The sequence below is a fragment of the Mesoplodon mirus genome, assembly GCF_964341445.2.
Source record: "Mesoplodon mirus genome assembly, chromosome: X".
NCBI classification, from domain to species: Eukaryota; Metazoa; Chordata; class Mammalia; order Artiodactyla; family Ziphiidae; genus Mesoplodon; species Mesoplodon mirus.
This window is the reverse complement of record NC_138981.1, coordinates 487,880-559,968: the sequence shown is the minus strand read 5'-3', so window position 1 is coordinate 559,968 and position 72,089 is coordinate 487,880. Positions and strand designations below refer to the sequence as shown.

The window sequence follows — 72,089 nt, the reverse complement described above, 5'->3', positions numbered from 1 at the left end:
AAGGACACCAGTCAATATTGGATTAGTGCCCATGATGATGAGTTTCACGTGATCACATCTGCAAAGACAGAATTTCCAAATAAGCCTCCATGCACAGGTACCCAGAATTAAGACTTCAGCATACCTTTTAGGTGGACACCATCCTCTGCATAACACCATCTTTGAACAAATAGTTTCAACTCGAGAGTCACCGTGTTGAACCATAGAAGCTGCAAGGGCCCCAGCAAACCGCAGCTCAGCCCAGAGATTTAATGTATCAGTGTTTCTAGGTATGGTTCCCAACTCCAATAGTGTTTCCAGTAATATGGACCCAGATTCAAACTCTTAATAGGAACAGAAATTCGTCTGTATAAAATTAAAGGGTTCATAAGTCGACCTGTATTGTAGTGTTGTCCTAAGTGTATTTCTTCAATTGCTCATGAAGTATACATTTGGGTTTTCTTTTTATTGGCGTTAGGGAGGTGTTTGATTTAGGAAATTGTATTAAAATAGGTGATAAGAATGTCATCTAAGATTTGCTTGTTATTTTTTCTGCATGTCATTAAAGTGATTGACAATTTAGGACAAGGGAGGAAAGATGCAATATTAAACCTGAGACCCCTTATAAATTACAGGGGTTTACGTGAGCCAGGCTGTGTCAGGCTGTCAGAAACACCTCCGTATGTAGCTGTGAATCTGCAGGAAAAATGACACAGGATGGGAAGTCAGAATCTGATCAGTAGATCCGGGGTCACTGCAACTAGCTACGAGATGTCATGATGTCCTCATGGAAATGGTGAATCCCAGAAAAAGCCAAGACATGCGTCATTATGACACCCTCAGTCCCCATCACAGGCCCAGAAGGAGGGTTTTCATCCAAGTCCAAGTCCGTCCTCACATCTCTAAGGATGATGGGATCCTTGGTGCGTCTTCACCCAGAAAAGGACCACCAGTGTCTTGCCTTAGTCAGAATCATTGGCCTTCAAATCCGAAAGTCCCTCCAGCTTGCACCTTCCTTCTAAGGCTGAGAAAACAGCCCCATCTGCCCACCACCAGTGCAGCAGCCTTCTGCCTTAACACAGCTTCTTGGTCCAGGGCCGCCAAGGTCCATCATCCGTGGCCCTTGGTTCCACCAAAGACAGGGGAAGACTTGGGACTAATGGGAAGCACAGCTTCAAGGGTGTAAACATGATGTGACCTTCACAGGAGACGCCTCACCTGTGCACAAGGCAGGTGTAGCTCTTAGAGGCTGGAATCCTTCCCGAGGAGGACGACCAACTGGGCTGGCTCTGCTCTCTGGGGAGTCAAGACACATCCAGTAGAAGTAGAGGAGGTGACAAGAAACGGAGGAGGAAGGACATGCTTGGGACCCGTGGCCACCATCCCAAGCACCTGCAGACCAGGTGGGGCCCAGGTGGGCGTGAGAACCACACAGCGTCACCTTTGCTTGCATCTCACCGTCCACGTGGCAATCCTTAGACCAATAGCTCCATGAAAGCCCCAAGGAGACCCTGACACCGGGTTGTTTGAGACAATAAAAGTGTAACAGGCAGCCTTGCATTTATAAAGGCATTTCCAAAACAAACGCAGGCAAAAATCAATGTAAGTTAGCACTGTCTCCACACTCTGCATCCTCCCAGTCAAAACATAAGAGAAAGTCCCCTTCTCATGGGAAAAGCTGGAAAGGCAGAAGATTCACACCTTATAAATGTGGAATCTGAGACCGGACAGTGTCCGCCGCTTGCCTTTGAAGCGATTTCGGGGGGTCAGCAAGCCTCCCACATGTGACTTGGCCAGCTACCTTCAAGGAGAATCAGCCCTAAGGGGTCTTGCAAACCCTTTTAATGGTCACGATTCCAGAGCCACAACATACGCCTCAATCCTTCCCTCATGGGTAAAGCTTTCTTGATTTTGGATGCTGAGTCTAGGGCCTTGTAGCAAGGACACAGAATCCCTCTGGGGCCAAAAGGACTCGCCCTGCAAGCTGGCTTGCAGGACCAGCAGGCGATGCAGTCAGCATGCCAGGCGGCAGCCAGGGCTCATTGAGCTGGTGGATAAAGACTTTAGTTTGCACCCCCCTGTGGATCTCACACACCAGTTTCCTCATATTTGCTGGAAAGTCTATACTATCTGTGGCCAGCTAAATAACGGCCCTTAAAGATATACAGATCCTAATCCCCTGATCTCTTAAATATGTGGGCACAGGACGTTTTGCAGATGTGATTGACTTAAGGATGTTGAGATGGGGGATCATCCTGGTTAATCCCGGTGGACCAGCCTAACACAAAAGTCCTTCTAAGAGGGAAGCTCATACACCCTTATGTACGTAGCTCTGAGAAGGTAGCTCTACTACGTGGTGGCTACAGCGTATACAGAGAACATCCCTGGGTATTATGTTTCCTGCACCATGGTAATCACGCCTGTTCCACAAACCCAGTGCCTTTGTGCAGCCATGGGACTTGCACTGCTCTTGTAACAACTACACTCTTCCAGCTGGTGGTAAAAGTCAATAAGCTACAGGTAACTCTATCCCCCTGGTACCGCCCCTCCCTCCCGGCCCTAAGTCACCCCATCCCTTTGTTTGCCGTCGCCTTAACGGTTCAGAGCCCCCGAAAAAGCAAGGTCTCGGTTTATTAGAGGTGGGTCAGATTCGGCAGCAGCTTGCAATAAAGAAATTAGCAAACCAGAAGCTGCAATTCTGCGGAACCCCTCAAAAACGAAGACGATTTAAAGTGACAAGATCCAATTAAATTTAATTACCCAAGCTGTATTTTCATTTTAACTGACACTTTTTATTAAGCAGCCGCATGCACTAAAACCAGCAACCCAGACCAAATTGCATCCCGGTAATACAGTTATCTTATGCAAAATTCCGAGTATCTAATTTTCTAAAACGAAATTAGACACAGGGGGTTTGTAAAAGGTTTTCTTTGTTTGGGGCTCCGGAACACAGCGTTCATTCCATGTACTCTCCATGCGGTATTGTCTTTATCACAAGAAGCCTCTGTGCCCCCGCCCCCAATAAAACTTATTCAGAAAGAGCGGACAGACACTGTGATTTGTTTCCATTTGTCTCAAATTCCGATACAGCCGCCAACCACAGAAAGAAGCCATCGTCCAGCCGTTCCCCCTTGAAAGCTATTTTCCTTGCTCTGAAGCTGGAGAATGTAACTGGCACGTCAGTAAAGAAACACACTTGCAAACAGTGTTTCCACACGAAGTTTCCACAGGTTCCTCTTCAGATGGGACGTGGACAAAGTGGCTCATTAAAACGGACTTTGAAGCCTGAGATGACGCAGGCATGGCTGAGCGATTTAAGTGGGTTTGCATCACTGGCGGTGGACGGGGGTGGGAGGGTGTTGATTTCAAAGTGTGGCGAGAGGGGTCATGAGGCAACCTGTATCGTCTCGAGCTCATTATGAATTCCAGGTGTGACTGTCCCCACGGGTCCACCAGTTCCTCCTGGCTTCCCTGTTGTCAGGGAGACAGCGAGAAACCGCCTGGAGATGGTTCCTACCTCGTCCACACAGCCTCTCCAGACGGACGGGAACCTGAGAACTACATCCCCCCATGCTTGGATGTTGGGTGGGGGTCAGCTCTAGATACGTGGACTGTCTCACCTAATGATGAGTCGCATGGACCACAGATGCAGCAGGGCTTGGGGCCCTGGTGAACTCATGAGATATGGTTCTGCATTTCAAAATACCTGCTATAAGAGTGTCCTGGGTTGGCTGTATAAGATGACCGCAACCTGGGGAACTCCAAACATCCTATATCCACCCTCCCCCAGTTCTGGAGACCATACATCTGAGGTCAAGGTGTGGACAGGGCTGTGCTCCCTCCAGAGGCTCCATGGGAGGGTCCTTTCCACCTTGTCCAGCTTCTGGGGGCTCCAGGCATCCCTGGGCTTTTGGCCACATCCGTCCCTTCTCTGCATCCATCTTCACGTGGCTTCTCCTCTGTGTCTGTGTCTCTGCTCTTCTGTGTCTTAGAAGGACCCTGTCATTGGATGTAGGGCCACCTTCATCCAGGAGGACCTCACCTCAGACCCTTCATTAATCTCATCTGCAAACACCTTATGTCCAAATAAGGTCCCATTCTGAGGCTCCAGGGTTCAAGACACACACATATCTTCTTGGGAAGGGGGAACACCATTCACCCCACTACACCCACCAAACCCATTTCCCACTGAAAGCCCCCATTTCAACTTCTTTGTGTGAGACCCCGGGTCCACAGACCATAGAGACACAAGGTTCCTCTCCATTTCTGAAACTGTGGATCAAGCCCCAAAGACAAAACTCAGAGTATGTAAAGATGGGACCATGCCCACACTGGGCAGATGCTGTTGGAAGTGTGTGTGCTGGGGGAGGGTGACCTGAATCCAGCCCCCCACAACACCCCTCTCTCTGAGGTGCTCACACTGACCATCATGGTAAATGTTCTAACAAGTCAAACGAAATGGCATAAACAGTCATCTTTTTATAATGTTTCCAATGCCAGAATATCAGCCTCCTGAGGGCAAACAACCCCCAGCGTATGGCAATGATATCCCTAAATGGGTGAAATCCACTTTCTTGGAGGGGCACCCGGGGGTCCTTTGGCCCATCTTCCCACTTGCCTGGACGTGGCGATTATTTCAAAAGCAAAAGCAAAAATGAGAGCAATAGGAACCCAGCTTTCCCCTCTGTCCCCGCCGTCCACTTATCCTATTCATCATGTCTGGATTTGTATTTTACTGGCTCTAGTTCACCTACCTGAGAGATCCTTCCAACACACACAGGACCACGGCACTGCTCTGTGGAAACTACACACACGGCTTCCCTTGTCTTCTCCACGGAGCCCAAGTTCCCCATCGCGGCTTCTGAGGCTGCCACCTGTGGGCAGCATGCTCTGTTTATCCGCTTGTGTTACACCTCCAACTGCTCCATCCCAGCCCCTGGGATCCTTTGTAACATCTGCCTGCTTCCTCAACTGCCTTTCCCTCGCTGGATGGAGAAGTTCCAGGAGAGACAAGGATTTCAAAGCCTCCAGGATGGAGCCCTACACCATGCGGGCATTTAATAAATAGCTGACACTTAGAAGAGGGCTGAATGGGTGGACAAAGAAATCTTTCAGGTCAGTTAACAGAAATGCATAGCACCTGGGTGCCAGTGAGATACTGGGGGCTAGTTTTCTTCTCCTCTGCCTCCTCCACCTCTTCTTTCTTCTTTTTACCCCAGGCTCCAGAATACATCTATTCTTTTCTAATTTGGGTGGACTTTCCATTTGTTTACACTTGTCAGCCCTTGGAGATCCCTTATCCTGTCACGTTCTCTGAGGTGACCCCGTTTACTGCAGCCTGAATGCCTCAGGGGTGCCCTGCAAGAGAAGTCACCAAAAATTATGTCTCATGAAAAAAAAATGGAACCAACACAAAAGTCTGAGCTACTCCATCTATATATTGTATGATCAATGGTCCCACAGGGATTTCGGAGGCAGAAGAGCTTCTGAGAGGTCTGTATCATCTTTTTAATACACACACAGACCCTGGAGGACACTGCTATGGTCCCATTCTGTGGATTTGGAAAGTGAGACTGGGAAGGGAAAGTAACTTGTCCAAGAATGCAGAAACAGTTGGAGAAGTGGGTCCAAATCTAGGGGGTCTCCTCTGTACTGTGGTCTCATACATCCTGAGCGGTAATTTCCCATCAGAGCTGGGAGATTCCTGCTCTTGCACTTAATATCCCCACAGATTAGACCTTGTATCCAGCCTCAAAGTGACCTAACAAGACGGAAGAGATCCTATCTCTCAGGAGGTCCTACACTTGGCCATCAAAGCGTTCCCGATCTGTTGAATGTCAGCCATTCTACTTCGTGAAGGAAAATGGTATTTCAAGTGTGTTCTCACTCTCCTTTCCTCTCTCTTTTTTCCTGCTGTCTTGGCTACCTTATTTGCCTAGGTTCCCCAACATTCCATTGTGTTCAAAGTGTGCCATCGTCAGGGGTGAGTCTTTGGAAGTGACGTTGCACGAAGTCAAGGACGACATGGACCATTTCCAGGCAAGAGACTCCAGAGAAACCACTGGTAATGTTCCAGGGGTAAAAAGCCAAAGTCTCCTCCTCAGCCTCACGGGTACTCCTTCCACCTCTGACCACAGGGCTCAAGACGTCCGAAAATGACAGCGAGATGCTTGGTGCCGAGGCGGGCAGAGTCACGAAGGTGAGGGGCTTCCAACGAAGCGACCCGGTGGCCGTGGGGCTTCGCGGGTCAGAGCAAATGTTTGTACTCCCCGGGTGTCGACACCAATCTGGAAAAGGAAACCGTCTGCCCAGGAAGCGTTCTTATTTGGGCAATTAAGTGAAACTCCAGGAGCTGGGGAGACGGCTCAAGTTTGGCACAGGGGAAGAAATAAAAATGCACAAAAGAAAACATGATTTCGAGTTTTATGACGTGATAGAAATTTTGACTTTGGGTCTGTCCCAGCAACTAACTGCCTCTGGGATGTTTTCCCTCTCCATTGGCCAAGTGGCTACAAGAAGGCAGTGGAGGAGAGCCTGGTTCACATCCCCAGTTCATCCGGGGTTGACCAGCTGCCTCCTCTGGACACCCAGACCTTCCCTTTTAGTCCTTCACTGTCCACGCTGTCCACCCGCTCTGGTCATTCGGTCATTTGGTCACCTGCTCCTGCCACCAGTCACGGCACCACCTCCTGCTAGACAGCTTGGGGAAATCAAGGATTAAGTAGACTCATGTAGGCACGTGATATTCCGCTCACCTTGGAGAGGTAACAGTCAAAGATCTAGCTGTACGTTCCCCAAAAACTGAAATGTAGAATTTCCATATGAACAGGCAATTCCATGCCTGCATAGACACCCAAAAGAATTGAAAGCAGAGAGTCAACTAAAATGTGTACACCATGTTCATAGCAGCACTATTCACAAGAGCCAAAAGGACAAAACTGCTCAGAGGTCCATAAAACGATGGATGGATAAGCAAAAATCCACACAGTGGAATATGCCTCAGCCATGAAAAGGACTGAAGCACTGACACAGGCTACAGCGTGGATGGACCTTGGACACACGATGCTCAGTGAGAGAAGCAGACACAGAAGTACACACAGTGTGTGATTCCACTTACAGGAAACGTCTAGAACAGGCCAATCCACAGAGACAGAAAGTGGATTCTTTGTACCGGGGCTGGGGACGGGGTCTCCCTTTTGGGGGGATGAAAATGTTCTAGAACCAGATAGAGGTGGTGGTTGCACAACATGATGAAAGTGTTAAATGCCACTGAATTTTACACTTTAAAGTCGTTATTCTTATATTTATATGAATTTCATGTCAATAACTTATTTTAAAAATATACTGGAAAAAATATGCATGTGAATAAACATTCTTCCCCTTCAGTTAAAAAAACCCTCAAAAAACCCTGTGTATACAGAGAGAGGTTTGAGCCCTCAAAATATGTAGAATCCTTAAGGAAGATCTTAAGAACCACAGCCGTCCAGGGAGCACAGGCATTGGGCCAGCTTAATTAATCTACATGCGGAGAATTTGCGAGAGACTCATACCCAGGGGCTGCTCCCCATGTTAATTTCATTTTCCACATCCAGGAGGATCTTTCCGGATAATCTCAACTGTATTCTAATAGCTCATCCCGTCGCCAGCCTATACCCAGTATTTATTGATTTTCTGACTCAATAAAACCCTCCAGTCTGTGGCGATGCCTAATTCTCCTACCTTCCCCCAGGAAAATTTTAAAACACAAAGTCACTTTTGCCCTTAAACATTTAAAGCGTTACTTACTTTAACTCCCATCGTGCCTGAAAAAAAAAATTCTTCTCAAGGGTATTATTTTTCTTTCCAGTTTCTATCCGGTGTCCCCCAACCACGTCATACATGGCAGGTGGGTTTATTTCCAAAATTCTCCAGGGACATCCCACACATCCTAGCTGGAGTTTACAGACACCATCCTAAAGCATAAATTGTCGTCTTGGCACAGAAATATCCCTTTCTCTGATTTTCTCTGTAAAACCAGAAGAGAAAGCTTGTAGCATGTTAGGCTCTCCCTAGATCCATTGAGCTGCCATTTGCAATTTTCTATCTCTGCTGTGACTTCTCTCTGCTTTGGTCCATCCCAGGTGTGCCTTTGTTCCCTAGGGTTTGCAGGAGGCAACTTCATCTAGAATCTCTGTAAAACCACAAGGGAAAGCTTGTAGCATGTTAGACTTTCCCTAGATCCATTGAGCCGCCATTTGCAATTTTCTGTCTCTGCCATGATTTCTGTCTGCTTTGGTGTGCCTTTGTCCCCTAGGTGTACCTTTGTCCCCTAGGGTTTGAAGGAAGCAACTTCATCTCCAATGGTTACCTTTGCATCCACACGAGGCATTTCCTGCTCATTGGTCCTGTCACCCCTCACTCTTCAAACTGAAGGTCTTCATTACTCTCAAGCAAAATCATGGGTTCACCAGGAATTCCATCACCAGTTTTTGGCCTGGAATTGGGGGCATTCAAACGTGACTTCATGGGGGAAATGCATGATGTACAACAAGCAAGCCCAAGTCGAACTCAACATCACCGGGCATCCCATGGTCTACCTCATGCTGCTGTGAACATGGGGGTACAAATACCTCTTTGAGGACTTGCTTTCAATTGTTCTAGAATTACACCCAGAATTGGAGTTTCTGGGTCATATGGTAGTAGTATTTTTAATTTTTTGAGGAACCACCTAGCTGTTTCCCACATCATCTACACCATTTTACATTCCCACCAGCAGTGCCCGAGGGTTCCCATTTCTACACTTCCTGCTGGTGTGTTTCTAAGAGGGTGGGTGGAGAGAGAGAAAGAAAAAAAAATTGAACAGTTTTGGTGTTTAAACTTTTTGGGGGGGTCTTTCAAGGTCTGTCTCATCACCAGCTCTCACTAATCTCCAAGGTTCTGATGTCACTTCTGTTTAGAAGTAGGGATTCCCCCACATGGACATTCTGAGCTCATGCCAGAGGCCGACCAACAGTCATAATGGTGGTGATGACAAATACCTGATGGGTGTTGGCTCATGGCAGACCCCCAGACATTGTCTACAGTCACATTATCCCTTCAGACCCCACACCAACCCTGTGAGCAGCCTGATGTTTCCAGACAGGACCCTGGCCCCAGTTCAGGGTTACACAGCTGGTCTGTGTCCCATGCAGGGCACAGGTTCCTCTCCACCTCAACAACGTTTTACGAGGGTTGCTCGTACCTGCTGCTCACCTCCTTCTGGGAACGTTCTCAAGATATAAAATATCCACAAATCAGGTCCGATTGGGATTGCCTGTTATGAAAACTTGCAGGCTCTTCCTCCTCAGTGGAAAATTAAAACCCAAACAGGTCTCATTCTGGATACCACTCTTCCTGTCTACTTGCTGATGGAATCGCTCCCCGATCCATACAAGTAGAGCTTGCACACATCCCCCCCAAAACCAGGAACCGCACGGCGGGTTGGGTCAAAGTCAGCCAACCTACGTACCTCAGTGGGGAGGTGATGACGGTAGGGTTAAAAAACGTTGCTCCTGACTCTCTGGGGCCATCTCAAAAGGCACAATATCGTTTTATTGATGATTTCTGAATTTCCATTTTAATAAAATAAATGGAGGTACCTGCAGATAATAGCGCTGTTCAATATTTATGAAGTGCCTTTTTAGAATAAATTCAGAAATTCGGTATTAATCATTACAACCATTACACTCCATGAGCCCATAAATAACCAAAGGAAACACCATTTATTTTTTGAAAACCCATAATGGAAAGCAGCTGAGTACCCAATTTCATTTTTAAGGAATCCATCCTCCTGGGTTGGATTTATTGTGATTCTTCAGAGATGTTCTCGGCTTAGCCCAAGCCCAAAAATGTAGGTGTGATCATAACAGCTCTCCCCCCTTGACATTCATGTGAATAAGCACTTTTTTATTTAAGGCAAGAAAAGCAGTTCAGGCTTTTTTTTTTTTTTTTTTTCTGGCAGCGAAGTAGACTATTTGTCTCGTAGAGCTTGGAGCCCTGCACAGAGGGTTTGTGCCCAGACCCCCACATGTGAGAGGAAATGGGTCTGATTTGGAAGTGAAACCAATAATCGCATTATAGGGCCAAAGGAGCAAAGACCAGCAAAGACCCAGTGGAGACGCGTGGATTTGCTTGTTGTAGCAAAACACATTCGGGGCGACCCTTGGAAACGCTTTTATGGAGAGAGTTCACATCAGGCTGGTGAATGGTCCTCGTGGCTTTCTGTTCACTGCAGGCGATGTCCACGGTAGGGCATGTGGCGGCCCAGAGGAGGCACCTACCCAAGGGTTGTGCCCTTCCCAGAGGCCCAGAGGCAATGCTAGCTGGTCTTTGTCCACTCCATCCAGGTAGATGAGTGTCCTGTGGTGCCCACAGCAGGTGGTGACCCCAAACCAGGTGGCTTAAACATCAGGAGGCCACCCTCCCCCATCCTGGGGACCGGACATCTGAGGTCAAGCTGTCCCAGGGCCGTGCTCCCTGCAGAAGCTCCAGGGGAGGGTCCTTCCTGCATCTTTCAGGTTCTGGGGGCTCCAGGCGTCCCTGGGCTTAGGGTCGCATCCCTCCCATCTCTGCCTCTGTCTTCCCGGGGCTTCTCCTCTGTGTCTGTGTCTCTCCTCTTCTGTGTCTTAGAAGGACCCTGTCAGTGGATGTAGGGCCACCCTCATCCAGGAGGACCTCATCTCAGACCCTTCCTTTCATCACATCTGCAAAGGCCCTGTTTCCTAGTGAGTTCCCATTCACAGGCCCTGGGAAGACGTGAGTGTTTGCAAGACAACTTCAATACAAACAACCGTGATTTCTAGGTCCCTGGCCCCAGAAGCACCTACGACTCAGCCAGTTTCCTGATCAGCAGAATTCCATTCCAATGAGATTAAACCATGTGAAAGCAAAAGCACAGGCTGGTTGATGTAAAACGTTAATATACATGTAAAGCATAGAGTTCATTAAGCCAGGATTTAAATTTTATTTTAAAGAATTTACTGCCTGTGTTCAGGCACTTACAGTGAATATCCAATATCACAACAAATTTGTCTTTAAAAGCATAATAATTTAGGAAAGAGCAGTCCTGTAAGTGGCAAACTGACTGCTGTGCTTCTGCTTTAATTTGTTCTGGGAAAACTGGGAGAACTGGTTTGACTGGTAGCTCCCTCCTGCCTCAAAACAAAGATATGTCCTTCCAGAACCTCAGAACGGGAATTTACCTGGAAATGGGGGTTTTTACAGATGTGATGAAGTGAAGGCGCCCAAATCCAGAGGCAACCAAGATGTCCTTCCGTGGAGGAATGGATGAGCACACTGTGGTACGTCCACAGAACAGCACCCAGAAACAAATGAGGAATGAGTTCTTCATCCATGCAACTACACGGGTCACAGTTACCTGCATTTTTCTAAGTGAAACAAGGCTCAAGATTTTGTACGATTCCAGGATATTCTGGAAAAGGCAAAACTGTAGGGGTGGGAGGAAGGTGAGTGGTTTTGAGGTTTTGGGAGTGGTTGCCTATAAAGTGAAAGTACAAGGAATCTTCACAGGGATGGGATTCCCTGCATGTACTAGGGTGATAGACGCATCACTCTAAATGTGTATCTGTCAAAACCCGTACAAATGTACATCACAAGGAGTGGATTTTAAGGGATGCAAATTAAAAAAGAAATCACCTAAGATGTCAGGGGATCCCGGGATAGAATGCAGACTGTGACAGACGAATTTTGTTGTTGCAAATATAAGACATAACCTCGCTAAGGGAGTGAGGAAAAGGGGAACTGACCCACGTAGCTGTGGGAAACCATGTTTTGACTAGAATCTGTAAGGCTGAAGACAAAAAGGAAACTAACCCTAAATGGTGTACTCTAGTGAGTAACTGGTCCCTTATCGGAGGAGAGGTTAACGAAACTGAAATTACATGGGTACTAGAGTGGAACAAAGAGCGAAAGAAATGGGAGGTTAGAAAGCAAAAATTCCTCCCCCTGGTTGCAGCAGTTACATTTCAAGTCCACATCACACTGAGCCGATATAGAATATTTTCATCATCGTGGAATGTTCTATTGGACAGTGCTCTTTGCAAGGTTCCCTGGCATAATCAAGCAGTTAGAAGCGGTTCAAAGTTTGTTGATCTGTGTCAGGGTTCTCCAGAGAAACAGAACCAATGCAATAGATAGATGATAGAGATGGATAGATAGATAGATAGATAGATAGATAGATAGATATAGATGACAGGTAGATGATAGATGATTGATAGAAGATTTTAGTAGATAGATAATAAAGATAGAGATGGATAGATGATAGATTTGATAGATATTGATAGATTGATAGATAGAGATGATAGAGAGATAGAAGAATTTGAACTGATGGATGGATGGATGAAAAGATAGATGGATGGATGGATAGTTGGTTTGGTAAATATAATAGATAGTTGGTAGATGATAGTTAAATAGACAAATGTTAGATAAGTTTGAACAGATGGATGGGTGAAAAGATAGATGGATAAATGGATGGATGGATGGTTGGATAGAAAGATACGATAGATAACTAATATAGATAGATAGGTAGATGATAGAAAATAGATGGATGAATTTGGATGGATGGATGGATGGATGGATAGATATAATAGATAGCTGATAGATAGGTAGATAATACATAAATGATGGATGGATGCATGGACAGACGGATTGATAGATGAGAGATAGATGACATATAGTTAGATAAATTTATTATAAAGAATTGGCTCATGCAATTATGGAGGCTGACAAATCCCAAGACCTGCAGTCAACAAACTGGAGACCCAGGAAAGCTGATGGTGTAAATTCCAGTCTGAAGGCTTGTAGGCTCGAGGTGCAGGAAGAACCAACATTTCAATTCAAGTGCAGAGGCAGAATAAAGCCAACTTCCCAGCACTGAGGCAGGAGAAATTCCTCCCTATTCAGAGGAGGAATCAACTGTTAGAATGCCTTCAACTGATTAGACACGGCCCACCACATTAAGAAGGCTCATTTTCTCTGCTCAGTCTATCCATTTCAATGTTAAACTCATCCCAAAACACCCTAGCAGAAACACCCAGAATGATGTGTGACCAAGTGTCTGGACCCCCGGCGGCCCAGCCACATTGATGCATAGCACTCACCCTCACACCTTGTTTGCTGGTAACTCTCATGCAGACAGAGCAGGTTCCTGCTCAGAGAAGCAGGTAGAGACCCCCTCCCAGTATGGGATGGACAGGTGAGATCACCCCCTCCCAACTCTGAGAAGTTGTGGAGTCAGTGTAAAAGTCCTGGCGCCGGTTACTCCTCCCAGGACTGTGGTGGGTAGCATGCTAGGGCTGGCCAGATCTCTGAGTTAAGAGGGTCCTGGCTTATTGGCAGTTGATGGGCTTGTGGCTGCATCCCTCCTGTCTCTGCCTCTGTCTTCACGGCGCTTCTCTGTGTCTGGGTCTCTCCTCTTCCGTGTCTTATAAGGACCCTGTCATTGGATGTAGGGCCACCCTCATCCAGGAGGACCTCATCTCAGACCCTTCACTTCATCACGTCTGCAAAGACCCTGTTTCCAAATAAGGTCTTGCTCCCAGCAACCAGGGATTAGGACGTGGGCATGTCATTTTTTTTGGGGGGGGGGTTGGGGGGAGGAAGGCACAATCCATCTCAGTCCAGTCTGTAAGCAGAGTTCTGGGTCTTCCCTCCTTCCACGTGGTTTCCATGACCTCCCCTCTCCGCATCCAGGAGCTGTGCTTGCCCGATGCATTCCACGAGCCACAGGACAGGATGGGGAGTCGCTAGCCTGGCCCCAGGCTTTCAGGATTATCGTGTTAGCGACTCCCCCATCCTGTTAGCACCCCACACAGATTGCATTAGCAGCGGCGGCCCTTGCAAATGTGATGAGAGACTCGTACATACAGAATGCACACGGCTAATCCAATTTTGCAAATTATATTACTCGTTGGAGGAACAGGTTTTCCGGTGATAAAACAGATAAACACCAGATACAGTGCCTGCCAGGGCAAAATCATATCCCGTTCTGCCTCAGGGTGAGGCCGGGCCCAGGGCGCTGGCCCACACCAGACACTCACCAGGAACAGGATGGACATGACAGCTCTGTAGGCATCTCTGTGCACAGGGTCACCTGTCAGAGGACAAGCAAGAGGGTCTCGGCTGTCTTTGCAAGGAGAAGACTTCGGGCTCACCCCGTGGAGATTCTGCTGGTAGCAGGGCCACCTTTGTCCTGGGTCAGCCTGCAGTGGAGAATTTATCCTCACCCAAAGCATGGTGGCCTTTGCCCTCAGCTCCTAGGAGGTCACCTCCAAGCCCTTAGAATCCCCTGCCCTATGGGAATTTCTTTGGTCACCTGGGGGCTTCTGGACAGGTAGACAGAGACAAAGTGATTCACCATCGGGGCCTCGGGTCACGTGGAATCTGTTGACACCTGGGACAGCTGGAGGCTGAGTTAGCTACGTAGATGGGCAACAAGGTTGAAGTGATGGAGCCTCAGTGAAGACCCTGGACACCAAGACTCAGGGTCTCCCCTGGGTGGCCTTAGTCAGTGAGCACTGTCGCATCCCTGTCAGGAGATGACACCATCCCAACTCCACCGGGAGGGGCCACCTGGATGGTCCAAGCTTGGATGCCTCCTGGACCCTCCCCCATGCCCCCCTTCCCTTGGCTGGGTTTCCTCTGTATCCTTCCATCCTAACACATGATAATCATGAGTATAAGGGCTTCTAGCGAATTCTGTGAGTCCTTCCTGTGCATTTTCAGACCTGAGGGTGGTCTCCGGGACCTCGGATGTTGCAGCTGGTGTCAGAAACGCGGGCAGTGTGGTGTGGAATCCTCCCTACCTTGGTGGTCAGCCCCCTGAGGACATCTCCACCACCATCCAGCGCCCCTCTAATGGGGTCATTTTTCAGCCAACATGACCATCCAAATAAAAACCAAACTTCAAATCTCAAGATTCAGGATGCCACCAAGCCTCCAAATACAGCATGAGGGCTTCTTGGGGATGGGTTCACAGGCCCCAGAGGAGGTGGTCCCAATTCTTTGTAATTCTACTTCTGTGCACAGTGGGAGGGACGGGGGACATGTTTCCAGTGTGGCTGAGAGAGGCCCAGACCCGGTTCCTAGTGGGAACTGGTGGGTCCCAGTTCACCCACCTCAACGTGGGAGTGATGCTCACTTGAAGTTATGGGAAGCCAAGGATTCGAGGGATAACCCACCTGCATAAAATGCTGGCACTCACAGCCACCATGGGATGGGGAATTTCTCTTCTTTTTCCTGGAGAAGAATCTCCGCTCGGTGTCCTTAGAAGCAACGGGACAGAGGCACGGAGGTGACACGCCGGCCTCCTTGGGGTGTTGCTGTCTGCAAGGTTTGGGGGAGCAGGTCCTGTAAGACTCTGAACATGCTGCAAGAATAAACCCGTGAAGTTGTGTGTTTAGCAGGTGGGCATCTTTCGTGCCCCAGGTGTGCCCAGGAACTCACGTGCTTTCAGCGTAAACCAAACAGAGACACGTGAGCAGGAAAGACTTCAGATGGTTCAGGGCAGGTTAAAGTAGTTATGGGGTAGGGGGTTCCTAAGAAGCTTCTTAGGATATAGAGGGTGGAGAAAGCCCCCCAGGAGACGTGACAAGTAAGCCAAGACATGGGTGCCCACCCTGAAGGAGCAGGAAGCCTTCGGGAGGGTGAGGAACGGGGGAGACCGGAGGGGAAAGAGGCTGGGGGTGCTCCAGAGCTGGGGAACACCGTGGGGTGTGGGTGAGCTTGAGGAGAGGGGGTGGGGGTCATGGGCAGGTGGACGACCCAGTAACCCACCCAGAGGTTTGCGTTTTGTTACAGATGGAAACCTGGGAGGACATCAGGGCAGGAAGTGACGTGCTCTGATGTCGTTGCCTGTAAAGCTTCGCTGGCCCCATCATGGGAGCCGTCAGCAGGTGGGAGCAGGGCAGGTGACCCCACAGTCCCGGACTGGCAGCCAGGCAGGTGCGGCCAAGTGGAGAGACTCGGATGGGGGTTCAGACGAAGGGGAATGCTTGCTCATCCTTGGATCCTCGGATCTTGTCTGCAGAGCAAGGGGGTGGTGGATGCCAGTTCAACGATGGACCAGGAGGGAGAGACGCCTGCTGGGGTGGGGGGCTGCAGGAAGTACCGCTGGGCCATCTGGGGGCCCCCAGGCTCAGCAATGACCCCCTGCACCTGACCATGAAGTTAAGGGGTACAAGGACACCCCAAGACTTGGGCTAGGTGTCCCCGAGGGCAGCTGGCATAAGCACTGCTGGGAAAACAGACAGGACCAGGTGATCTCCCCATGCCGTCCACGAGCACGGCTCCACACGGGAGCCTGGAGACTCAGGACGAGAGTCCAGGCTTGGACCTGAGCAGATGGCCTGAGCTCCGGGTGCCTCTGGGGAGGGCGAAGCCCAGCTGGGCATCCGGAGGGGTCATGGTCTGAGCCGCACCAACAAAATGGGGGCCTGAGGCTGTGACAGGTCCAGGGTCCCTGTGGGCACCTGCAGGAACTTGGGCAAAATGGAGCCAGCTCAGGGTGGGGTGGAGGGACCAGGGGCCCCGAACCTGGAGGATGCAGCAGAGCCGGGCAGGTTAGACCAGCACCCTAGGGAGATCCCTTCTCGCCCACATACACTGAACCCCAATAAGGCCACATGTTCTGACACACACTTGGGAGGGGAAGCGTATCTTCAAAGAATGTGTCTCTGAGCCTCCAAGCACTGACCTGATATGGTCCAGACCCGTGCAGGGGTTTAATCTCCACCCCAGGGCTTTGTGGATGAGACTTTGTACAGCCACCTAGACTACCCAGAGCCACCTGGGGGAACATGGGGACCCACCTGGCAGACGCAGATGCCACTCTGTTCCCTGTCAGAAAGCTCTTCTCGGCCGTGTGTGTGGTGAGGGTATGCGTGTGTGTGCATGTGCAGGCATGTCTGTATAAGCGTGTGGGTGCATGTATGTATATAAGCGTGTGGTGCAAGTGTGATGTATGTGAATGAATGTCTGTATAAGCATGTGGGTGCATGTATACGTATGTGTATGTATAAGTGTGTAGGTGTTTGTGTAAGTGTGTATGTGTATGCATGCATGTGTAAGCCTGCAGGTGAATGTATAAATGCATGTATAAAAGTGTGTGTTGTATGTATACATATGCATGTGTGAATATGTCTATATATAATCCTCTGGAGGCATATATAAATGTGTATAAGTGTTTGTGCATGCATGTATGTATAAGTCTATGACTGTGTGTATAAGTGTGTGTTATGCATGTATGCATAAGCATATGGGCACATGAATAAGCGTGTTCATGTGTGTACACATATAAGCTTGTGGCCTGTGTGTGAGTGTATGTTCGTGCATGTGAACGCATGTACAAGCCTGTGGGTGTACATATAAGTGTGTGACTGTGTGTGTGTGTGTGTGTGTGTGTGTGTAAAAACCCTGATGTGACTATTCCTCCTCCCGGGGCTGTGACTCTGAACCCCTTTGCGTTTCAGAGCCCACAGGGGTGGGCCCTCAGTGTGGGCAGTGCTCCCGGACTCGGCCACCATCGCTGTAGGTGTCCCCTGCAACCATGGAGCCCACAACAGACGGTGATTTTCCAACTGCGAAAACCTGAGCAGGGCTGGGCCCGTCTTCCCATCCCCTCCTTTCTAATGGACACTCCCATCTGGGGGGCCTGGGGGGTGGGCAAAGCTCTGTGTCCCTGCTCGTTGACTTCACAGAATCTACTGCAGATTGAGGACTGACCCCAAAACAGGGCAGCGTGCAGGGCCACACACCGCCCTCCAAGAAACTCAGACGTGCAGCGTCCATAAAACAGTCCCTGGAGGAAGAGGCCCGATCCGGGCCCCGGCAGACGGGGGTCTCTGTTCAAATGTAAAAAGAGCCTTAAATATGCAAATCTCGGAGGGCGGAGAGAAGCCTTTTCAGCTGGAGGAAGCCCTTGGGGGCTCAAGGCTCCCCTGCGCCCCTGCCCGGGCGCCGGGCAGACTCCCAGGTGCTGCCACGTCGGCCCCTCACGTGCTGGGGGGGCCTCAGCTCTTCCCCGCGGCCACGGCCCACCGGAGGAGTCCACTCCCTAACGCGATGGTGACCTTAGGCTCCCTGGCCGCAGAGAAGTACGTTTTCAGACCTTCATCCTGATGCCGTCAGAGAAGGTGAGAGGTCCCATCCTTCATTCACTGCCGACGAGCTGCCTTGCTCGGGGTCCAGATCGGCTCTCCTGAATTCCGTCCTTCGGCGGGGCAGCTGCGTGGGACCCTAGCGGGTTCCATAACCACCCCCCTCTGCCTTCCCGGCCGGCCCTTGGGCGGGGACGGCGGGTGCGGCCGGGGACACAAGGGCAGGGCGCCCTGCCCCCCACCCAGGGTCCCATTCAAAGTCTCCCCGCTTGCAATTAATTTCCGCGTCATCCCCAAATTCAATTAGATAGGGACCCCGTGTAAGGGAAGAAAGCGGCCGACGTCCCATCGTGACAAATTGCTGTGCTTAGCGGCGCGTATCCCGCTGCGGTGTTGGGTCTTGTTAATCTTCTCACTAATTCTCAATTACCGTAAAATGAAGCCATAAATCACGCGGACAGGGGATCGATGCAAACGTTGTTTTCTGCGTGATTGGCAGCTTCCCCACAGGTTTTCTGTAAGTTGGTTTAAGGTTACCGGCTCTCCGAGGGGAGGGGACGGTGGTGGGTACAGAGGCGAGCAGGGGAGGAGAGATGCAGCTCCGCTCCGGGGACCCGGACTGCTGCTCCCCACCCCGGGCCCCCGGCCTTGGGGGACCCAGCGGAGGGACAGTGACAATTTCAGACCATCAGACGCCCAATCCTTCTCCCTTTCGTACCTGCTGTAGCAAATGAGAAACAAATTAAATTTCACTCCACTCTCTCCGCAGAAACCATTTAAATTTTTCATGGAAACTAAATTGTCCCCAGACAAATAGCCCCCGATTGTATGAAAATATACTGCAGCGCTGGGGACAGAAATAAATTTGTGTCACTCCGGATATGCCTTTCTCTGTAATGTCATTCACCGCGGCCGATAAATGAGGCGCCCTCGGAACACAATGGAGAGATGGGCTTCGGGGGGTGCGGACCCCGCCGTGTCCCCATCCTCCGCGGCAGGGGCAACCTCATCGCGTTCCTGTTATTAATTTGCAGCCCCGGTATTACATTCATGAGGCCAAGATTGAAATGTAAATGAGACGCACGCACACACACGTCCTCGCTGGAGGAGACTCAAGAGGACGTGAACATACTTATCGTGCGCGGAGACGGGGCGCCCAGTGCATCAGTCACCATGCAAGGGGTCCCCGGGGGGTGGCTGCTACCTGTTGTCCCAGAGCAAACAGTGTTCCCTGTCCCCCCTCCCTCTGTGGTCCCACCGATGCCTCTGGTATGTAAATGCCGGTTGCCCTTGTTTTGGGGTTTCTCTGTCATTTCCATATATCTCATCCCAGACCCCCCCACTCCCCCATTTGAGGGTGAGGGGGTGACAGATGGAGGATGCCAAGTCTTCCTGCCTGGGTCTCCTGGAGAAACAGGGTACACATCTCACCTGCTTCCTCCAGCCCCCAGGGGCTGCGAGCCTCACTGATGACCTTCTGTTGTTTTTGTTTGTTTGTTTTTTTATTTTTTTAAATTTGTTTTTGGTTGCATAGGGTCTTTGTTGCTGTGTGCGGGCTTTCTCTAGCTTCGGCCAGCGGGGGCTACTCTTGGTTGCGGTGCACGGGCCTCTCATTGCGGTGGCTTCTCTTATTGCGGAGCACGGGCTCTAGGTGCGTGGGCTTCAGTAGTTGTGGCTTGCGGACTTAGTTGTCCCGCTGCATGTGGGACCTTCCCGGACCAGGACTGGAACCCGTGTCCCCTTCACTGGCAGGTGAATTCTTAAACACTGAGCCACCAGGGAAGTCCCAACCTTCTGTTTTAATTCAGCAGCTCAGCCGACTGCCCCAGAGCAAACAAAGACGCGCCGGGGTCCAGCGTGAGGACTGACTGCCGGCCAGCTCCACCCCATGGCAGAAAGGACCCCGGTGAGGGGTACGCCCCCCACCCGGCAGAGCCCGCCAGGGTCACCAGGACTCGGGAACATAGGTGTCCCCTGCTAAGGTCACCGCCAGCTGTGGCCACGAAGCACAGTCTCCCGTTTTAGGGTTTCTGACCTGGGAGTCAGTTCTGTGGGTTTAGGGAATAGAGCAGCGGCATTTGGAGTCCGGAGGCCAGTGCAAACCCAGGGGCTCACCATCCTCGTGGGGAGGTGGGCAGGGAGTTTGGCTCGGAGGTCCGCACATGTCCCTCTGATGAGGCTGAAGGTCCACCCGGTGCCCACATGGGAATCCGGCTTCCCCCTCCCTCCACCCTCAGCACCCGTGGCTCTCCGTGCTCCCGACTTGGCTTGGAAGGATCACAAAGAACCCCCCCCGGCCCCGCCACCCACAGGGCCGGAGGGACCCAGCCCGGCAGCCACAAACCCACGCAGGCACTTTGCCACTTGCTGGATTCTCAGAACCACCCTCCAGGTGAGGTCCTCTGCTCATGCAGAGTCAGGAAGTCAAGTCATGAAGACCTTGAGTCCCATGCCCGGGAAGGACAGGAATCTAACCCAGGCCACCCTAGGCCACCTTGTCCGCTGCAGTGCAGCTTCTCAGCTGCATATTCCTAAAACTCAGGTTCCACGGACAGGTAATCAATGGGGATCTGTCAGGACCGCAGTGTTGGTACAAACCCCACGGCCCCCCGTGCACACAGACGCACAGACCTCTGTAGCAGGTACACCTGAGCTGCACCTGGCACTGCAGCCTGCTGACCTTAGGACAGGTGGACCCCTTAGGTGGCCCCTCTTAGGACTGGATGATGCAGGGGACCCCTCAGAGCCACGACCCTTTACTCTTGTAACAGTGGAAACAAGTCACCCCAAGAGGCACTCAGCCTGTCACCTGCTTTCTCCCCAGCCACACCCCACAAACCGATTGCCACAAAGGGTCAGTTCGAGAAACACATGGCCAAACCGATGGACAAACTGGCTTCCGGGGGAATTTTGGAGGGTGGCACTGTTTTTTTTCCATCCCAGTGTCATGCTCTTCTCCTCACCTGTTACCTGCATGGATATCCACAGTGGCTGTCATGAGCACACTTGTGCAGACACTACCCAGGTGGGTCTTAACCCCTCCACGTGCCTGCCTGGCAGTGACTACACGGAAAGGCAGGCAGGGTTTGAAGGGTCTCAGGGTTGGAGGAAAGAAATTCACACTGAGCCAAGGTCACCAGGCAGGTGCAGGGGTGGGGAAGGGTCCCCTTTGGTGACAGGAGCTCTCAGCATCTCGTGGGGTAACCTGGTGGGGCTCCATGCAGGCATCCCCCCAAGGGGTGGTTTCTCTCAGCAGCTCCCCTACTGCTTCCCAGGACCACTGTACGGGGCGGTCAGCTCTGCCTTTTCAAGCGAACCCCTTGCCTTTTCTTCCTCTTTTGCCTTATCCAGAGGAGAGTAAGTTCAACTTGGCAGGACCAGTGAGGAAGCTTCACATGCTGCATGCAGCTGGATCAGGGAAAACCATGCAACTTTATTGGTTTAAAAAAGCTGAGATTCCCCCCCCCCCCTTGCATTTGGCCCCTGAGATTTTATTTAATTCTGAACTCTTGATGTTGGACATTCTATGGGTTTGGACAAATGTATAAAGACAGGGATCTACCATTAGAGCATCACACAGAGTAGTCTCACTGCCCTAAACATCCTCTGTGCTCCCTCATCCCTCCCTCCCCCAGCCCCTGACAACCACTGATGCTTTTTCTGTCTCTATAGTTGTGTCCTTTCCAGGATGTCACAGAGGTGGAATCACACAGTCTGTAGTCTTTGCTCATTGGCTGCTTTCACTAAATACTATGCATTTAAGGTTCCTCCCTGTTTTTCCACGGCTTCACAGCTCATTTCTTTTTAGTGCTGAATAGTATTCTACTGTCTGGATAGACCACAGTTTATCCATCACAAACTGAAGCACATCTAGATTGTTTCCAAGTTGTGACAATTGTGAATAAAGTTGCTATAAACATCCGAGTGCAGGGTTTCATGTGGACGTAAGTTTTCAACTCCTTCGGGTAAATCCCAAGGAGCATGATTGCTGGTTTGTATCACCCTCAGTTTTAAGAGACACAATCAAACAAGAGTAACATGGACGCCCCAGAGAGATTTATTGGGGGGATATAATGAAAAGTGTGTCTCAAAGTAATGAAACCACCATGAGATGTCCTTCAGCCCCATGAGAATTTAGGACCCCAGGTTATTCATATGAAGACAGAATAAAGGCTTCTATGGGGATGCAAGTTGGGGATGGTCAGGATTCCTGGGGTTTCCAGCTGCTGCAGCCACAGGTAGGCTAGGAGATGTCGATATGGTTCATTCTTAGACCCAACCTAGGCAGCTCTGGACATTCCAAGATCCTGGGGGACTCGCTCTCTCACCCAGATTTTGACCATTTCACCCCAAGCTGGACAGCAGAAAAATCTAAGGACTGCAAACCCACCCTTATGTATTTTATTTTTTTTCTAGATTGATGCGGTACATTGTTAACCATTCAGGAAGTTTCTAGATTTTTCTGGACCATCTCAGTTTTTCCTGGCTTTGATGAGCTTGGATAATTAAAATTGTGAGCCACCCTCCAAAAGCCAAGCTTAATGATTGTTGTAAGGATGTGGTGATTCTGCTCCTACGCAGATACCCAAAAAGTGGAAAACTGGGATTCAAGCAGATACTTGCATATGCATTATTCACAAAGTCATAAAAGTGGAAACAACCCACATGTGCACCATACTGACAGCTTCTCCTTGGGAAAATCAGAGCCAGTGGAAAAGGGCAGAAGCTTTTTCACTGCTCATCAAAATGGTATTAGGCCCCTAGAGATGGAAACAACCCAAGCGTCCATGGATGGATGGATGGATGGATGGATGGATGGATGGATGGACGGATAGATGGATGGATAAACAGCATGGGGTCCATCCACACCATGGAATATGACTCAACCATGAAAAGGAGTGAAACTCTGACACAGGCTACCACGTGGACGGACCTTAAACACACGATACTCAGTGAGAGAAGGAGACCTAGAAGGACACACCGTGTGTGATTCCGTTTACACAAAACATCTGGAACAGGCCAATCCACAGAGCCCTGGTTCATGGTTACCAGGGGCTGGCGGATGGGGATGGGGGGGGTGACAACTCATGGGGTCAAGGGTTCTGTGTGGGGTGAGCAAAAAGCTTTGAAACTAGATGATGGTAGTTGTTATACAGCATTGTACGTGCATTTTAAGCCACAAAATTCGAGGTGGTGAAGGTGGACTTTATGTTTTATCCATATATATATATATATATATATATATATATATATATATATATGTATGTATATGTTTTACCCCCTTTTTTAAACCCTGTGATCTTCACTCGTCAAGGCCCATATCCAGGTCCAGATAGTTGCTACGACTTCCCAGAAAAAGAAGAAAGCTGGGATCATGGGACAAGAGGGGCGGCTGTGAGGTGACAGGTGTGTAGGTGGGAGAGAGAGGCAAGTTGGTAGCTTCTCACGCCGGGGCACCTCCATCCTTTGCCCCACTTCAGGATTCCACGTGGGAAGCCCTACGTTAATCCCACAGCTTCTAGATAACCCGCCCATCTTCCTGGGGCAAAGAGGGTCTCACCCAGGGCGGAGACGGAAGGAGCCTCAACGAACGAGTCGGTATAGCCAGTTCACAGTAGAGACCCTGATCTGTCCCGGCACCACCACACTGCCCCACACAGACACCATTGTCTCCATTCTCCGTGTCTCCAAACATGTTTTGAATTGCTTATCAAATGGATAATTATTGTATCGTAAAATCTTTAAAGCCACCGCCCCCCCATTCCATCCAGTCAGGCGGACAAATTTTTATACGATGATGTATCACGATGGATTATGCTAATCGGCTTGTTAATAGCCCTTAAGAGCATTAAAATCCACCAGCCCCCTCGGATGGACCCGGGAACTTTTTTTTTTTTTTTTTTTACCCAGCAGAGAGGCTGCAGCCATCACGACAAGGCCGGTAAATAATGGCAGAAGCTCCCAAGACTAAAGAGATACTCCGTTAAATTATTTATACATTCATCAAAAATACAGTAGTGCCGACGTATCGCTAGCTCATCACTAATTGTTTTATGGATTTGTGATGAATCACCGATCTGGATGGTGAACCGCCTGCTTTCTTTTCCCTCAGCCTATTTTGGGTCCCTCCCAAATCCTGTTTTCTCGGCCGGATGCCGAGAGACTGACCATTGGAGGTTTGGCAAAGAGGCAGGAACGTGGGGCACCCCTGGTGTCAATTTCCGCGTTCAAACACAGCTCCGTTTCCGCACAGAGTCCCCCAGTGAGGATGGGGCTTTCCTTTTGGTGATATTTCCTACGTTTGCCGCTCTGAGTTATTCGGAGGTGCATGTTTATATACAATTCTTCGTGCCAAAGTGTTGCAAGTGATGTTCCATTGTTTTTGGTTTTTCTCTTTGAATTCACAGCCTTCCTGGGTTGAACAGCACGATGTCATGAGCATGTCAGGTGGAGGATGTGAACGGGGGTGACCCAGACACCACCTCTGATGGTCCACAGCCCAGAATCCTCTCCACAACCTTCTTCCCTACTTTTGCCACCTCCGAGTGAAAAGCAAGAAATTTCAGCACAAAGTAGCCACCCGAAAGCTCATTCTGCCCATCCTTCCCATGGGGGGTGGGGAACAGGATGTCTCTGGGGTCTCCCATTCATCCCCTCGGTGAGTGAGGGATTCTCACCCTAGGTGACAGGAATGACATGCTGCAGGACGCCCGACACTGGCCAGATGTGGTTGGTGACCGTTTACTATCTTCACATGTTCACAGCCCCGGGGGAGGACACCTGTGGCCACAAAGGGCCCCATAAAGGTCACACGTGAGAACAGAGTGAATCCCCAAAGACTTAGGAGGCCAGCTTTCCGGTAACAGCAGGGTGGAGGTGACCCCTGATTCCTGGCGGTGGCCCCTGGCTCCACTTGTTTGGATAATCTCCTCGGCTGGCAGGAAACAGAAACCCATCCGTTTGGGATAAGCAAGCAGTGCGCTTGGTCCCCAAGACAAGCCGGGGTGCTTGGCTGGGGGTCCTCCTCCAGGGGAGCTGCGTGGGGAGGGGACCTCACACGTAGACCGCTGGGACCCTTCCGGTTTCACCCAAATGTTAAGGCAGATCATAATAGTGGGGTCTATTTTAGGTCTCCCCTGACACACAGGCCAGTGCAAGGAGCAGTGAAGGTTCTCAGACCATGATGTTACAGGAAGACGCACCTAGGCTCCATCTTCGTTCCTTTGTTTAAACTTTTTATTTTCCACTAGAGTAGAGTTGATTTACCATGTTGTGTTAGTTTCAGGTGTGCCGCAAAGGGACTCAGTTATACACGTACGTGTGTCTATTCTTTTTCAAATTCTTTTCCCATTTAGGTTGTTGCATAATATTGAGCAGCGTTCCCTGCACTCTACGGTAGGTCCTTGTAGGCTCCACCTTCTTACCTCCTGGAGCCCAACCGTGCCACAGGTTGTGGGCGTCGGGACCCACGTGGGGAGTACAGGGTGCCTCCACGGGGCTAATAGGAAGAGTTTTGACAATGAGGCAAAGATGTGGGCGGAGCTCAGGATGGGGGAGACCGTGGAGAACCCCAGGAAAGTAACACAGGGCATGTTTCCATCTCGGAATGGAGGTGGGAGGTGAGGGCTGGGTTTCCAGTGGCTGGAGAGGGAGCCGTCTGGAGACGCCCCCTGAGAGGATGGCCAGCTGCGGGGGGTTAACTGCCTGCCAGATTGCAGACAGCTCCTCCCTCCCTGCTGTCTTCTCTATGGCTCCCTAGTGACCAAAGCCCACCAAAGCCAGGGTTGCCGAAGCCCCCAGCACACTCCCCGTAGAGGTCAGCCCCAAGCACAGAGCAGGACAGGGAAGGTGGACAAGGGTCTGGAGCGGCCCCGGGAAGTGAGCCGCACAAGGATGCTGAGTACCTGCTCTTGTTCATCCCTTATTATTGATTGATTGATTGATCGATTGATTGAATGCAGGGCAAACACTGTGGCCAGTGATGTAAGGATGAGAAAACATGGGTGGCCTGGGTGACCCGGTGTCACACTAGGGATTTTTAGGGCAGAGGCCATGCTGTAGGGAGCTACTCTGTATGATACTATAATGACGGACCCATGCCATTATACATTTGCCCAAACCCAGGGGATGGACACCACCAAGAGTGAGTCCTGGTGTAAACTACGGGCTTCAGTTAATAATAAAGCATCAGTACCAGTGTGTCAACTGTATCAAAAGTAGCACACACACTCAAGGTGTTAATAGTGTGGGGAAGTGTGGGCAGGGAGGAGGGGTACTCAGTAGTTTCTGCCTGATTTTTCTATAAACCCAACAGTGCTCTAAAGAGTAAAGGCTGAGCATTACAGAAACAAAGAAACAAGCATGGTAACCCCTCTGGGGGTACCTACAGTCTGGTGGGGAGGCGGATAAAGAAGCAATTGAAATATGGTGTAAAACCTGGTGTGTGTGTGTGTGTGTGTGTGTGTTTTAGAATTGCTCTTCTTTGTTTTTCAATGTCCAAAACATGGCAGTCTTTTTGTAGGCGATAAGGTAAATCGTTACTGTAAAGCATTTTTGAAATCAATTCTGGGTTCTTGATGTCCATGCCTAAAAATATTTTGGACAATAAAATACCATTATTGTCTACTAAAATGTACCCATGTGACTTAGAAAGTGAATCCGTATACTCTTTATCTCCTCTTATGAACTTTCATCAGGAAGATATTTTTATTTTTTTAGTTTTGTATCTTTTGATTGGCTACAGCTAAGTTTATTCCTCTTTTAATTTTCAAAATTTTTATTGGAGTCTAGTTGATCTACAATGTTGTGTCAGTTTCAGGTGTACAGCAAAGTCAATCTGTTATACATATACATAAATATATCCAATGGAAACGGGCAAAGTTCAGGGAAAGAGCAAGCTGTCCCACGCGATGGGGAATTTCTCTACCGGAGATGCCCAGGCAAGGCGGAGTATCCACCTTAAAGAGAAGTTGGTCAACACGTCTCAAAGAAAAGGGAGATGACCAGCCAACATCCAAAGCAGAGACCCCCATGGCACCTTCGTGAATCTGTCCGCCCTCCAGGAAAGCAGACAACAGTTTCCCTCGCTCTGCAGCCGGGCTGGTCTCTACGCTCGGAGGTGAGGCACTCCACGCTGGGATATCCAAGGCACTTCCCACTGAGAAGCCTCACAGAGGACCCCTGGCTGGGATGAAGAACAGGTACACTCCCACAGTAGACTCGAGCAGCGTGCCTCAAATTAGAACAGCAGCTCAGAGGAGAGGAGAAATTCTCCAAAGATCACAGTGTCTTCCCCATCATTATAATAATATCGCACTGCTCACCTTCAAAGCGCTCTGCAGACGCGGGCTAATCAATTAAACATGCTCTTATCTTTTCTGATTGGAGTCCTGCTATGTGGGTCAAAAAGGCAGGACAGCGTTCCCCCGGAATGAAGAATCTTAAAAGGAAATGCAGACGTGCATCTATTCTGAATTTCGCTGGATGTGAGCACTGTCAGCGGACTAAAGTCTGTTATCAAAAAAAAAAAAAAAAAAAAATCCTGCAGGAGGGTTTTGGGTGGTGGTGGTGGTTTTATGATTTTATTTTGAGTTGTCTTTTTCCACGAACCAAGGTGAGTTCTGGAGGAATATATCCCCACAAAACAAAAATCTCTTTGGTCCGTGAGTGGACCATCAGCCCTCTCAGTCTGAATAAGACTTTTCTCTGCTCCTCATCCTTTTCTATTTGATTTAGTGTCTAAATCTCTTCATAATGTAAATATTCTCTGTTATTTTAAAGTACTATGGAGGCCACTTCTTATGATGGGGACCAGTGGACACAGAGACATTCTGCTGTTTTTCACATAATTGCAAAGATGTTTGGTAGCCTGCCAACATAGACCTTAGCTTTGGTCCCCACCCCCATACCCACCGCCATGGCTTGTTTCTAAGAGAGCAGTTTTACACCAGGTCTGAGGACCCGGTTGGGGAGATTTCATGGATCTTCTGAAGTAAAGTGACCATAGTCTTTGCCAGGGATGCTCCAGCAACTCCAGAGAACACCAAGAAACCTCCAGGTAATGGTCCTTTCCTCCCCTGAGGCAAGTGGGTGCAACCATCCACGTGAGGGCTGGGCAAGCCATCAGGAGGAGACCCATGGAGTACATGCAGAGTTCTCACTTTAGGAAGCTTTGAGAGGTTCTGGAGAGTTGGCTGTGCCCCCGGGAATATCCTGACTGGGTCTCCAATATCCTTCCCACTACCCTGTAAGATAGGCATCATTGTCATCTCCATTGAATTGATCCTACCTCATGGATTGATGGAAATTTAATTTGTATGGAGACTTTAAGGGGGACACGCCCTCCGAATAATCATCCAACCTTGATTGTGACCTTTTTTTTAATCCAGTGTTAAATGTGGACAAGGAATATAGGGTAGCCAAGAATTGGAACCACGTCTGATCTATAGCAACTCTTTTTCTGATCTATACCTCCATTCTGGAGGTAGCCCTTGAGTATAGGTGTTCAAGACTCACTCTCAAACACTTGTGAGGGAATCCTAAGTGAGAGGACCAGAAGGAGACCTAGAACACGCCCATGTTAGAATAAGCTGCTCTGTTGAGTACCATACATGCAGAAGAGTACACAGACCACAACCTTACATCCCAATGAATCACCACAAAGTAAGCACACCTGTGTAACCACATCCAGGTCTAGAAACAGGACCAGGACACACACCTGCTTCCGGTCCCCATCCCTCCCCGAGATAACCCCACTCCTGACTTTCAACACTGTAGACTCATTTTGGCTGCTTTGGAACTTTCTAAAGTTGCAGACTTGCAATCAGCATGCAATCTTTTGCATTTTGCTTCCCCTGTTGCCAAGCCAGGCTGTGAGATATCGTGCCCTGCGTGAGATTGTTCATTGCCAAGTACTATTCCATTGCAGGAATACACCATGATATATTTATCCATTCTACCATTGATTGAGGAGTTGGTTCCAGTTTGGGGCTGTTACAAATTATTCTGCTATGAAATTTCTTGCACATGTTTCCAGGGCACTGGTGCATGCCTTTCCACTGTGTACACACCTAGGAGCTGGATTGCCAGGGCACAGACCCTGTGTACACCCAACTTTAGTAGATATACACCCATGGTTTCCCAAAATGATCAAACCAACCTACAGTCTCTCAGCAGCCCTGGAAAGTTCCAGTGGCTCCTTAGCCCTGTCAACACATGCTACTGTCTGTCTTTTTCATTTTAGCCATTCTGATGGGAGTGTGTTGACTTTACCCTGTGGTTTTAGCCTGTCTCTCCTTGTTTATCACCAATGCTTTCATTTGAAAGAGATGACATCCAATTTTCTAGTTGCATAGAAAATTTGTGACAAAGTCAAGAGCAATGTCCTAATTTTCCTAACTTGGCAACATCTTCATGGCACACACAAAACCATCACTATGTATTTTCTTCTCTCTGCATTGTACACCCTGCCGTTATTCCTCCTTGTGTCCAACAGATCTTTTTGCAGGACCCTCCATAGACCATCAGAATAAAACCATGACCTAAAGAAACAAAGGCAGTGCCTACATGCCATTAGATGGACAGAGATTAAAATGGTGGTTGAGCTTGTCCAATCCGCACTATTTTTCTTCCATTTCCCAAATACCCTTTTTCTCCTTAATGGTAAGAGAAACTCTCTGCTGAGCTGGAGATGGGCAGAATTGAAAACTCCATGATGCACTAATCCACGGGTATACCGTTCCCCTAGAGTGGGCCAAGAGGGGAGTGACATCTGAAGAGGAGTGACACCCCTCTTCACCTTTGGAAGATCAGCATTCATCACAGGGGTTGTAATGGGTTAAAAGGTGCCCCCCAAGATATGTTCAAATTCTGACCCCCGGTGTCTGTGAATGGGACCTTATTTGGAAAAAGGGTCTTTCTGTATTTAACTGTAGTTAACTGAAGGAACTTGGGATAAGGTCATCCTGGATTAGAGTGGCCCTAAATCCAAGGTGTCCTTATAGAAAGAAAAGAGGACCCATAGAAGCACACACAGGGGAGAAGCCCATGTGACAATTGAGGCAGAGATGGAGGTGATACTTCTACAAAACAAGGAATGCCAAGGATTGCTGGCAGCCTCCAGAAGCTGGGGGAGAGACCTGGGATGGATTTTCCCCTGGAGCCTCCAGAAGAACCAACATTGCCCACACATTGATCTCAGATGTCTGGTCTCCAGAATGGTGAGAAGATACATTCCTGTTGTTTCAAGCCCCTAGTTTGTGGTCATTTGTTATGACTGCCCCAGGACACTCCTGCAGAGGTCTTGGGTCTGGGTGTGCCAATACGGTGACGGGATGGTTCTGGGGGAAAACAGGGTCACGCACTGGTGAGGTACCAGCTTGCTTGCGGGAAAAGCAGAGACAGCTTCCACGAGGTTGTCAGGAGCTACTCAAGGCAAATCAGGCAGCGAGAGGGATGAAGCCCGCTGTCTCCTCTCATTACGGCCAGGAAACAGAGGCTGTGATATCTCCAGGAGCACCCTCCAAAGCAAGCCCCTGCCTCTCATCTCTCCCACATTATGAATAAAAACATGAAATTAGTTTTATGTCAGAAGAACAACCCCTAAGACACTTGTAACTTATAATTATGATTTCTAAGCTGTTTGCCTTGTCAGTATCAAGGAATTCACAGCCCAAGACTTCCTGAGGTTTATGGGCTCAGACACTCTGCACGAGCTGTGGAAAATTAACCATGAGTCTCTCATCTACATTCTGATTTATTAACAACCGGGAGAAGCAGCAACGAAGAAATGGACTCCCAGCCAGGGGATCCCATGGTCACATCCAGAAGCTGAGTCCAGCACAGAGAGTCCATGGAGGCGTCTCCTCCGAGGGCCAGGTCTACCCTTCAGCAAGGCACCCATCACACTTCTCGAGGTGACCATCTTTCCAGTCTCGGAAAACGGAGACAGGCGATGGAGTCATACCTTTGGAGAAACCATGCCAGCACACCTGAGATCTCGGTGGGTGTGCCTTGAAATCACTAAGTCTGCTTGTCTGAAAACAGAGGTGCAGTCAAGTTCTGTTCTGGGTGCTGGTGGCACGGGTGTGCTTGTTTTGTGACAATCCCTGGAGAAGGGTGGCTGAGATGCCCTTTCTGGATGGAGGTGACACTACCTTTGAGGTTCCCTGCTGTCTCCACTTTACGGGATTGCTTGCTAATCGGGTGCTCAGCACACCATGGGGTGTCAGGTGCCACCAGGACATGGAAGGTCAAGAAAAGCGGAGAACCACCATCCAGCATCCTCTCCTAACCACAGTGGGTGAACACCATGGCGATGGATATTCTCGAGTGGCAGGGCAATCCTACACGACTGATGTTCACAGTCGTCCTTTTCTTATCTCATCTTGACTGAATTAGGAATGAACTGTTGAATCGATTGACATTTCCTGGAACACCGCTGGCCAGAAGCTCAAATCTGGAGACCAGACCATCGACTTCACTCATGCATTCAAATCTTCTTTGCAGACCCAAGATACACCAGGTCCTAGAAGCCCAGATCAGAATAGAAACATCATTCTGATTCCTAAGGACCTTACAGTGTTGGCAGGAAAAGAAAATATGCCACAACCTACACTTTAGGGCTGAAAGGAATCATTGCTTCCCCACCCACTGGGTTCGCTAAGACCGTTATTTCCAATCCAGTCAACCGTCCTAGGAGACAGGCATCCCCCGTCTACAGCTTGGGACTGAGGAGAGTAAGATGAAGAGTTGACCTGCCCAGAGGGTTGAGCTGGCAAGTAACAGAACCACAGCATAAACTCACCCTGGAGATGGGAGCCGACCCTGTCGGAGCTGCCTTGCTGGGAATGCGTTGAACCAGGACAGAAAGCCAAGGGTCCCAGCCTCACCACCCAACACTCCAAGGATCCTCAACTCTGGCTTACAGAGCCAAGCAACAGGCTACTCCTAGAACAATCCCATTTCCCCTCATTGACCCCACACACATACAGCAGAATGCTGTGACCTTGCTTTAAGTCTGAGATCTCTGTGTGTTATGGATGAAGCACAAGACTTGCCCTTGAGTGTTGCTGCACTACAGACTGAGGCAGACACACAAGTGTGACCACAGAGGAGCTACCAGATGTCAGATAGATCAGAAGGAAGTGGGTGTGTGAGCAATGAAAACCCAGAGAGGGGGAAGGAGGCACAGATGCGGTGGATGGAGGGTCAAGTCAGCCCTCCAGGCACTGCTCAGGCTGCCGTCCAGAGTCCCAGCAGATCCCTGGCCTCAAACCCTAACACCAAGTGTCCCTTTCCTGCTCAGGCCAGCATAGCTTGCTGTCTGCTCGCAGAATCAAATAAGAAGTTTCTAGGTAGATAGGAAGTAGATAGTGGACAATAGACTTTGTAGCACTGACTTGGGAACTTTGGTTAAAATGGTAAATTTTATGTTATGTGTATCATACCACAATCAAAGATAGATAGATAGATAGATAGATAGATAGATAGATAGATAGGATGGATGGATAGATAGATAAATAGGGAGAGAGATGCATAGAAGACAGATACATATATACATATACAGATGATAGATGATAAATAAATAGATGATAGATAGACAGATTTTATATATATACAGAGAGAGATGATAGATGATAAATAACTAAATACATAGATAGACGGATAGATGGATGCATAGATATAGATGATAGATACGTACATACATAAATGATAGATACATGGATATATAGATAGATGATGGATAGATAGACAGGTAGAGAGATGATAGATAATAGATATAGATACATATATACGTATATGATAGATAACCAGGTAGGTGATAGATAAGTAGATAGTTAGATGATAGATGGATAGACAGATAGATACATAGATAATCAATGGAAAACCCCTACTGTCCACTGTGTCAATTCCCCCAAAGTTGTGACCTGGAGGTGCAGGTTAGAGGTCCTATATGTCCAGATCTTGAGGAGGAAAAAGTCTGATTAGGATTGCCATATTTAAGCATATTTATCAACTAAAAATACAGGACACCCAGCTAAAATTTGAATTTCAGACATACAATAATTATTGTTTTACTATACATATGTCCCTTGCAAAATCTGGGGCATACTTACACTAAAAAAAAAAAATCCCACTGTTTATTTGAAGTTCAGTCCTAACTGAGCATCCTATTTTGTATCCAGCTGCCCCAAATGTCACCTTTCACAGGCCACTGACTTTGTCACTGACCCCTCTTGCCCTGAAGACATCAGGGCGACTCAGGCCAAACAACCAGCAAAGTGGCCCCTGTCCCAGCACCGCGGCCCCTGGGGAACACGCACCCCAAGGTAAAAACTGCTACACACATTCACAAACAAATCCGTGAACATGGTAGAGGGGGACCCAACTGCCCATAAGACAGCTCGGGACATCCCAGCAGCGATGGAAATGCATCCAAAGGGCTCTTGTGACTGTCTCCGTGTGTCATTCTTTTTCCTACAGAGAGCTCCCCTGGATAACATAAGCGGCGGGTTACGCACAAAGCCGGCCCCGTGCAGCTGATGTGCATTAAGACAAAGCCGCGTGTCACGAGGCATGGCTGGGAGACAACAGCTGGAGCGAGGGAGTGACTGAGGGCGTGGGCCTCGGGGGGGAACGAGGGCTTGTGCAGTGAAGCAGGCTCCCCAGCTCTAGGAATACCTCCGAGCCCCCAGCGCAGGTGGGACCCACCTCTCCACCCAGGGCTCCCCTCCCCCTCTCCCCCAGCCAAGAGCCGCAGCGGACCTTTGGCTCTGAATACCTGGTGGTTAAGAGGAGCATGAAAACAGGACCCCCTCCAGCTGGCACTGTTCACATACACTTCCTGGGTCCCCTCAGGGGTCAAATTGTTGTGTCTCCAGAGAGGAACCCCGGAACAGCCAGCAGTAAAGTTCTGGGAGTCTGTGATTGCAGGCTGAGCTGGGAGGGACGCACAAGGGGACACCTGGACATAAGCTCAGCCAGACAGAGGACTCGACTGTGGCGGTGTCCCCCAGGATTTTTACACCCCTGTTGGACAGCCCCCCGCCAACCCCTCTGAACCTATCAGTGTGGACAAACGAGTTTGCAATGCATTCATGGCTGCAATCATGAAACGGTGCCAATGGCATGTTTGGTACTTAGGGACGCTTGCATGTGCCTGGCACGTGATCCTAAAGGCGAGAGTGGTGTGCAGTAAAAGGGGTTCCCTCTGATCCCATCCCTGCACTCCCCGGCCCCAGAGCGTCCCTCCCGTGAGACACCCTGTTGGCGATCTCAGTGACCATTCAGGATATGTGTTTAAAGCACAGTCTCAGATGTAGGAGTTTCCTGGGGTGGCTGTAACCACGGGGATTCATCCTCCCCCATCCTGGAGACCAGACGTCTGTGGGCAAGGTGTCCCAGGGCCACGCTCCCTCCAGAGGCTCCAGGGGAGGGTCCTTCCCGCCTCTTCCAGCTTCTGGGGGCCCCAGGTGTCCCTGGGCTTGTGGCCGCCTCCCTCCCATCTCTGCCTCTGTCTTCTTGGGGCTTCCCCTCTGTGTCTGTGTCTCTCCTCTTCTGTCTCTTAGAAGGACCTGTCATTGGATGTAGGGCCACCCTCATCCAGGAGGACCTCATCTCAGACCTTCACTTTATCACATATGCAGAGACCCTGTTTCCTAATAAGGTCCCCTTCCCAGGTTATGGGGGTTAGGACGTGGACATAGCTTTCGGGGGAGAACCCCATTCTACCCACTACGGTATATATCCTTTTATTTTCTAAACACAAAACTTAGCCCACAGCACACACTCCCTGGCATTATGCTCTTTACCTGAGCCAGTATCTTTATAACTTTTCCCATCCCCAAAACCCAAGTGTCATGGGAAAACCTTAAAAAAGTCTCCATCCCAGCGTGGCTGAAAATACTCACCGTAGGTTTAAACGGAGTTAACATATTTTTACCGACCTCCCACAGGGGGTTACCTACAGCTTAAACTGGGGAAAAGATAAGGCAGAGAGGAAGTCTGAGCATACTTCCTCCCGGGCGTGTGCACGTACACATACAGTCTGGGCACGTGTGTGTGCGTGTGCTTGCACACAGGAGGTTGCATGCCGAGAAAAGGGTGGACACAGAGGCAGCCTGAGGACGGCAGCCATCCCTCCCCCATCGCCTGGTGACCGACCCCGGGGATCGACCTGTTCTCCCAACCACACAAGATCAAACGCTGTGTCCTCCGTTTGCCATAAATACAATTTCCATCGGGCTGGCGCGCGGCCGGCCCATCTAATGAACACCTACCTACCTGACATGCTTCCACAACAGCGAGCGTCAGAACGTTCCTCGCTCTAATCCGCTGCCTGATTCAATCTCCCCGCAGATGAAGTCGGTGGACGCCAGCCCTGACACGCCACTCAGTCACTCTCCATGAAGGCGGGCGCCGCTGTGGGCATCAGTTTGCGGGCCGACCGCGAGGTCCCCTTCCATCCAGCCGCCTCCCAGCCCCCATCTCCCTGCTGCTCTGTTTTGGATAGTTCTCCCGACCTCTTTTCTCTCCGCCTTTCTTTCTCTCCTTTTCTCCCCAGAAACAGATGTCTTGCATTTTTGTTTGTTGTTTTGCATTTTTTTCCTTTAAGCTTCAGAGGACAGCACTCACCACGCTGTTCCTCCGTATTAACTTGTATAAGACGTTTCCAGGCCGCCTCCAAAGACCCCAGACGAGGGACAGATGGCCTCGCCTCGCCGATGTCTGGCCATGGATTGGAGCCACATCCTGACACGCAGTCCTCAGGCCCGCACACGGCCATCCTCATCTCCCGGCTGGAAATCCAATACAGAAGCTCAGCCGGGGAGAGGGGCTTCGCGGGGGCCCATGAAAACTGTCAATCCCATCTGGCACCTAATACTCTGGGATGCCACATGTAGGTTTTAAATAGGTGGGCACTGGATTAAGAGTTCGTGCAGGAAGCCTGAGCTGGTGCAGAGGTGAGGGTGCAGGCTCACATTAAATGATGCAGACGACCTGGCTACGTGGGAACCAGAATTCACTGCTAGCAAAGGACCAGGCTCCGGGCAGACCCAGGAAAGCTTGGAGACGTAGTGTTTATTTATTTTTCTGGCTTGTTTCTGAAAAATTATAAAAAGAAGGAAGAGCTTCTTTGCACAGCCATGCAGGACCACCATACAGCCTCACCGATGTCACGGGATCCTTGTTTTCTGATATATGCCCAGCTGTCTCTCGGTCTCTCCCCAAAGTTGATCTGTGAACGCTGTTTCAGACCCACGCTATGCTCTTCCGACATCCCCGCTTCCTATAAACAGCTGAACCTCACTGGGCCTTCCTCCCCCTGACCTCAATGGCATTGCTATCCAGCCAACAGCCCGGCCGGAGGAATGAAGTGAGCAGTGCAAGGTAATGAGCTGTTCACAGCACCCTGTAAAGGCAGGGGGAAAATAAGACATAGCCCCCATTCACCCACTGACTGCTCTGTTTCTCTCCTTCTGCCCTCACTTTGCACTTCACTAAGGATTCAAGATGTCCCAAGCCCTTCCTTTCTGCCCCAAGTGTGGTGATGGACCATCGTCACTGGTCACCCATCATCCCTTCTCCCCTCCTGATAGCTCCCTGACTTCTTTAGGGGAAAATGCCTCTTCCCCCCTTTTTGCCATCTGCTGGGGCTGTGTCTGGGGTGTATGGTCCACTTGGAGATGAGGCTGTGTGTGGTCCCAGCTAAGCTAATGTAATATCACACTGTGGATCCCAAATCCTGCTCAGAGATGCTGGAAATCCTTGGAAACCCTTACAGTTCATTCAGTTCTGCCCCTTTTCTGGAACTCCTAATACCAGCCTCCTGAAGCAGTCACCCAATGCCAAGGTGATAAAGTCAGCAGGTAGGGGCTTTGGGAGGTGATGAGGTCATGAGGATGGAGTGCCCATGAGGGGATTAGTGCCCTTAGAAAAGAGACCCCAGAGAGCTCCCTCACGAGCCCCTTCCCCCATGTGAGGAGACAGTGAGAAGATGCCATCTATGAACCAGGAAGAGGGTCCTCATCAGACACTAAGTCTGCCCTCACTGGCGTCTTGGACTTCCAGCCTCCAGAACCATGGGAAATAAATGTCTGTTGTTTATAAGCCCCCAAGTCTATGGAATTTTATTATGGCAGCCCAAGCTAAGACAGAGGATGATGCCCCATGTTGTACACATTTTCAAGAATTCCATGCACTTAACGGATTACTGGATATGTCACCCTAACCAGTGCATGTGTTCAGTGAACCAATGGTTATCAATCATGTATCCAGTGAACCAGTGGTTACCAATCATGTGTCCAGGCTGGTAACAGCTGGTTCCTGCAACACCATCATCCATGCTCCCCTCACCCCATATTCCTGGAGGGAGTATTGGGCAGGAGAAGAGTACACCTTGCTCACCTACACTTACCTGTGTCTCCAGGACCTCACCTTCCATTCTAGGGTTTCAGGCGGCTTCTTTAAGTCTAAGTATCCTTCAAAACAATGCATCCAACCTGCCACATGCACAGGAATCACCTGGGATCTTGGTCGTACAGGTGATTCAGCGGGTCTGGAACAGGACAGTGATGGGGACTGGTCCTAGGTGACAATGATGCTGCAGCTGTGCAGACCCCTCCTTGAGTAGTGTGGGGGGGTCTAACCCAGTAACCCTTGAACTTAGATCTTCATTAGAGTTCCCTGGTGAGCTTTGAAAAGGTCCCGTTGCCCAGACCTGCCCTCCTCACAAGTAGCAGCAGGTGGGTGCGTGGTGGGTGGGGGGGTAGGGGTACCTCTCACCTGCCGTGATCTGCTCCCTGCCCTGCTGTGATCTGATCTCTCCCCAACGCCATGGGCTTCTCCTGCTGAGACATGACTTAGAAGCCACTTAGAGCAATTCTCCGAGCCTGCATCACTACTGCGACCACAGGGGGTCCTCTCCACATTCAGCTCCCGCGCTTGGCTGTGTTGGGTGAAGGGAAGGAGGCTCATTATCACTCATTACTGGTGTCTGTCGAGATGAGATGCTGAGAGCCACGGGGGGTGGGGGGTGGGGCGGGAGGTTCCCATCAACGTGAGGAACACCCGCCTCCTGACACACACACCTTATTACCCACCTCCTGAGACAGACGTCTCAGATCCAAAGAACATCTCACAGAACTGGGGCCTTTATCCAAAGAGACCGGAGTAATGCACAAAACAATTGCAGATGTGTTGTAGACAAAGGTTTGCCCATGGCGCCCCATCCTTTATACTTCAACCCTGACAGCGAGCGAGAGAGACGCCAAATCAAAGGAAGAAAGAAGACTCGTTCTGATGTGGATCCGTGAGTCTTTCACTCCTCTGCTTTAGTTGCTGACAGCCCAGGTCTGCCTTCACCTCCCTGGGCCCCCGATCACCCCACGGGAATCATGTGCTGTCAGCATAATGGCCGTGAGCATTGTTAAAAACCAGAGCTTGGGGGAAACTTCCCCAAGAGAACATTGGCTGAGTTTGGAGGGACCCTCAAGGAAAAGCTGAGCAGGGTGGAAATGGCCAAGATCAAAGTTGGGGATAGTGAGGGTTCATTGTATGTGCTGATGTGACAGGGCCACAGGGGGCCCAAATATCTGGTGAAGCATTATTTCTGGGTGTGTCTGGGAGGGTGTCTCTGGATGAGATGAGCATTTGAATCAGTGGACTGAGGAAAGCAGACTGCCCTCCCCAGAGTGGGTGGGCCTCATCTAATTAGTTGAGAGTGTGAATAGAACAAAAGGTAGAGAAAGGGAGATTTGTCCCCTCCCTGTCTAACTTCTGAGCAAGGACATTGGTCTTCTCGTGCCCTTGAACTGGAACTTATACCATCAAGTCTCCTGCTTCTCAAGCCTTCAGATTAGGACTGAACTACCACTGCCTTTACTGGGTCTGCAGCTTGCTGATGGCAGATCAAGTCATTTCTCAGCCTCTGTCATTGTGTGAGCCAATGCCTTATAACAAACTATCATCTATCTATCTATTTATCTATCTATCTATCTATCTACTATCTACTTATCATTTATCTATCATCTATCTACCTCTATAGCTACTTATTGATCTCTCATCTATCTATCATTTATCCAACTATCTAGCTATCTGACTATAAACTATCTACCCATCTATCTAATACATCAATCACTTATGTATCATCTGTCTTATCTATCATCTATCATTTGTCTATCATCTTTCTAATCTATTTACCTATCCACCATCCATCTATCTACCTATTGATCTATCATCTACCTATCATTTATCTATTTATTTTATCTAATCTATCAACTATTTACATTTATCTATCATCTGTCTATTATTTATCTATCATCTATCTTTTTATAATCTGTCTATCCATCTATCTAATCTACTTATCTATCTACCTACCTATTTACTTATTTATCATCTGTCATCTGTGTTTGTATATATGTGTCTATCATCTATCTATCTGTATATCTATTTATTGATCTATCATCTATCCACCACTTATCTTATCTATGTATCCATCTATCTAATCTATCATCTGTCTACGTTTATCTATTATCTATCTATCACCTATCATTTGTCTAATCTATCTATCAATCATCTATCTATCCATCTATCCCATTGGTTTTGTTTCTCTGGAGAGCCCTAACTGAGAGAGGGTGTTTTCTATTTGGGACCACTGGGAGGAGCATAATATTGTCTCCTTTGTGGAGATGGAGATGCTGGCCCCTGCCTGGGAGAAGTTGGTTTTGGGATCAGAAGGCATGACTAACACATGCATCCCCTTTCCCCGGGAATCTTCAGCCCCCTGATTTAGCCCACCCTGGTATGAAACACAGCTTTCCACCTGGTGAGGTGGAGGGCCTCCCTTCCTGATGGACATGAGCCCACTGAACCTTCACCACACTGCCCTTAGGATATCTAGGGTGCACAAGATGCCTTCTGCCTAATAAACCACCACATTGGAAATACGCAGATGTTTCATCTAATTCCGTCTTCCAGCTAGCTTTCTCTTTCATTTGCCTCTCTCCTTTTCTGGCTATTTTCAGACCTCTAATGAGTCAGAAACTTCTAATGGCATTTATTTATCCTCAGATGTGATCCAAAAACCTAAAACAACTGGTATACCACCAGGCTTATCAAAGGGAAGATATTCACACAGGGTTATACGTTTTCCTTTTAATGGTTTGATAACAATTTACGGATTAAGATTCAAAAGGATGACAACAGTAAAAACCTATTACAGAATTCTTAATTATAGAAAAATTGCTTCATAAATATTGAAATATGTTCTTATCTGCTAATGCCCTGGTTTTCTATACTTGGACACACTCTGAACACAATTATTTGGTGATTAATCTATTTTTTAAAAACTTTCTGTTCATTAGTCTTTTGATGAAAGTTTATCCAAGCAAAGATCACACTGAGTTGGAGCAAAAGAAATATGTAATATAGATCATCCCGTGAATACAACAGGAAGACAAGAAAACACTTCATATTGTTGACTTACTAAGATTCTGTCCTCCTGGGGCAGGTGAAACATCAACTTTTCCCCTATTTCTCCATATTGATCAACAGTCAGTAAAAATCAATATAACTGAGTCAATCCTAAAGTTACCTCGTTGAGTTCTTTAATCGTATAATATATGAAGAAAGTGTAATGGGTTGAATAGTTGTCCCTCAATGACATGTTGGCCATCGCCCATAGAACTTGTATTCATGATCTTATTAGAAATAGGGTCTTCAGATTTGATCAAGATTTAAGATGAGGTCCCCCCTGGATCAGGGTGCCCCTAAATCCAATGAGGAGTGTCTTTATAAGAGACAGAATACGAGAGACAAAGACACAGAGGAGAAATCACATGAAAATGAAGGCAGAGTCAGGAGGTCTTGGACTGGAAGACTCTCCTCACCTCCTTTATTCTTTATTACAAGGAGGAAGGTAGAGTGTATTGAGGTCACACCTGTACAGCCCTGGGCTGGATGACCCCTTCACTTCCTTCATTCATATGGAGGTCACATCTGGAGTCACCAAGTGGTCTTGGCAGTGGTTGTCCATCTGTAGTAGAGGGAAAGGGGACCTGTCCACCCTGGAGGACAATCAGCACTCCATGACAGCATCTCTGGAGCTCTCAGAGCCTCCTGGCCCTGCTGCTCTGTGTTGGCCTCCATGGTTCACTTACATCCCTTAGGATCAGGAGCCGGGGAGAAGGGGAAACTCATCCCACACCCTACATGAGCCTGGACCCCATGGGGTCAGTTCTCCCTCACTGGTCAGGGCCACACGCCTGCGGCTGTTCACTCAGATGAGGACAAGGATATAACCACCCTCCATTTCCACAGCCTTCGCTCTTGGCAGGGGTCTCTCACATGCCATGTTTCCATTCACCAAACTTTAGCAAGAGATCACAAAGACCATCTCTAGCCTCCTGGGAATGGGATGGGGATTCTACATTCCCACAGTTTTCATCTCCTAGTGCATGAGCCACTCAAAGGTATCCCTCCCTCGGCTGCTGGTCCCCAAGCCTTTGAGGAAGATTAGCCTGTCAATGGATATTTCCTGCTGTATTCTGGTCATTGTGTAGCCTGGGGGCTCCCATCCAGCAACAGCAAGTATACCCCTGTCTTTCTGGACCTTACAGTTGAGGTTCCACAGCTTCAGGGATGGCCAGTCGCCCCCCCCACAACCGACAGGACCACAGGGACCCCAGTCAGGATGGGATTGACTGCCCCTTCCTTCTGTTTCTTACGCCAACACACAGCTCCTGTTCAGGCTCCCTCCATAGAAAAAATAGCCCTTCTCTACATGGGCAGGACCATTGAGATAGAATTTCAGCCCTGAGCAGAGCCTCATGGTCAGCTCAGACCAGCTGGTCCTGGACCGTGCCCTCTGAGCCCTCAGGCAGCAGTTCCACTGCTGGTAATGGAACAAGACTTGCTCAGCAAATTTGAACCGAAATATAACCAGCCCTCACCCGTTCCCCTCAGCATCAGGCACAGGCCGGGGAAGAGTTAATTGCCCACAGGTTTACAATGTCCCTAATTGGAGTGGACATGTCCCGTGAGCTCTGACCCCCACCGGGCTGCCAAGATGCCCTGGACGCTGGACGGCCTGGGGGTTATTTAGTACGTGTGAGAAGCCAGCAGGCCCTTTCCCTCCATGTGAAAATCGTTAACCGTAGGGCAAGATCCCACCCCTCCACTTTGCAAGACGGTGAAATTAATTTTTCCACGTTACCGCTGCTGAGAGACGGCCATGAATTGCCCTGGAAACAGACTTTTCATTGATTCTGAAGAAAGCTCTTGTCCATATGTAACAATGATAACCTTTTAGAAGGTTTGGGAAACAAATCTGACACCCCATTAAAAGGCAAATGATTTTTCCCCCTCTCCACACAAGAAAAAGAAACTTTTAAAACACAGAAGGCTATTAATCAATAATGGGGCTTAAAAAAAATATATAGGAAACACTGACATGAAAGTGAAGCCATAAACTTTATCAGAGGTGTGCTGAATGTTGTAGCTTAATTGTCAAGCCTGGGACGGTCTCGTTTTTTATTAGCTGCACAGAAGGTATTTTATGGAATGTCACATCATAATTTGATTTTAAAAGGAATAGGAGGAAAAAGATGTTTTCTGGGGTTCATAATACTGAAAAAACAAACAAACACAGAAAACACCAACGCTGTATCCACCGTAAGCGCCACGGCTACGCAGAGAAATGTCCTTCCTCCCAAGAACTGTTAAACGTCTGACACACCCAGACACGCCCCTTTGCTCATTTTCTGTGAAATGGTGGTGAGATTTTTTAAAATGAAAAGAATGGCATAGTTCACACTCCAGAGGGGGGAAAAATCTAGAAAAAGTGGAAGAAAAAGTTGACATGCATGACTTGAGGAGTTGTGTTTGTACACATCACTTATTCATAGGTTAGGGTTTTCTAGGATGAGAGGATCGTCATTAAAAATTCATGGGCTGAAAGGGTAAACTCGAAATAGGAAGTTGGCCTTTCTGAGTCCCCTGAAATGCCTGGAACACCTCGATGGCATATGAATAATAATGAATAGGTGAATACAAGTCAGATCCAGCTCTCTGGAGACTTCTGCATGTCAACCGTCGGGGGGTGGGGAGAAATAGCATCTGTTGTTTATTAATAACCCACGACTTTTCTGACTTGCATTCTGAAATGAAGAAGTGTCCCAGCTCAGCTTCTGGAAGGCAGATGCTGAAAAAGAGCTTTCAGGCGGGAGTGTCCACATTGGGCTGCCTCTGGTGTTCTCCCCACAAAGGAGAGACCTGGTGTCCCCAACCCAGTGGCCTCTTTCTTATTTCTAACCTTCCACGGAGATCTGTAATCACTGCCCTGAGTCTACAATTAAAGTAAATACTTGTTGATGCTTTAACCCAATTCATGCTTTCCCAGATGTTCTAAAATGAGCTATCTCTGCCCTTGGGTTGTTGCCACCATGAAGACAAGACCAGGGAGACCCACAAATACCAAACCAGCAGACCCACGAGCTGACCATGGACCACGGATGTGGATAATGACTTGCCCCAGTGGGTGACAACTACAAAAATGCGGCTCTGGGAAGAGTTTCTTTTTTTCACATACCTCCCATACTAGCAAATATCTGGGTGTACTTGCCTAGGGTTTAAGTTCTATCACTTCTCAGGAACATGAAAAAAATGCTCCTCCCACATTCACTCTGCAGAGTTTTTAATAAATTGATAAATGTATTCTGGCAGTTTCCACTGGTCACCTCCCACTAAACGCAGATCCCGTTGGCCAGGAAATCTCTGGTGCCTTGTGGCAGAACCACTGTTTTAACGTCCCCTTCCATGGAGCTGAATCTGACAGCATGTAAAAGTTGTCTGGTGACTGCAAAGACATTCAACAGTGGGTTCATTTTGTTTATTTTTTCCTATTTCTCATAGCCTCGTGGGGGATTAGACTCATAAGTATGAACTGTTCTTCAAAGATTGATTGATCAACAGTTCCCTCTGGCGCTCGTGTTCATTGGTAGCCATGACAACATTTAAAAGCACAAAGGTCACTCTGGGATAGTGGCACCAACCCTCACACTCTCCCATCAGGGGTGACCAGGCACTCCTGCCCTATCCTGTTCTGCCCTGTCCCCCAAGACGCGTGTCCCCACAGCTGCATCTCTCCTGAGTCCCTCAAAAAGTCTGTTGTTCCCAATCCCTGCAGATGTCACAGCTGAAGTTTAAAGTAGCCCATTTAAATATGACACCAAAAACACAGGCAACAAAAGAAAATACAGATAAATTGGACTTCATTAAAATTTAAAACATATGTGCATCAAAGGACACTATTAAGAGAATGAAAATAATAAAAAAGAAAGTGGAAAATAAACAAACCCAGGAAATGGGAGAAAATATTTGCAAGTCACATACCTGATAAGAGTGTAGTATCCAGACTTTGTAAACAACTCCCACAATTCCACAACAGAAAAGATAAGTGACCCAATTTTAAAACGGGCAAAGTATCAGAAGAAACTTTTCTCCAAAGAAGATATACAAATGGTTGATAAGCACATGCAAAGATGCTCGACATCATTCATCGATGGGGAAATGCATATCAAAACCACAGTGAGATACAATTCACACCCACTAGGATGGGTATAATTTTTAAAATGAAAAAACAACAGGAGTTAGTGAAGATTTGGAAAAACTGGAACCTTTGAAGGCATGAAACATTGGGCAGCGTCTGGGGAGAACAGTTTGGTCGTCGCACAAAAGGGTAACCCTAGAACAACCATGTGATACAGCAATTCCACTCCTAGGCATAAACACCAAAGAATGGAAAATAGGAACAGATACTAGTACACCTATGTTCATGGCAGCAATATTCAAAATAACCAAAATGTGGAAATTGCCTAAAGGTCCATCAACAAATGGGTGGAGGGCTTCCCTGGTGGTGCGGTGGCTAGGAATCCACCTGACAATGCAGGGGACATGGGTTCAAGCTCTGGTCTGGGAAGATCCTGCATGCCACGGAGCAACTAAGCCCATGAGCCACAATTACTGAGCCTGTGTGCCACAGCAACTGAAGCCCATGCACCAGAGCCCATGCTCCACAACAAGAGGAGCCACTGCAATGAGATGCCCATGCACCACAATGAAGGGTAGCCCCCAATCAAGACAACTAGAGAAAGCCCACACACAGCAATGAAGACCCAATGCAGCCAAAAATAAATAAAAAATACATAAATAAATAAATAAATTTATAAAACAAAACAAATGGATGGATAAACAGAATGGGTTTATCCATCCATACAATGGAATATTATGCAGCCTTGAAAAGGAATGAGGTACTGACATAGGCTTCATTCATGGTTGAAATTTGAGGACATAATGCTCAATGAAATAAGCCAGAGACAAAAAGACAAACACTGTATGATTCCCTTTATATGAAATATCTGGAACAGGAAAATCCATAAAGACAGAAAGCAGATTAAAGGTTACCAGTGGCTGGGGCAGGGGAGGAAGGAATGGGGAGCATCTTCTGAATAGATGTAAGGTTTCTGATTCAGCTGCAGAAAAAGTTTTAGAAATAGGAAGGGGCGATGATGGTGGCACAACAGTGTTGATGTACTAATGCTACTCACTGTATGCTTAAAAATGGTTAAAATGGCAGCATTTACATTCTATATATTTCACTGCTATTAAAAAAAAAAGAGTTGGGGAAGAAACGTAGGCCAAATCAGTGAATGATGTGGGTTCAAAACAGCAGCAAACGTGATCTATTTCAAATAAGCCCAAAATGGAAAGTTCCGAGAAAATCTGTGAGCTGGAGATGCAGCATCCCAGGTTCATGTCTGGGAGCTGAAGGAAAGAGCAGCTTGGAAGATGAGACCTTGGGGAGGTGGGGTCCCCTTGAGGCTCTGCTCACGATGCCAAGAGAGATTTGTCCCCTGCAATCATTAAAGAGTACAGCTCATCTGTCAATCGCCAGGAGGGCCATGAGCCCCAGCCCAGAGCTCCACGCATGACATCATCACAAAAGGACCCCCGGGAAGACGGGCCCTCCCTTCTACATGCTTTTGTCCTGCAAAAGAGATGCTATAACGCTACTCAGGTTTCCAAGGAACAGAGAGAGAATACTAGACTACACGGTCCCCTTTGTTTCGGGACATTTTCACTGCTCCACAAGGAAATGCTCCCCTTTTAACCAATAAATAAACCAAGAGTCGTTTAGTCACTATGAATGTTCATGAACCACCATTTAGACCGGGGTGGGCAAGCTTTCTGGGTAAAGGGCTAGATGAGCCATGTTTTCAACCATATAGAGTCTGCTACAGCTACTCAACCTGTGGGATGAAGCAGGAGAGCAGCCACAGGCTACATATAAACAAATGGACATGGCTGTGTGCTAATAAAACTTTATGGAAAATCACAAGCAGGGGGCCAGATTGGCCCAGGGCTGTGGTTTGCTGACCCCTGGCTTCACAGCACCCACAGCAGACATTCACATCTGCTGCTGCACTGTGCCCACCCCTGCATCATTCCCAAATCCTGACCCTGACCCTGCCCCACTCCCCTGGCCATACCTACTTCAACTTTGAATTTCCCCAGCCCTGGGTTCCCAATCCAGTGTCTGCTCAGGGTAAGATGTTTACCAGTTTAAAAGAACACATGCCTAGTTCCCCTGAAACAAATGAATACCTTTTCCCCCCTTTCCTGGTTCGGAAAGACCTCATTTTTCTAAACAATCCAAATCTGGGAGTTATATGTTATCCTTATGACATATACGATCACATTATGTTCTGTCTCGGTGTTCTGTGCTAAAAATACTGCAGCTGACCCTATTTTATTATGAAATCCACTAATGATAAATAATGATGCATTCCTGAGACGCCCCATGGGGGGCCCTAATTGAGCCTGGTTAGTTTTAGATGCTAACGACGGAATATAAAATGTCACAATCAACTCGGTGGCAGTGGCCTAGACTGCACGGTTAGAGACACAGGAGTGATGATCATCGAAATGTTTCTCTCTAAATCTTTGTACCTTCCACTCAATTTTGCTGTGAACCTAACACTGCTGTAAAAAAATAAAATTGATTTTTAAAGAGGATGTTTCCTTCTCACAATGCCAGTGACAGGACTGGTGCATCTCTGGGAGACACATTTAATCCAAAAAGCAAACGCATGAGGACAGATTCCATCACCTAAGTGGGCATTTGTGCCCAGAACATGGCAAGTCGCAGGACGTCCCAGTGTACCCTTAACCCCATCTCCATGTCTTTCCAATGGTAAAATTTTTAAAAGGACACACCATTTTCCATAATCATTCTTTCTGGATTTAGAAAGAAAACGGAATCCCTCTTCCAATGTTCAATGGAACAGCCACCCTTGAAAATAGTTTGGCAGTTTCTTAAAAACAACTAAAGTTCTCTACATCTGTGGATACCAAGGGGGGAGAAGAGGTGGGATGAATTGGGAGATTGGGATTGACATATACACACTACTATGCATAAAATAGATAACTAATGAGAACCTGCTATATAGCACAGGAAACTCTACTCAGTGCTCTGTGGTGACCTAAACGGGAAGGAAATCCCAAAAAGAGGGCATAAATGTATACATGTAGCTGATTCACTTTGCTGTACAGCAGAAACTAACACAACATTGTAAAGCAACTATACTCTAATAAAAATTAATAATATTAAAAAACAAAACAAAACAAAAAAAACTAAACGTGCAGCTATCCTATGTCTGAGCAATTACATTCTTGGGTGTTTATCCCAGAGAAAGTAAGAGTAATACAAAAATCTATACACGAATGTTTATAGCAGTCTTATTCATGATGAACAAAAACTATAAACAGCCCAGATGTCCTGCAGTGGATGCACAAGGTTCAACAAAATGAGATCCACCCATGCTACGGAATACTTACTACTCAGCCGTAAAAAAGGACGACAATTCATCCTCGAAACAACATGGGCGAATATCTGGGGAATACGATTAGTGAAAAAACACTGATCCCTAAAGGTTACCCACCGTGTGATTCCATCTACGGCATGTTCTTGAAATAACAGAATTATAGGGATAAGGAGTCTATGAGTACTTGCAGGGAGAAGCAGGGCCCGCGGGCAGGAGCTAGTGGGTGTTATCTCCAGAAGACCAACAAGAGGGGTCTTTGTGATGGAATCTTGTGCATTTCACTTAGGATCTCAGCATCCCTCATGGATATTGCCCTATACTGCTTGCAAGACGGCACCCTTGGGAGAAACCTGGCACACGGTACACGGGATCTCTCTACATTATTTCTCACAACCGCATGTGAATCTACAACTATCTCAAAATTAAAAGTTTAATTTTTAAAAAGGAAAGAAATCTTCTGGGAGTATCTGCATGCACTGTGGACGTTTTTAACATGTGGAAACATGGCGCTCTTGGTCCAAGTTGAGGTTGTATTTGAAACACTTCAGGTCGGGGAGTTTGCGTAGCCCTTGATTGGATGGTCTTATGTTTTTCTCTTTTATTTCTGTGGCTCTTATTTTAATTTCAGCCTGGAACCCTCTAATTGGAATGCTGTCCACATACTGGGAGTCTCCATAATTCCCTCTGTGAAGATGGAGTCTGTTCAAACTCGGGCATCCATCCCTTTCTCGGCCATCACCTGCAGAGCTAGAAGCAGCCTGACACTCACCTGTGCTTGGATATGAACCAGGTGCATCTCCACACGCCAACCATGTCATCACCAGAAATACTGTCCCCTGTTCTGCACCCAAACCCATGCTGGACACCTGCTGGGGAACTCATCACCCCCTCCCCCCGCCAGTGACACCAGTGCTCCTGACATCTCCCCTTGGGGAAATCCTTCCTTGGCTACAGCCTTCCGTGGCCAAAATTGACCAGGCCAGACCCATCTTTGTCTTGAACTGACCAGTGGGTGGATGCTGACCTACACTGGCCCTGAACTTTCAGTCTGCAGGGGTGCAAGGTGACAGAGAGACCAGACGTCTGAGGTCAAAGTGTCCCAGGGCTGTGCTCCATCCAGAGGTTACAGGCGAGGGTCCTTCCTGCCTCTTCCAGCTTCTGGGGGCTCCAGGCGTCCCTGGACTTGTGGCCGCGTCCCTCCTGTCTCTGCCTCTGTCTTCACATGGCTTCTCCTGTGAGTCTGGGTCTCTCCTCTTCTGTCTCTTAGAAGGACCCTGTCATTGGATGTAGGGCCACCCTCATCCAGGAGGACCTCATCTCAGATCCTTCACTTCATCACATCTGCAAAGACCCTTTATCCAAACAGGGTCCCATTCTGCGGTTTCACGTGCTCATGACATTTTGCGGAGGATGCTATTCAACCCAGGACACCCTCCAAGTCTGGAAGGCCCAGAACTTTCCAGGGTATCCCCATCCTTGCTGCAGAAAACCAGTCTGTGTTTTGTCTTGATTTCAACTGAAAGGGCTGCCTGATTGAAAACAAAAAAGCACAGTGGCTCTCCTCCCTGCCCCTAAGAAGGGACCACATAGACAATGAACAAAGAGCTCACAGAGGGGGCATCACAGACCCCAGGGGATGTGGAGGCACAGACAAAGGGCAAGAAAGCACGAATAGACCCTCCAGCCCCATCTCTCCTCTCCCACCCCAGCCACCTTCCGTCTTACCTGGAACAGAGTCTGCTGCCTGGTCGCCCACTGCTGCTCTCACCCCTTCCCCTCTGTTCTCCGCATGGCACACTTGAGAGATGCGGTCACCTCCCACCTCATCTTCTGCCTTGAGACCTGCAACATCCATTGCACATAAAAAAGAACCCGAGTCCTCGTCCCAGACCAGAGGCACCGTCTGTCCCATCTGTCCTGTGTGTGTCTCCTGCCGTCTTTCCCAGAGCCCACACACCTGAGTGGCAGCCGCTGAAACCCCAATCCTCACCTGTCAGGACTTCTGCCCCCTGCCTGGAGCGCTCTCCCCCAATCCTGGCTGCTTCATCCTCATGCTGAAGGTAGGGAGCCCATGGGGTTGACCCCTCCTCCAGGTTTACCTCACTGATCCAAGATCTGTATTTCAAAAATGGTATGGAAATCACATTTTTATATATTTAAAAAAAACCCAAAAAACCAAAACCTTCTAAAGCTATGCATTGGGAAAAAGAAGAAATTGTGCCCCAAATGTGAACAGTTACCTCTAGGTGGCTATAGTGTGAAGGATCATTTTCCATCTTCTTTTCTACATTTGACAAATTTTCCTTAGAAAGCATGTGCTACTTTTAGGAAGGGAAAATTAATAATAGACTCTTTTTAAAAATTCAATATTTAAAACTTCCAGGTAGCGCTTGATGGAGAAAGGCAGCCCGTGGAGAATTCTTCTGTAAAAATGAAGCACATCCTATTACTTCCCTATTTTCAAATGTAATCTTTCACTATCTCTGTCTCATTTAAGAAAGCAGATACCCTATCTGGGAGAAAAGGGAGGGTACTTAAATCATGTGTTTTTATTTTCACTGTACTTTACCTGGGAAGGGGATGTTGTAGTGTTAGATCTTTGCTGCCCAATGGGATGGGATATTGAGATTTATTATGTGAAATGGGCTCTCACATTTTTGGAGACTGAGAAGTCCCAGGATTTGCCATCTGCAAGCTGGAGACCCAAGATGGTATATGTTCCAGTCCAAGGGCAGGACAAGATGAGATGACATGCCCCAGCTCAAGCAGAGAGGCAGGAGAAAAGGGGGCAAGTTCCACCTTCTTGTGACTTTTGTGCTAATCTGACATTTAACTGATTAGACGAGGCTCACCCACCCTGGGGAGGGCAATCTGCTTTACTCAGTCCGGAGATTAAAATGCTAATCTATCCAGAAACACCCTCCCAGACACACCCAGAGTCACGTTTAGTCCAGGGGCCCTGTGACCAGACAGGTTGACACATAGAATTAATCCAAGGACTGTTCATTCTGTCCTGGCTATTCCTCGAGAATAGGGGGTCCTTGATTTGATTTTCTTGTGAACACCAGTTGAGGTTGGGTCCAGGGCACTTCACTTCACAAATGCCCCCTGGATGCACCCCCAGGTCTCAGGGATCTCCACACGCCTTGAGCATCTTTTGCATAAAACTCTGTGGCTTCCACATCCATGTTGGGGTTTTTAACCATGTTCCCCACCATCGATTTACCTTGCCAGTCTCCAGTCTTGGAGACATGCCCTGTGGAGGATTAACAGGGAAACCACTTTAAGATGAGTCTTTGCTACTAAGGGGGGAAAAAGCACTAAATTAAACCCACAGGGTCTGCTTCCTTTTTCTTTATTACTGGGCACCCAATAGACTCTTTATTTTGCAAAATATATCGATTGCATGCTGACTCCTGGATAATGGGCTTCTCTACTCTGTTACGAGGATTAAATTATTAGCGATCAATGGAGCCCCTCGTAGGGATGCAGAATGTGTAATGCGTATACAGATGTGCAAGCCCCCTCCCGCTCTGGCACTCTCCCAACCACATCCGTTTGTTTAAAGGTGGCGAATCTCAAGCAAGAAGGGAGAAGGAAGCAGATAGACAGAGCCCCCCCCCGGGGAGCATGCTCAGGATGGAGACTAGCTTCCATGGTGACAGGAAGATGGGTTTTCTCAAGCCCGTCATGGGAGAAGCCCTCTGTGTCTCCTCTCTCTTCCTGTTCCCTTGGTGAGCACCGACGGGCAGACCCTTGGCATAAATACCAACATCACGGACACTAGCCAACGTGGACCCAGGACAGCGTGTGCTGGAGGTGTCTCTCTGAAAGCCCAGAGTGCTCTGACTGCGTGGGGTGGAGTCTGGGCATTGGGGTGCCCCGGGATGGGCCTTCCCAAGTGCTGGGAGGTGATTATGAGCTCAAGCGGAACAGGTGATCCACAATCGTCCAAGCTGTTCACTCAGTGTCCACTACCCCCGGGCACTGAGAAGGCTAGCTGGACACGACAGACAGTGTCTCGGGGGAGCACGTGGACAGATCCAGAACTTGTGAACGAGGCCAGTGGGGAGCCCCCGAGGGAGCCACTTCAGCAGGGAGGGGGCTCTCCACGCCCCTGTGGACTTTGGAGGTGAGAGCTGAGGGACAAGCTGCGTGTCCATGGGAACAGCACGCCCAACGGCAGCACAGGGAAGGGCCTGGCAGTCTGAGGAGCTCCAGGGCCACAGAGGACGGTAAGCATGCACAGGAAGGGCCGAGGAGAGGCCCCGGGAGTCAGGAACCCCCGGGACCCTGTGGGACACAGCGTGGTCTTTGTTTCAGCATGGGTGCCATGGAGGGATAGCTGGACAAATTGCGAAAGTCCTGGAAACAGGAACAGAACCAGGACTAAAGACCAACAAGGAGGCCCCACAGTGATGCAGGCACAGCAGCAGGGGGTGGATAGACCAGGATTAGGCTCGGATGACGTGGACACCCTCCGCAAGGTCTCAAAGGACAGACGTGAGCACCAGGCTGTGGGGACACTGCCCATGTAGACCTGCTTTGTCTCCACCAAAGAATGAAGAGGGTACACCCTTAATCGGTGGCCCATCCCCTCCCAGAACCAAGCTCACCGCACACCCAGGTATTAGGAGAGTCAGAACACCGAGCAGGTTTGTACACCTCTGCAGATCAGTATCCATTCGTCTGGGTTATCTCGCTTCACCTGCTTTTCTCCGCCATGTATCAGCCGTGGCGCGACTCCCCACTGGCTACAAGGCTTCAATTCAATGAAACATCCGACACCCAGGGATGTCCCAGAGACCCCGTGACCCTTCCCTCGTGGCTCAGGCACCCGTGTGCTGTTGCAGCTCCCCAGAGAGGAGCTCTCCTCTCACGTGAGCCTGCAGAGGCTAATCTCCCGGGTAGTTCTCTCTCCCATGTGGGTGCCGTCTCAGCCACTTGAAAGGGAAGCCATAGACAAATACCAAACCATTATTAAGATGCTTGTGCCCAGAATGAACAAACCAACAGGATCAAAGAGGATGTCTCCTGTAGGTGGCCGGGGCCCTGGCTGGGCCTCCAAGAGGGTCCCCGCCTCGCTGGGATCAGAGCACCTCAGTTACCAGTGGGACCGGGCACCCACGTGACCTGGCCACTCGGGATGCCAGCGCTTATCCTACATAGATTTTTTCGCTTCCAACGTGGGCCGGTGCTCGTCTGTCTTTAATAGATCTAATTATCAGAAAATGCACTTTGCAATCAGCCCCACACGACACAGGCCTGATTTTTCCGGCGTGCCAGCCAGCTGTGTGGAAAGGCGCAGCTCTAATCTCTCTCCCTCCACATGGTCCAGCAGATGAAAGTAATTTTGTGCTCAACTGTCTATAAGTAATTAGCCTGCGATGTAAAGGGGTCTTTATGAATCCGTTCGGAATGAGGGTATACGGAGTAATTATGAGCAATCGTCCCCCTTACTAAGATACACCTTATGCATTTTACATGAGGCCCCATTATTAGCATAACCTCACTATCAAAGCTCCCCGGATCCACTGTCTTCCTTTTCATGTAACAGGCTGAAATTCCCCAGAAATATAATAATTCGAAAACAGGGGCAATGACGGTGATCAGTTTCAGCTGTAATTTGTTACGTTTCTCTCCTTTGTTTTTTGCCGGTAGAGACGCCGGCCCCATTGTACACACGAGCGAGTGTTCCTCCTTCACCGCGAGGTGGGTTTCGGTGTGCAAGCGGGGTCTCGCGGCCATAACGCACGTCAGACACACACACGGAATGCCCTCATCTTACTCATTAGGAGGTCACAAGAAGAGAGCTCCATTTTGCTAAGTAAGTCAGACTGATTCCTGGGCCCTGTGATTTTGAAAGACGGGTCATAGTCACCCCCGACCAGACACTTCTTTAGGGTTCCTCCATTCAGACCTTCTGGGGTCACGGTGAAGGGTCTGCATCGGAGTCCCCAGAATGTCTGCCCCTGGTAAGTTGCATTGCACCCTCTGTGCAGAACTGGCTGCCCTGTGCCAGCCAGATGTTAGAAGGGGCTGCTCGAATCAGAGGGAGAGCGTGAGCCCTCACATCACGTGGACGTTTGGGGACCTAAAAGGAAAAAGGTGGGACAGTATATTGAATGTGCCTGAGATGTTTTATGGCTCTGGGTTTTTCATGGCCAAACAGCCTCCTGGGTCAGGCACAAACATCCTTGAATTTTCTCAAGATGCCCCCAACTTTCTTGCTCTGGAGTGTCCAGGAAGAGGTGGTCAGAGACGTTTGGGGTATGAAGAGATGGTGAGAAAAGGAAGAACCAACCCAATACCCATCAACAGGTGAATGGGGTCCATGCACACGGTGGACTATGACTCAGCCATGAAAAGGAGTGAAGCTCTGACACAGGCTACAGCGTGGATGGACCTTGAACACGATGCTCAGTGAGAGAAGCAGACCCAGAAGGACACACAGTGTGTGATTCCATTGATAGGAAACGTCCAGAACAGTCCAATCCAGAGACATAAAGTAGGGTTGTGGTGCCAGGGGCTGGGAGTGGGGAGTGACTGCTCATGAGGACGGGGTTTCCTTTTGGGGGGATGGAAATGTTTTAGAACCAGATAGAGGTGCTGCTTACACGACATTGTGAATGCACTAAATGCCTCTGAATTGTTACTTTGAAATGGTTAATTTCCCACTATGGAAATGTCACCTCAACTTTTTAAAAGGAAGAGAGAAGCTATATAGATACATACATATATACATACATATATATATATGTAACTTATGTGAGGCTAATTTCATGCTATAGAATCAGCACTGCAAGACAGAACAGGATAAAATACCACGTCCATACAACTCAGAGGTATTTGGACATTTTTATCCATGCAACTCAGTGGTATATGATAATTTTTTAATTGAAGTATGAATTTAATTGAAGTATGGTTGATTTACAATGTTGTGTTAGTTTCTTGTGTACAGCAAAGTGATTCAGTTATACATATATATATCTATTCTTTTTCACATTCTTTTCCATTATGGTTTATTACAGGAGACTGCATATAGTTCCCTGTGCTATACATTAGCATAAATTGATAATTTTTATTTATGAAACTCAGAGGTATTTGGACATTTTTAACTATACAGCTCAGAGGTCTTTGGATGTTTTTATTTATGCAGCTCAGTGGTATTTGATCATTTTTATTTATGCAACTCAGAGGTCTTTGGTCACTTTTTCCGATGAAGAAAACTGTGTACATCTTTGCTTACAAACGAAATGATCCAATTTATAACAAGGGACATAAACATTACCTCGCACACAGGACTCCCCTCAACACGTGTGACCTCTGAGTGGGTTCTTTGCCACCCAAGGTGTTTGCTGTTCACCTCAAGTCCACGACTTGCTCCCTTCCTCCGGGAAGGCTGTTCTGGCAGCTCCCTGCTCCAGTTTAGAGTAACTGCCACCACGTGCTGCAGGTGACATGAGATTATGCCGAAACCCCGTAAATCGTGAGGTCCCGGCAGGGCTACACAATTCACAGGGAACGCACACCAGCTCTCCCAAGGTTCGCTCTGCTGGGGAAAATGGTGATTCCTGCAGCTCCATGGGGACCTCGCTGATTCCCCCCAAAACTCAGGCTTTATCTAGACAAAGACCAGCATTCCCCCAAGTGGCGTGTGTCTGCTGCAACTCCAGCCATACGCCCATCTGAAAACTCTCGTTTCCCTTTAGAATTTATGTCAGCAGAGACCATCCACCAGAAAAAAAAAAACGAATTGATTTTTCATTCACACATGGGCTCCCAGCTCCTAAAGACGATAATTACATTGTTTTCAAACAACCCCCATCACGCCAGCTCCATTAGGATCCAAATTGCTTTCCCACAATTTGAAAGGAAAATATTTCTCTGCGGAGATGACGGCAGACGTTACATTTTCCACGGCCGTAACGTCCACTCCATGCAGAGGGCTGTTAGGACCACCTCCAAGCTGACGGATAACCATGATGGGATTTCACTCATCCTGACCTGGTGATAAATAAGCGGTCCAGAGGCAGCGATGTACTGGGTTGGTGATGCTTGTTACGCGCTGCTTCAAATGATGATGGTGTGGACGCCCGATTGCCTCGTAATTGCTGGCTTGGTAAACATCCAAGTTTTCGTGCTCAGTGTTCTGCTAAAGCGGTTAAGAGGTCTAACTCCTTAATAGCCGCGAAGGAAAAAAAAAGCAGCCGGCGGGCTGGTGGGGTGACGGGGAACACTGTTCCTTTGGACACGTAAATGCTCTTGGGCCGCTGGCTAATTGCACTGGTCCAAAATGTCCTCGAGGAAAGTCAGGTCAGAGTTTTGTTTTTCTTACGTCATCTGCATTGCTTTTTTTTTTTTTTTTTTTCCTCCCTCAGCATCATAACAGGACCATCAAGCATTTCTCTAAGGCTTCAGGATTCTGTTTACGAGAGAGATACTGGTTTGGGAACGAAGGGGCCTTTGGCCATGTCCCGTGCTGCCACTCAGAAGCTAATATTAAAAAGATAATGTTGGCCACTGACACCAATCCCTTCCCAGAAAGAACTGTTCCTGGAATGTAAAGAAAAATATCACTGCAGAAAAAATACCACTAACTGTGGTGTCTTAGCAATTCCTTGCTCCTCCAATGAGTGGGGAAAAAAATGGTATAATTCACTGTATTTCCAAATAACATTAAATTGCAGTCAAAATATTTAGTGCTCCAGTCCATTTGGTCCAAAGAAGCCAACTGGTTGAAAAGAGTTTGTGGAATAAAGAGAAAAATACGACATAGCAACGATTAGGTAAGACCCATCCCAAATTTTACCAGCCTTCTTAAAACCAAAGAGTCATCAGTAAGATTTTTCAGTGGGATCCAGGTTCGATTTCAATGATGCATGTCAGTGGGGTCAGGTAAGAAATGTTTTTGTTTGGGTTTTTTTTTTTGGCCACAGGAGGTTCAAGCTGCCCTTTAATACCAAGATGGTTCGAGGCATTTATAGACTCATCAGCCCTATTTTCAGATTAAGATTCCATAAGTGTGTAACCATGTATTTTCCCATCTTCATCCCCAGGTGAGTTCTGCAGTTCATCATGACATCCATCTGACGTCCCTAGACGCAGGTGACATCGTAGACATCCCAGAGGTTGACTTTCTGGGTTTGAGATCCCAGCCGGATGCCCAGATGTGGTGTCTCATTCCTCTTGCCTGTTCCTCCAAAACTCACTGCAAATTTTAAAATGCATAAACCTTTAAGCAATGGTATTTCGAGCGCCTGTTTCCCCATGAGAAGGGACCTGACATCCACAGTAGATGTGTGAAAATGGATTCCCGTGATTTTGTTGGCCAGAAGCACACAGACCTGGCAGACAGAAGCAGTGACATCAGGTGATGTTTGGGGTTTAGCAAAAAAAAAAAAAAAAAAAAAAAAAAAGTATTCAACTTTTTTTTTTCTCAAATATTTTAGTCTTGGCAAAGCCTACTTTTTTAAATGTGTTTTCCTTCATTTTTAGACCCATGAGTATTTCGAGGGAAATGTAATCCATCTGACAGAAGCATTTTTTTTCTTTAAAGCTCACCAGGACAAAGTGAGAATTTCAGATTGTTTAGGCACCACTTTCACTGGTACTTAGAAACCATGGAACTGCTGGGGGAAATTTGGTCATTTCCCAAACTGAAATATCATGCAAGGTATGAATAAGAAGAAGAAGATTGGGCTTCCCTGGTGGCGCAGTGGTTGAGAGTCTGCCTGCCGATGCGGGGGATGCGGGTTCGTGCCCTGGTCCGGGAGGATCCTACATGCCGCGGAGCGGCTGGGCCCGTGAGCCATGACCACTGAGCCTGTATGTCCGGAGCCTGTGCTCCGCAACGGGAGAGGCCACAACAGTGAGAGGCCGGCGTACCGCAAAAAAAAAAAAAAAAAAAAAAAAAAAGCAGAAGAAGATGATGAAGAATGCAGTGACTTACCCAGAAGCAGCAGATTCGGAAAGGAAATTCAACAAGGGAGAACCAGAAGTAACTCCCGCTATATGATAACTTTATTCTTCGTTTGCAACCACACTATATCTAGAACACATCCTGGGCACGGCAGGGAGAAAAGAAATAGAATGAAACACAAACTCTGTGTCCTCTCATAAGTAACATGGTTCATAAAGACAGAGAAAGAATTGGAGAACAGTGAAAACGCAGCAGACACAGCTACAGGAGAGACTCAGTTCTGCAAACTCACCAGCCACGTGGCCACGAGTGCCTTCATCTTGTGGTTGCTCTGTCTTTCTGTGAGCAGTTACTGGGCTCCAGCGAAGAGCCAGGGCTGGACAGATGTACCAGGAGGAGATCTGGATAAAAGTGCACTCATTTCAGGAAACAGAGCTGGGTGAGTACTCCTCAACCACCTTTTTATTTTGTCTATTTATAGAGAAATAAAAGCCCCAAAGGTAAGGAGTTCATTAGAGGAAAGCAGAACAGAATCTCTGCCAGGGAGGAGTCCCCAGTCCATCCAGAGAGGAGGGGAGAAATCTTTAATCCATGGCAGAAGAGCCCTTGGTCTAGTCACTGTAAGCCAATTCTGCAGAACCAAGAAATGAACCATGGCTCAAGTCACTGGGACCTCTGTTCTCCTTGGACCTCAGGGAGCTATGCCCACAGAACGGGGTAGCTGAGCTGGGTCCCAGGGGCCACCCACTTATCTCATCCCCAAGAGGGACAGAGGCAGGCGCAGGGTTGGAGGGTGTGGATATCCCAACGAACAGATACTCAGGCATTCCTGAAGCATCACAGGAAGTTTAGCCAATAGGGTTAACACTGCCTTAAAGGGCTTTTCCACAGAACATCCAATTAATTACCAGGGACAAATCTTTCCTGCTTAACAAAGCTGCAAAACATTCTAATGTATTCCTCTTTATGATCCTAAGGATCTGCTTTAGAATACCAGCCAACAGAGTCAACTTTGCTGTTTCTGTAATGATGGAATCCTCTTATGTGATGGTTAATTTTATGTGTCTATTTGGCTGCGCCTCGGTGCCCAGATGTGTGGCCAAACATTACTGTGGATGTGTCTGTGAGGGTGTTTCAGGATGAGATCCACATTTAAATCGGTGGACTTTGAGTAATGCACATGGCTCTCCATAACGTGGGTGGGCCTCGTCTAATCAGTTGACGGCCTGACTGGAACAAAAACATTGATATCTTAGAGCAAGAGAGAATTCTGCACAGATGGCCTTCAGATGTCAGTTACAACATCAGCTCTTCCCTGGTCTCGGGCCTGAGGTACTACCCCAGAGATGTTGGACTTCCAGCCCTCACAATCATGTGAGTCAGTTCCTTATAATAATCTCTTTCTCTCTCTCTAGGCTATGGATATAGACAGATAAACAGCAGGTAGATAGATGAGAGATAGATAGATAAAAGACAGATACATAGATACATACATAGATAGATACATAGATGATAGATAGACAGACAGATAGATACATAGTCAAGTTCTGTTGCCTCTGTTTCCCAGGAGTACCCTGGCTAATACAAACTGTCTTCCCTTTTTCTCCTACCATGTATTTTCTGGCAATGTGACTCCTGTGCAGCATTGTAGGTGGCAATGAGACAATAGCTAGAAATGTACAAATAAGTGTTATGCCCTAATTATAATCAATAGGAAGCCATGGTAGAAGAAAATATTGACATCCTCAGCTGGCCCAAGGAAATGTGAATTGATGTATCCTTGTCACCTACTTCAACTATTGGGAAACTCCACGACAGGAAAATACAATAAATAACCTGAATTCTTTTTCCAGGTGAGTTCTATCTAGACGTTTCACCATGTTTTAATTCCATCAAATTGCCTACTTGTGTGAGAGAGGAATACTTGGATATCTACCTGGAAATTGCAGAGCATGTTTGGAAACACAGGGACATATGTTATAGCCCACAAAAGGGCTGGATCCCAAGGACCCCCTCAGCTACGGTCCTTGCCATAAAAACAAAGAATTGAATAATCTGTAGGAAAGGCGTGTTTGATTTAATTTCCTGATCTCTGCAACATGGCCTCCCTGTACTTGGCGAGGGTGGCGGGCAAGGCTCCCAGCCCAAGAACCCGTGAATATTCCATTAGAAATCAATTAACCCACGTCTGCTCAGAAACACTCCAATCATCCGAGGTTATACGCCGTGCCTGATGCATTTATAACCCCCATGTAAGTAGTCCCTGGAGACCCCCTAATGTGTAAACAGCATAAAAAATGATCCTTTATTCCTGCGAGCTTCACCTGCCACCTTAATTGAATAAATGGGGCTGTGATCCAGGAGCACTTCTGCACACACGCATCACGGTGACTCATCCACCACACGTGGACACACGCCCACCTCCCCGCTCTCCCCTCGCTGAAGAGATAGTCCAGGACGATTCTCTTTTATTAAATGCACATTCTGCTCCAAATACTGCAGGTCTACACTTTTTTCCTCTCCCCATCCCAGCCTGCAGAAGGAATACAAATTAATGTTTAAGGCAACCATGTCCTATGTCTTACGTATTAAATCGTATAGAAAGGACACGTCCAATTGTGAGGACCATGCCCCAGATGTAAGCTGGTTTTACCTTAAACAAAACCCTACCTGCCAGTCAGGGAACCACCTGTCATGACCCAGTTTTGCCAATTTGTGGGACGTGACCCAGGCTTGCCCTGTTAGAAACAAAAGGAATGACAAGTGTTTTGGAAAATGCCCCCAAAGCTGCACAAATTAACACCAGGCACAGTCCCCAAATCTCCCTTAAAATGAGCTCCATGTCTCCACGATGGCCCTGGGGCTCTACCCCGCCCAGAGCCTGCCTGCCCTCGATGCCACCCCCCACCCCATGCTGTCTCAACACCAGTGTGCTTTCCTAGGCACACCCCACCCCACCACTACCCCCGACCACTGGTCACTTTCCCTATTTGATGCCCTTAAGAATTCCCAACAGTGCCTGGGTTGTCTCATGGATGAACCAGGTTCCACTTTTGTTATCTTTCTCCCTCTCCTGGGATGCATGCTTTTCCCCCCTGGTAATTTTTAACTGTGATAAAACAACACAACATACAATTTACCACCTTCGCCTTTTTTAAGTGCACAGTTGAGTGGCATTAAGTCCATTCACATGCCACCATCCCCACCATCTTTCTCCAGAGCTTTAACATCGCCCCAGACCGAAACTCTGTGCCCATTGCATCCTAAATCTCCGTCCCCCTCCCCTACCCCTTAGCACCACCATCCTACTTCTGGTGAATTCAGGAATCACCTGAATGATGAGTGGTGAGTGGAATTCTACAGGAGTTATCCTTTCCTGTCTGGCTTATTTCACCGAGCATCATGTCCTCGGGGTTCATCCACATTGTAGCAGGTGTCAGAATGTCCTTCCTTTTCATGGCTGAGTCACATTCCACTGTTTAGGTATCTCCCATCCTGTTTATCTAATCATTCATCGATGGACTTGCTTCCACATTTTAGCTACTGTGACCAGTGCTGTTGCAAACGTGTGTGTCCTGGAAACAATGATACTTGAGTCCCTGAATCTGCCTGACATGTGCCTGGGCTGCAGTGGGTCCCCTAAACTTACGTGCAGACTAAATTCCAGAGCTCTTCCCTTTTATTATTTATTGGAAGCCACTCAATAACTGTACTTCGTAGAATGATTATCCCTCTTTCAGTGATGGAGAAAGTGAGACATGGCACGGTAATTTGCCCACTCTCTCATAGCTGGGAAGTGGCACATTTGGGGTTCAGGCCGAGAGCTGACCATTTTGGAGCTAGAGGTATGATGCCATGTGGACCATCGAGGCACCTCCAGTTCAGACACCGCAGTGGGTCCCGGAAACTCCAGGAACCAGTTAACCACTGTCAAATATCGAGTCCTCCCTCGGGCCGTGGTTCCAATTCATGAGAAGGCAGGCAGAGCTACTTGGGATTAAACACACAAGAGGTCAAAGAGACAGTAGCCATGGATGATGTAGTTCCCCAGAGTTTAAAAGACAAAGGGTCCCTGGTAAAGACATGATCAGCTTGCTGACCTGCGGGCGCTGAGCTGATGGAGGGCATGAGAGATGGGGAGAGATTTCCCAGGAATCCATCTCTAAAGGACGGAGCCTATAGGAACCAGAAGGTGGGTGTGACCAGCTGAATAATAACCCCCAAATGCTCATGTTCTAATCCTGTAACCTGTGAATGTGACCTTATATGGCAAAGTCTTTGCAGATGTGATTAAACATCACAAGATGTTTAATACATTACCCTGGATTATCCAGATGGACCCTAAATCCAATGACAGAGTCCTTCTAAGAGACAGAAGAGGAGAGACACAGACACAGAGGAGAAGCCACATGAAGACAGAGACAGAGACGGGAGGGATGCAGCCACAAGCCCTGGGATGCCTGGAGCCCCCAGAAGCTGGAAGAGGCAGGAAGGACCCTCCCTGGAGCCTCTGGAGGGAGCTCAGCCCTGGGACGCCTTGACCTCAGATGTCCGGTCTCCAGGACTAGGGGAGGATGAATATGTAATGTTTTAAGCCCCTGGTTTGTGGTCATATATCACAGCAGCTCCAGGACAATAACACTGAATGATTTTGAAGTCTCCTCTCCAGCTGAAACTTCACATCAATGCATTTACGTGTCTTTCTCACTTTGTATTTGTCCACTCAGGCTGCCAATAACAACATGTCACAGACGGGGCAGCTTAAACAACACCCTTATTTCCCACAGTCCTGGAGGCTGGGAGTCTTAGATCACCGCGTGTGCACATTAGTTCCTGGTGATGTTCTCTTCCTGGCTTGCAGGCGGCCACCTTCTCTATGTGTCCTCACACGATGAAGAGAGAGCTCTGATCTCTTCCTCTTCTTATAAGGATGCAGATTCCATCATGGGGTCCCCACCCTCGTGACCTCATCAAAAGCCAACCACCTCCCAAAGGCTCTACCTCCTAACATCATCCCACTGATGGTCAGGGCTTCTACATATAAAGGACACACATTCTGTTCTCAGCATCACAAGTACGTTGGACTCTTTTGATGGGAAAATATGAATGTAACCAATTTAACAGGCTCTGGAGGTAGTTTTTACTGGAGAATCCTTGAGATGTATCTGTGCCTACCAGTGTCCCCAGGGTGCACTGGAGGAGGCTGTACACAGAGCTCTCTGATGTGGGCATCATGGGTACCAAGCATAGCTTTTTAGGGTGATACCTTAATTGTCCCTCATAGTCTGCCACCTACATGAAGATGATGACTATGAATCCCAGTCTCCCACCAGGACACCAAGCCCTTCAGGCACAAGTTACCTGAACTTAGGTACAAGGTCACAAGGAAAGAAGCAATTGCCAGAGGACAGGCACAGCCAGTACAAACATAAACCCACACGGGTCTGGTCTTACAGCCTTAGGGCTGTACCCTGAGAGTTCACCACATGATGACAATCCTGGTGGCGTGGCTCCCACCCCCTTCAAGTAAAAAGAATAATGTTAAATTATGATCAACATACTATTCTGTGTCCTTAATTCTCAGGCACTCTCTTTATCTTAATATTACTGAAATCAAAACATCTTTCAAAAAGAAATGGACATGTGATCCATGGTGGATTTTTTTCTCCAATAAGTCCTTTCCTTTCAAATCACTAGTTTATTTTATAGCTCATGTCATCATTAGATTGAGAAAATACGGTGCATGTTCCAAGGAATGAAGGTGAATATTTTAAAACATTCTTTGCATTTATGGATTGAATATGTGTATCCTCCCAAAATGTATATATTGAAACCCCATCCTCCAAGGTGATGGTGTCAGGAGGTGGGGCCTTTGGGAGGTGATGAGGTCATGAGGGTGGAGCCCCCATAGATGGGATTAGCGTCCTTATAAAAGAGACCCCAGAGAGCTCCCTCGCCTCTCCCACCAGGCGAGGACACAGAGGGAAGACGTCCATCTATGAACCAGGAACAGAGTCCTCACCAGACATTAAGTCTGCCCTCGGCAGGACCTTGGACATCCAGCCTCCAGCACCATGAGAAATAAATATCTGTGGTTTAAGCCCCCAGTCTCTGGTATTTTTGTGATAGCAACCCAGAGAAATTAAGACATTCACCAAAAGGATTTTCTGCTTAACATTTACATAAGTGGGGGAAAAAAATCACGTCAACTAATCGCATACAAATGAGCATTCTGTTTAAACAAAGTGTTACTCACTCACCAATTCCTGCTGACTTCTGTAAACACTTCTCCCTAATGCTACATCGTCTCTACTTAAAGCCAATTTAAATTAATTTCATTTTTTAAATTTGCTAGAGAGCTGACAGCAGGGTTTGGGTTTATAGGAAGAGCATGAGGTGAAGCGGGAAGTGAGATTAGAAATCTTTGGCATATGACAAACTTGATCAAGTTCTCAGGGTCCACTCAGAAGGGACTCAGCAGAAGAACATGTTTAACTTTGATTTTTCACTTGCCTTAGCCAAGGAAAAAAATGTTAAAAGAGGGGGAAAGAGATGCTATGAATAACTATTACACACACACACACACACACACACACACACACACGTGCATTTCATGAACACAGAACACCTACAATCACCAGACAGCACAGCTGGAAGATAGATGTGCAATTTTGGTAAGGTTGTGTTATTAATACAATTGCTTATTTTAGAACAAGCAGTCTGAGGACCATGGTAAAACTTATTAAAAGTGGATTTTTCCATGAGTCTCTATATATTTTTAAAGCACACCCCGTGAAGTAACTGCCATGTTGTTCTGAGCTGTAGATAAGCAAGTCATTTGTTTAAAGGAAATTTCTGGTTCCACTAGAGAGTTCTAGGTTAGAGGTTTTTGCTGAGGCTTTTATGTGCTAACTCTCATAAAAAGTCCTTCCAATCTGGGCAGTTTTCTCACCATTGCCCTCTCTCTGTTTCTAATTGTGAGTTTCTCTGGGAATAAATACCACTTGGAGCTCAGCACCACCAACCAAATCTCCTCCTTATTGGGCATTTAGAATAGCAACTCAGTTTGATCTGTCCTTGAAATACTCCACTTTTGTCTTGGGCAAGAAGCGGAAACAAAGACTTTATGAAATTAAAAACTGAATAAAACTGATAGAGGCGACGTGAAGGTCGGTGAGTTGGGCCGTGCTGGTGTGGATTCCACCTCATCTTCCTCCGCAGCCGGTTTGGGCTTGGTTGACCCACAGGTGCAGCATTCCATTGAGGTAGAGACTCAGAAGCAGCGCTTCCAGCAGCTGGTGCACCAGATGATGGAACTTTGTTGGGAAAAGTGCATGGACAAGCCTGGGCCAAAGTTGGACAGTCGGGCTGAGGCCCGTTTTGTGAACTGCATTGAGCGCTTCATTGATACAAGCCAATTCATCTTGAATCGACTGGAACAGACCCAGAAATCCAAGCCAGTCTTCTCAGAAAGCCTTTCTGACTGACCTCAGCATTACCTCTTTGGAAAAGGGAGGTAGTTCAAGAAATGAAGAGCAGCTGATGGGATGGTTGAAGAAAAGGCTATGGGGGGATCGGCTCCCACCTTTGTCACTCTTGGGACATCCTGTCATCTGAGAATGAACAAAGACCAATTTTTGTGTGTGGGTGGGTTTGAGGGTCAAATGTGTTTGGGGTTGTGTTTTTTAATGCTAATCGTGGGAAAACAATTGACAGATGAATGGAAAACGCTACTAGATGTGAATTACTGTATGTGGGACGAAGCTTTTCTCATAGTTCCAGTAACTGCTTCCTATAATTTTAGTAGTGGAACTGCTCTATAATTTGATAGTGGGACCACATAGGTAATAATCTGTTATTTGTGTGGATTCCTTTCAGATTTCTGGAGAGATCGATATACATCTTTGTGTCTCTCAGAAAGGGCAGCAGTGGGAGAGAGAATAATTTGGTACTTGACTATAGGCCTCCTTATCTAGTGTTTGATTATCAGTACTGGAAAAAAAATGTATGGAGTATTCATACAGTACATTTCACCTTTCTAGATTATCTCCCTCCTTTATACTGTGATTCACTTAAATACCTATATAAAGTACAGTCTCGAGCTAGTACAGGTAGCCTGAGAGTCTAGAGGCCCTTAGTTAAAGGAATCTAGCCAGCGAACATAATTCTCATACTAAACTGCCACAAGGAAGAAGTTAACTTACCCTGTATATCAGGGCCCCCAAAAATATAAAGATGTGCCTAAATGAAAAAATAAGTTATAAAGATTTAGGCCAGTCAAAAACTAACAACAGTTTCAGATAGAGGTGCATGCCTAAAGTAAATCAGCATAGTTTCCGTTTACTGTGTTCTTTTAATCACTAAAATAAAAGCTTCTACAAGAAAAAACAAACAAACAAACAAACACGCTAGAGGCACTGAAAGAGGGTGGAGGTAAAGCAAGCGTCCCCCTGAAAACCGTGCAGCCACTGCCTCCTTCGTCCATGTCCATCTGCCTGGCTCCTTGTCCTTGATCCAAGATAATTGTTCAAAACAGGAAGCTCAACCAGAAAGACTGAGCTGGTCCTGTGAGCATTTCCAGGAGGACACGGACCCACCGTCTCTTGGGAGAGGGGTCTGAACGAGCCTGCAATGGGGCAGAGTCACCCCAGCGGTCAGGATGGATACTCCCACATTCTCTTCTTGAGAGTTAGCAGGTGACACACAGCCTGCCATCTCACATATATAATTTGGTTTATTTTCCCCAAATGCATGCTCTTCACACTGGGCCCTTCTCAGGTCCCTCCAGAGGGTCTCTTTACATAGTTCTCAACTGTTCATCCCCTTTAGAATCAGCTCCCAGGTCTCCCGTGGAGGTGGTCTGGCACAGAGCTCTCTCCCCTCCCCTTATCCCACATCACACCATCCTGCTGGCCCCAGTCCCAGCTCCCCTTCCTGGGCCCCATGGACACCCCCAGAAGAAGTGACTGATGGGCAACTCAAGTGGTTTCCCCAGACCAACCTCAATTCCAGCGTCCCCGCCAGTCACACGCGAGAGCTCAGCTTAGCTATCACAACCTGTTTCAGAAAATACATGCTGTTCCCACACAACTCTCCCTTCTGCTCCCCCTGACGTGTGTATTCATGTCAGCCTGACCACTACAGATTCCATGAGAGCGAGGGTCACTTCCGATTCCTCAGGCACCCAGCACGGACTCGGGCTGCTGAGGTTGGGTGTTGGAGACCTTCCCCAGGGCTGCTTCAGCTCTTCTCTCTGGTGTCCTATCTGCTCCACCTTCTCATCAGACTCACTGGGAACCCTGCAAGGACTGTGGACCTGGAGGAAGCAGCAGCCCACGAGGCCATAGAAAAAGGGGCATATTGTGCCTCCGACTCATGACCCCTGCAGTGCCATGCCCATCAGCTGCTGTGATTTCACTTCCAGGAGAAAGGGAAGGGAGGGAGAAGATAGATGGTTGGATAGGTAGATAGATAGATAGTAGATAAATAAGTAGATACAAAGATAAATGATAGAATAGATAGGTAGATGAATAAATGGATGGATGGATAGTTAGATAGATGGTAGATATAATGGATGGGTAGATAGATTATAGAATAGATAGACATAGATAGATAGATAAGTAGACACAGAGAGAGAAGGGAGAGAAAGAAGAAGAAAGAAAGAAAGAAAGAAAGAAAGAAAGAAAGAAAGGAAGGAAGGAAGGAAGAAAAGAAAAAGAAAGAAAGAGAAAGAAAGAGAAAGAAAGAAAGAAAGAAAGAAAGAAAGGAAGGAAGGAAGGAAGGAAGGAAGGAAGAAAAGAAAAAGAAAGAAAGAGAAAGAAAGAAAGAAAGGAAGGAAGGAAGGAAGAAAAGAAAAAGAAAGAAAGAGAAAGAAAGAAAGAAAGAAAGAAAGAAAGAAAGGAAGGAAGGAAGGAAGGAAGGAAGAAAAGAAAAAGAAAGAAAGAACGAAAGAAAGAAAGAAAGGAAGGAAGGAAGGAAGAAAAGAAAAAGAAAGAAAGAGAAAGAAAGAGAAAGAAAGAAAGAAAGAAAGAAAGGAAGGAAGGAAGAAAAGAAAAAGAAAGAAAGAACGAAAGAAAGAAAGAAAGGAAGGAAGGAAGGAAGAAAAGAAAAAGAAAGAAAGAGAAAGAAAGAGAAAGAAAGAAAGAAAGAAAGAAAGGAAGGAAGGAAGAAAAGAAAAAGAAAGAAAGAGAAAGAAAGAAAGAAAGAAAGAAAGAAAGAAAGAAAGGAAGGAAGGAAGGAAGGAAGAAAAGAAAAAGAAAGAAAGAGAAAGAAAGAAAGAAAGAAAGAAAGGAAGGAAGGAAGGAAGGAAGGAAGGAAGAAAAGAAAAAGAAAGAAAGAAAGAAAGAAAGAAAGAAAGAAAGGAAGGAAGGAAGAAAAGAAAAAGAAAGAAAGAGAAAGAAAGAGAAAGAAAGAAAGAAAGAAAGAAAGAAAGAAAGAAAGAAAGAAAGGAAGGAAGAAAGAAAGAAACTCATCCAGTGCAGAGAGAGGATGCTGCAGGGGTCAGGGGCCGTGGAGGCATCAACTTATCACAGCCCCCGAGGACAAGATGGAGTTTGCAAACGCCTTATGGAAGTGAGTCCTTGGCCCTCAAGGCATAAACCTTGATCTTGAAATGATTCACCCTGACTCTACCACTATTAATGCTCTGTGAGTTAGGGCCATAAATGCCATTGGCATTGCCATTAGCAGAAGACAGTCCAGCAGGCTCCCCTCGACACACACAGACACCCTCGGCCCTCCTTCCCTTCCCTCTGTCTTCCCTCTCCCCACATCCTTCGTCAGGGCTGCCAGCCAGCCCTTCCACCCACATGGGTACCACCACACACGGACCACGCCAACCCAGCATGTGTGCCCGGTCCGAGGCTGCGTTACAGTCTCCTTGAGACCTCCATTCCTGAGGTCTAGGGGGGAAAATTTCATTATTTATGAGTGCAGAGAAACCTCTCCCTTTGCTGTTCAATTTGAAACACGTGTTCTGTAGACTCTCCAGCCTTTTGCTGAATATCATTAGTTAAAGTGGAGGGTTCACTACAAATAAAGGCTGATGGCCAGTGTCTTGGATCTGGCGGGATTTACATCTCGAGAGTAAAGGAAGGCGTGTGCCTGGTGTGAGAGGGAAGCAGAGGAGGAACAGGAAGACTCGGTTTGGACACGAGCTTTCCAAGGAGCTGGAGAAAAGAGCAGGGGCTGTGAGGTGGGGAGGCTTTCTTTTTTAACGTTTCTGCGCATCTTTTCTGAGGTGCCCCGGGCTGATAATTCAGCACTCAGCGCCCACACACAAAGAGAAAGGAGGAGATGGGGTCCCTGCGGCTTCACAAAGAAAGGGGCTGTTCCTCCATTCCTGACACCCTGACACCCACTGTGCACCCTTAACAACCAGGAGAGCTCCCCACCCTGGTCTCTGGGATTTCTGTTTCCTGATCCTTTCATCGAAGATTTTGTCTTTGGGAGGCTCCTAGTCTTGGGGCGAGAGTCACTATCTTCATCTTGCCCACTGCCATAAATTGTCTTTGTCCCCACCCCTGCCAAATTCAAGTGTGGAATCCTAACCCCCAGTGGAATGGTGTCAGGAGGTGGGACCTCAGGGAGGTGATGAGGTCATGAGGGTGCAGCCCCGGGGATGGGATTAGTGTCCTTCTAAAAGAGACCCCAGGGAATTCCCCGGCCCCTTCCTCCAGGTGATGACGCAGCGAGGAGTCACCATCTATGAACCAGGCAGCAGCCTCACCAGACATTAAATCTGGCCTCGCCAGGATCTCAGACCTCCAGCCTCCAGGACTGTGATGAATAAATGTCTGTTGTTTATATGCCCCCTTGTCTACCATAATTTGTTATGGCAGCCCCAGTGGACTAAGGCATCCCTCCCTTCCTTGGCGGAGTGGTCCACTGAGCTAGCTCCTGACTCACTCTTGGTTTCTAAGGCTTCCCCCATTTTCCCTTAACTTGGAGAACTAAGTTTCTTTTCTGACCGCTTCTCACCGATTCCTAAGCTGCCTTCCAATGTTGGATGAGAGTCAATCACTCCCTTCCCTCAAACATTTTTACCTCTGCTTTTCTCCCTCTGTTAATGCCTTTGCTCTCCCTAATCACTGGTCTTTCGTGCTCACGTCTTTTCTTGAAAAAAAAAAATACAAAAAAGGGAAAGCCACAATATATTTCTAAGTTCTCTGTTGCTCTGGTGGTGACCCATCTATTCCTCCTGCCAACTCATGTTTGTGCTTCCTTCTCTCAGCACCTTTTACTTATCTGTAATTCTTTATCTGTGATTCCCTTTTTCTCAAACTCCTGTTATTTACAATTTCCTCTCCTTCTTTGATCGTCGAAACACTCCCATGGACACTAGTGTCCAGAAGGGAGCCTGTTCCCTAAATGGGTTTTGGAGTTGCCATGAAGCCACTGCCATCTGTCTCCAGTCTGTCTGCTCAAGCCCCTGCCCCAAACTTAGAGTCTGGGGGCTGAGGAAGGACTGTGTGACCCCATACTTTTCTGTTGTCCACTGTGTGCCTAAACTTTTCCTCCTTCAAGACAAAATATTATCAAATACCATGAGACTCTGTTTGCCCTTCCAAACACCTATCTTTTTTTTTGAAAGCCAGTGGTAACTTCTCTTGTATAGTTAGAAATATACTTATTGCTCTGTGCCAAAGACATACTGAAGATTGAGTTTCATGATTCCATTCTTCAGAAGGGATCCTCTAAATTCTGCATCGTGAAACAAAACCCCCCTGTACATTTCTTATAAGCTCTACGGCAGGTCCTGGTGGAGTTGGCAACATGCAGCCTCACCCAGAGCCACCACCAGTGCTCCTTGATTTCCAAACACGTGGGGAGCAACCTCTGTGTCTCAGTCATGTTCCTCCTCTATTTTCTCCACGAGGTCCCCAAATTTCCCTGGCTTCTCTCTTAGTGCCTAGGATGGGTCATTCATCCATCACCCTCTGCCAGAGTCCTAGAACTTGGGGGCTTGGAGTTGAAGTGTCCTTTCCTCCTATAACTTCAGGTTAGAAATGATGCCCAAGAGGTGAGACATTCCATGAGCGTGGAAACCAGGTCACAAATGCCAGGCTGCCTTCCTGGTCCTCTTTAGACAGTCTCTGAGGGCACACACAGGACCGCCAAAGTGGAGGTTTCCCTTTCTTCTTTAGCACTCCTTCAGCAGGCAGAGTTGTTGGAAGAAACTCATTAACTGAAGACAAATAGAACCTTGTATTTCTCCCCCCTGAGTGGCAAAGAGTTTGTTTGTTTTTTTAAATAAAAGATTATACAAAATAGAAAATTAAATTAGCAATGATTTTCCGATGAAATGAGCAGATCCTTTGAGGCAAAGGAAATTTAAAAGAGGATTTAGACATCCATCCCTGCCTCTAAAACCCACACACACTTTGGCCAAAATTAATTTTGTCCTTCACTCTGTGAGATGCAGGGACACCCAGCCTCGCCAGACAGCCCCAAACCCAGGAAGCTTTGTCATCTTCCCAAGAGTCTGAGCTCCACAACGCCTGTGAAATCCTTGGTTGACACGGGACTTATGTGTCCAAGCAATATGGATACAGGGGTTTTGAACTGATGGCCTATGGGTAAGCTTTTTTAAAAAAATTGAGGTAAGATTCACATAACATAAAATTAACCTTTCACCATTTTTAAGTGGACAATTCAGTGGCATTTAGTTCATTCACCATGTTATACAACCACCACCTCTATCTAGTTCCAAAATATTTTCATTCCCCCAAAGGAGGCCCCAGACTCATTAACAGTCCCTTTCCATTCCAATCCTGGGTATATACCCCAAAGAATTGAAGACAGGTGTTTAAACAGATGCTTGGACCCACACATTCATAGCAGCTTTATTAACAGTAGCCAAAGAGTGGAAACAACCCAAGTGTCCATGGATGGATGAAGAGATAAACAAAATGTGGTTCATCCATACAGTGGAATATTATTCAGCCATAAAAAAGGATGAAGCTCTGTTACATGCCATAATGTGGATCAATCCGGATGAGCTTTTTATCAAAGGTTTTCTTTGTCCTTGGGTATCGATATGCATAAGCTATCACCTTTCCTGCTTCTTATCTGGGAAAATACTCCCCACCTGCTCCTTGCATGGGAAGGCATGAACAGCTTGCTTGGCTGGGGATGGGCAGACCATAAGGGTACAAGGACACACACATGCAGAAG

General features: G+C 47.8%; 1 protein-coding gene across 1 annotated transcript; it reads left to right on the top strand.

Moving 5' to 3' along the window:
* Positions 1-17,883: 17,883 nt before the first annotated feature.
* On the top strand, positions 17,884-65,421 carry LOC309797000 (mitochondrial import inner membrane translocase subunit Tim8 A-like; the record flags this gene model as incomplete). The annotated part of the gene is made up of 2 exons (XM_082610374.1): positions 17,884-18,107; positions 65,071-65,421. 2 exons carry the CDS (start codon positions 17,884-17,886, stop codon positions 65,399-65,401), a joined length of 555 nt encoding a protein of 184 aa, XP_082466500.1. The 3' UTR covers positions 65,402-65,421.
* Positions 65,422-72,089: the final 6,668 nt, after the last annotated feature.